The sequence below is a fragment of the Hordeum vulgare genome, chromosome 7H (assembly GCF_904849725.1).
Source record: "Hordeum vulgare subsp. vulgare chromosome 7H, MorexV3_pseudomolecules_assembly, whole genome shotgun sequence".
In the NCBI taxonomy this organism is placed as follows: domain Eukaryota; kingdom Viridiplantae; phylum Streptophyta; class Magnoliopsida; order Poales; family Poaceae; genus Hordeum; species Hordeum vulgare.
The window spans coordinates 43,554,933-43,627,021 of NC_058524.1; the positions used below are offsets into that span (position 1 = coordinate 43,554,933).

The 72,089-nt window shown below is 45.1% G+C and overlaps 2 protein-coding genes and 1 non-coding gene across 5 annotated transcripts; 1 reads left to right on the forward strand and 2 right to left on the reverse strand.

The window, feature by feature from the left end:
- Positions 1-22,417: 22,417 nt before the first annotated feature.
- On the reverse strand, positions 22,418-35,375 carry LOC123407897 (ABC transporter C family member 10-like; the record flags this gene model as incomplete). The annotated part of the gene is made up of 11 exons (XM_045101139.1): positions 22,418-22,962; positions 23,103-23,342; positions 23,587-23,650; positions 24,112-24,417; positions 24,777-24,991; positions 31,181-31,475; positions 31,593-31,757; positions 31,859-32,449; positions 33,281-33,367; positions 33,444-33,764; positions 33,969-35,375. Coding segments are annotated over 11 exons (3,801 nt in total), but the record flags the coding sequence as incomplete, so codon positions are not given.
- On the forward strand, positions 25,937-26,075 carry LOC123414438. The gene has a single exon (XR_006614406.1). It is a non-coding gene; the product is annotated as a small nucleolar RNA Z247 (small nucleolar RNA).
- Positions 35,376-39,395: 4,020 nt separating the features above from the next.
- LOC123407895 (ABC transporter C family member 10-like) lies at positions 39,396-58,821 on the reverse strand. Of its 3 annotated transcripts, XM_045101137.1 has the most exons (13): positions 58,600-58,821; positions 57,824-57,890; positions 56,353-57,740; positions 55,876-56,196; positions 55,708-55,794; positions 55,019-55,618; positions 54,750-54,914; positions 54,364-54,658; positions 53,484-53,698; positions 53,081-53,386; positions 40,650-40,713; positions 40,168-40,407; positions 39,396-40,003 (listed from the first exon to the last, which is right to left on the reverse strand). In XM_045101137.1, exons 2-13 carry the CDS (start codon positions 57,837-57,839, stop codon positions 39,894-39,896), a joined length of 3,807 nt encoding a protein of 1,268 aa, XP_044957072.1. In that variant the 5' UTR covers positions 57,840-57,890; positions 58,600-58,821; the 3' UTR covers positions 39,396-39,893. The 3 variants fall into 3 exon arrangements, with proteins under 3 accessions (XP_044957072.1, XP_044957071.1, XP_044957073.1); XM_045101136.1 differs by having other exon boundaries at positions 57,824-58,821; XM_045101138.1 differs by lacking the exon at positions 40,168-40,407 and having other exon boundaries at positions 57,824-58,821.
- Positions 58,822-72,089: the final 13,268 nt, after the last annotated feature.

Below are 72,089 nucleotides of genomic sequence, written 5' to 3' on the forward strand. Positions count from 1 at the left end.
CAAGATTAAACCCAAAACTAAGCACTTCTCCCATTGCAAGAATTACCAATCTAGTTGGCCAAACCAAACCAATAACTCGAAGAGACTTGCTAAGGTATGAAATCATGCATATAAGAATTCATAAGAGATTCAAATAATATTCATAGATAATATGAACATAAACTCACAATTCATCGGATCTCGACAAACACACCGCAAAAGAGTATTACATCGGATAGATCTCCATGAAGATCATGGAGAACATGGTATTGAAGATCAAAGAGAAAAAAAAACCCATCTAGCTACTACCTATGGACCCATAGGTCTGTGGTGAACTACTCACACATCATCGGAGGGGCAATGGAGTTGATGTAGATGCCCTCCGTGAACAATTCCCTTTCCGACAGATTACCGGAAAAGGCTCCCAGATTGGATCTCACGGGAACAGAGGCTCTCGGCGGCAGAAAAGTATTTTCGTGACTCTTTTTAACGATGGGGGGATATTTAAAAATTTATAGGCTGAAGAATAGGGTTAGCAGACTTGCGATCAATGATGCTTTACACAACGAGAGTGTGTGCAGTGGCACCACGTGTATCTTTCATTTCAGTTAAGGTGTGTGTGTATGAAGGATGGGAGTACTTGCCCTAGATACATGTACTATTTGTTTGTTATTCCATTTGCATTGTGTGGCTGTGTGTTTGAAACTACCTCATGTATTCTGCCTTGAGAATAATAAATTTTGTATGGATGAGAAAATTTACTCTTCCCGAACAATATTACGTACTGTGTACGGACTATTAATTCTGCAAGGAGACCCCAAGATCTATAATTTCTATCAAGTACTCCCTCCGTTCCTAAATATAAGACCTTTTAGAGATTGCACTATGAACTACATACGGATGTACATAGACATATTTTAAGTATAAATTCACTCATTTTGCTTCGTATGTAGTCTTCTAGTGAAATCTCTAAAAGGTCTTATATTTTGGAACGGAGGGAGTAACATATAACACATGTTGCAACTCTCGCATTTCTAGATATGAGTACATAAATATGTAATATAGGAAAAACATTAATAATTGTGGAACTAGTACAGTTTTTAGACTTGTAATAAAATAAATCTGATGATACAGAAAATTAAGATGAAAAGAAAAGAGATCATTGACGTTACATAGTAAAGAACACTCCCACATTCTCTAGTGATGACAAATGACGTGCTGCATTTGCGATACTTCTCACAACAAGGAGTTTCTATGGTTTTTTTGTCGATTCATTTTTTTAATATGTTTTATCTCTTGAACCAGCGTCGGAATTATAAAACGTTTTCATTATACGGTTGTCATGTCGACACCTTCGAAACTAAATCCCATATTACCAGGTTTGGACAAACTTGGTTTAGAAAAATGAAAAAATTGAAAACCCAAAAAAAAAAGCACAACTGTGCTCACATGGGAAGCCCATTTTGTGCTTTTCACTTTTCAGGATGAGAAAGCACAATTGTGAATTTCACTTTTCAGGAAGCACAATTATGTTTGATCGGTGTAGAACAACTGTGCTTTCACACATTGTGCTTCATGTGAGGAGAATGCAAGCAATTCCCGTACAGAGAAACACCACAACCTTTCTAAACTTACAGGATTAAGACCTTATTACTATATGTAACCAGAGGCCAGAGACGTGTATGGAAACTTGTTCCAACAATTTGGACAATATACTGCCCCTCCTATTTCATAATGTAATGCGCCCATGCTTTTTGAGATATAAATTATATCATAAATTTAACCAACGTTGACTACTGCGGCGGAAGCAACTTTTTAAAAAATTTGTTCCCGCCGCAGTCGCCAATGTTAGTTAAATTTATGATCAAACTTAAATCTCAAAGAATGTGAACACACTACATTATGGAATGGATGGACTACCAAAGACTCCAAAGTGTGTCTATACCAGAATAATATATACTTTTTATCAAAAATATAAATAAAAATAATAATTCTTGCTGATCTCCAAACAGTAAGGTTCAGTTTCTTGCTGCTATTTACACTTCATTCAAAATAAGTACGCAGACAAAGCATCCATTCACAAGAAAAACATGCATATGCTCAGTTAGCAACCACATAAATATAGTACAGGTAATCATCTTAGATGAGACATTGATTGCTAACTCTTGTGTGCATGCATTTTACCCATCTTAGCATATCGCACCTGTAACAGTTAACTTCGGTAGTATCTGCAAGAAAACGTGCCTTTTGATCAGTAACTTAAAATATGAAAAACTCAGGCCCCGCTTAGCTTTGATGTATTTTTATACACTTGTATTTATTTTACAAGTGTATAATGCTGCCACACTTGATTTTTAACTGGAAAGAAAAACGACCGGTGGAAGTCTGTATATTTTACAAGGGTATGGGGCTGTTTTCTTTTTTAGAAAAGGAGGCATACCTCCGGCCTCTGCATCAGCACGATGCATACGGCTCCTTTATTTAGAAAAAGTAACAAACAATTCACGGTTCCTCATAATCTTCGATAAAACAGAGAATAATCAAAAGAAAGGAAAAAAGCGCCAGAACCGGCAAAATAGGCCTAGATGCCTAACCATCTATCCTATTATTGGACTGCCATCCAAACCGGCTGTAGATATCCTGTTGTAAATATGTCCTAGAGGCAATAATAAATTAGTTATTATTATATTTCTTTGTTCATGATAATCGTTTATTATCCATGCTATAATTGTATTGATTGGAAACACAGTGCATGTGTGGATACATAGACAAAACACTGTCTCTAGTAAGCCTCTAGTTGACTAGCTCGTTGATTAAAGATGGTCAAGGTTTCATGACCATAGGCAAGTGTTGTCACTTGATAACGGGATCACATCATTAGGAGAATCATGTGATGGACTAGACCCAAACTAATAGACGTAGCATGTTGATCGTGTCATTTTGTTGCTACTGTTTTCTGCGTGTCAAGTATTTGTTCCTATGACCATGAGAGCATATAACTCACTGACACCGGAGGAATGCTTTGTGTGTATCAAACGTCGCAACGTAACTGGGTGACTATAAAGATGCTCTACAGGTATCTCCGAAGGTGTTCGTTGAGTTAGTATGGATCGAGACTGGGATTTGTCACTCCGTGTGATGGAGAGGTATCTCGGGGCCCACTCGGTAATACAACATCACACACAAGCCTTGCAAGCAATGTGACTTAGTGTAAGTTGCGGGATCTTGTATTACGGAATGAGTAAAGAGACTTGCCGGTAAACAAGATTGAAATAGGTATGCGGATACTGGCGATCGAATCTCGGGCAAGTAACATACCGAAGGACAAAGGAAATGACATACGGGATTATATGAATCCTTGGCACTGAGGTTCAAATGATAAGATCTTCGTAGAATATGTAGGATCCAATATGGGCATCCAGGTCCCGCTATTGGATATTGACCAAGGAGTCACTCGTGTCATGTCTACATAGTTCTCGAACCCGCAGGGTCTGCACACTTAAGGTTCGACGTTGTTTTATGCATATTTGAGTTATATGGTTGGTTACCGAATGTTGTTCGGAGTCCCGGATGAGATCACGGACGTCACGAGGGTTTCCGGAATGGTCCGGAAACGAAGATTGATATATAGGATGACCTCATTTGATTACCGGAAGGTTTTCGGAGTTACCGGGAATGACGAATGGGTTCCGGGTGTTCACCGGGGGGGGGGGGGAGCCCACCCCGGGGAAGCCCATAGGCCTTGGGGGTGGCGCACCTGGGACAGCCCAAGAAGGCCCTATGCGCCAAGGATAGAAAATCAAAGAGAAAAAAAGAGGTGGGAAAGGAGAGAAGGACTCCACTTTCCAATCCTAGTTGGACTAGGATTGGAGGAGGACTCCTCCTCCCTTGGTGGCGCAGCCCTTGGGGCTCCTTGAGCCTCAAGGCAAGCCCCCCCTCCTCCTATATATATGGAGCTATTAGGGCTGATTTGAGACAACTTTTGCCACGGCAGCCCGACCACATACCTCCATGGTTTTTCCTCTAGATCGCGTTTCTGCGAAGCTCGGGCAGAGCCCTGCTGAGATTAGATCACCACCAATCTCCGGAGCGCCGTCACGCTGCCGGAGAACTCATCTACCTCTCCGTCTCTCTTGCGGGATCAAGAAGGCCGAGATCATCGTCGAGCTGTACGCGTGCTGAACGCGGAGGTGCCGTCCGTTCGGCACTAGATCGGAGCGGATCGTGGGACGGATCGCGGGACGGTTCATGGGACGGTTCGCGGGGCGGATCGAGGGACGTGAGGACGTTCCACTACATCAACCGCGTTTCTTAACGCTTCTGCTGTGCGATCTACAAGGGTACGTAGATCGGAAATCCCCTCTCGTAGATGGACATCACCATGATAGGTCTTCGTGCGCGTAGGAAATTTTTTGTTTCCCATGCGACGTTCACCAACATATCCCTCGCTACCATCTCCCATCGGGTAGACCTAGTAACCAAAGGCTCCCTGGTTTCCGCAAGAGTGAGTAATGCCCATGTACGGATCAATGTCGCAGCTCTATGTAGTACCTTCAAAAAAATTATATTGACATGTCTCTTAAAAACCACATCATTCCTACTGTTCCATATAGCCCAAAGAAGGGCACAAACTCCTATACGGATGTGTCCAGCAATACTCGTGTCCATTCCATCTAGCCATGTTCCAAATAACGTGTCGATGCTATCCGGAGGCATATAATAAAGGCTATACGAACCGTCTGCCAAAGAATTCTCGCAAGTGGACACTGAAGAAAGAGTTGTTTAATGTTCTCGTCATTATCACAGAAGCTACATCGTGTACCCCCCCCCAATTACCTTTAGCCAAATTATCCTTAGTTAGAATCACCTTCTTGTGCACAAACCACATGAAGACTTTGATCCTTAAGAGTACCTTGATTCTCCAAATATTCATAGATTTGTGGATGTTTGTGGTATCAATAAGATTCAAATACATTGATTTCACCGTAAATATTCCGCTATTCGTAAGCTTCCAATGCACCATATCAGACTCTTCTGATAGCTGGACATCCATGAGTCTCCTCACAAGATGGATGATACGTCCATTTTGCATCATGTTTTCATGTTGATATTTATCGCTTCTTTGGCTGTTATTTCACTTCACAGTACTATTCTTATGCCTTTTCTCTCTTATTTTGCAAGGTTTACATGAAGAGGGAGAATACCGGCAACTGGAATTCTGGCCTGAAAGTGGAGCAAAGTTGAGATACCTATTCAGCGCAACTCCAAATGCCGTGAAAATAAACGGGGATTTTTTTCCCAATTTATCAAAAATACTGGGCCGAAGAAGTGCCAGAGGGGCGCCAGGGGGTGGCCACAAGCCTGCACGGCGCGGCCACCCCCCAGGCCGCGCCATGGGGGCTTTTGGGCACCCTGCTGGCCCACTTGCCCCCCTCTTTTGCTATATGAAGGGTTTCGTCCAGGAAAAACTCACAGAGGAGCTTTTTCGTGGTTTCACCTCCGCCACGAGGCGGAACTTGAGCAGAACCAATCTAGAGCTCCGGCAGGACGATCCTGCCGGGGAAACTTCCCTTCCGGAGGGGGAAATCGTTGCCATCGTCATCACCAACACTCCTCTCATCGGAGGGGACTCGTCACCATCAACATCTTCATCAGCACCATCTCATCTCCAAACCCTAGTTCATCACTTGTAACCAATCTCCGTCTCGCGACTCCGATTGGTACTTGTAAGGTTGCTAGTAGTGTTGATTACTCTTTGTAGTTGATGCTAGTTGGATTACTTGGTGGAAGAGTTTATGTTCAGATCCTTGATGCTACTCATTACCTCTCTGATCATGAATATGATTATGCTTTGTGAGTAGTCACTTTTGTTCCTGAGGACATGGGATAAGTCATGCTAATAATAGTCATGTGAATTTGGTATTCGTTCGGTATTTTGATATGTTGTATGTTATTTTTCCTCTAGTGGTGTTATGTGAACGTCGACTACATAACACTTCACCATTATTTGGGCCTAGAGGAAGGCATTGGGAAGTAGTAATTAGATGATGGGTTGCTAGAGTGACAGAAGCTTAAACCCTAGTTTATGCGTTGCTTCGTAAGGGGCTCATTTGGATCCACTAGTTTAATGCTATGGTTAGACTTTGTCTTAATTCTTCTTTCGTAGTTGCAGATGCTTGTGAGAGGGGTTAATCATAAGTGGGATGCTTGTCCAAGTAAGGGCAGTACCCAAGCGCCGGTGCACCCACATATCAAACTATCAAAGTAACGAACGCGAATCATATGAACATGATGAAACTAGCATGACAGAAATTTCCGTGTGTCCTCGGAGCGTTTTTCCTCCTATAAGACTTTGTCCAGGCTTGTCCCTTGCTACAAAAGGGATTTGGCCACTTTGCTGCATCATTGCTACTTTTGTTACTTGTTGCTTGCTGCAAATCATCTCACCACACAATCACTTGTTATCGACAATTTCAGTGCTTGCAGATATTTCCTTGCTGAAAACCACTTGTCAGATCCTTCTGCTCCTCGTTGGGTTCAATACTCTTACTTAGCGAAAGGACTACGATTGATCCCCTATACTTGTGGGTCATCAATGGAGCCAATGCTCCCAGCGACGTCCAATCAATGATCGACGGAATTGGATATTTAGAGGATTTGACTGTAAAACTGTGGCTACGTACGCAACCTTACGTTGCACAATATTATATAGGGCTGGATATTGAATGACCAGAGGTGTCTCCCCAACCATGAATCCTTCTAGAATCTCGTTCCCTCGCCATTTCAAATAATAAATTTAGTCCTATGAAAGAAGGCTGACCTTACTTTCATCAACCCTTTCAAGAAAGGTGAATCATTGGGTCTCACATTTATCTGGGCTAAGGTTTTAGAATGTAGGTACTTATTACGCAAAATTTGTACACACATACCCTTTGTCTCTACAAAAAGTCTGAACAGTCACTTGCTCAGCAGACATCTATTCTTTACCTCTAAATTCTCAATTCCCAGACCTCCTTGGTCTTTAGGCCTACAAATAATATCCCATTTAGCTAATCTGTATTTATTTCTATCGTTATCACTCTGCCAAAAGAATCTTGATCGATAAAAGTCCAACCTTTTGCGTACCCCTACTGGTACTTCAAAAAAGGACAGAAGGAACATCGACATACTCGTAAGTACCGAGTTTATCAGAATTAATCTTCCTCTATGTGATAGCAGCTTACCCTTCGAGCAGCTTAGCTTTTTTCAAATCAATCTTCGATGCATTTCCACTCAATGTTGGAAAGTTTATAATGATGAATAGGTATGCCTAGATAACTTAACGGTAGGCTCCCTAGTTCACATCCGAACAATTGTTTATAAGCGTTTTGTTCATCTTTGGCTTTCCCAAAGCGAAACAGCTCACTCTTAGGAAAATTAATTTTCAAGCCTCACAATTGTTCAAATAGGTAGAGTATAAGTTTCATATTTCTGGCTTTTGCTACATCATGTTCCAAAAAAAGGATAGTATCATCAGCATATTGCAGTATAGACACACCACCATCCACTAGATGCGGCACCAGTTCGCCTACGTGACCTTCCTGTTTAGCCCTTCCTATTGGAATCGCCAACATATCGGCAACTACGTTAAATAGGATGGGTGACATTAGGTCTCCCTCCCTGAGACCTTTGGGTGTTTGAAAAAATGGTCAATGTCATCATTGACTCTAATGTCAACACTCCCTTTTTGTACAAAGGATTCAACATGTCTCCTTCATATTTCATCGAACCCCTTCATACGTCATGCCTGTTGTAGGAATGGCCATTTGACCTTATCGTAGGACTTCTCGAAATCCACCTTGAAGATAAACCCATCTAGTTTCTTCGAGTTAATTTCATGCAGTGTTTCATGACACTAGTAGAAAAAGGCCCATTAGCCCCGGTTCCAGAGGCTCATTAACCCCGGTTCCGGAACCGAGACTAAAGTGTCGGGACTAAAGCCCAAAACCTTTAGTCCCGGTTTGCTTACCAACCGGGACCGAAGGGTCTCCACGTGGCCGTTGCAAGGAGCCCGGGCAGGAGGGCCTTTAGTCCCGGTTGGTCACACCAACCGGAACAACATGGCATCCACACATCAACATCTGGCCGGAGCTGGGGTTTTTTTTGAAGGGGGGGGGGTTGGAGGGTTAATTTAGTGGTTTCATATTGTGTTAGCTAGCTAATAGAGAGAAGTGTCCTCTCTTTCTCTGTGTTTGGTTGACGCTAGCTACTATACATATAGAAAGAACATGACGCTAGCTAATAAGAAAATGAAGAAAACCATTTACAATCCCTGACATCTTTTACAATATAACATCTTGTACAATATAACATCTTTTACAATACCTAACACCATCTACCTAAGATCCAATCACAAATAGCTCACATGGTATTCTCCGTCTTTAGGTATGACATAGTCAAGAAAGAATCCTACCAATTTCTCTTGAATTGCTCGTATGCCATCATCTAATAGGGGTTCATCCCGCTTCTTCCAGATCTAATTTAAAGAAGGGGGTCAATACATGCATGTATATGAATAAAACTCAACACAATTGATAGTAATATATAAAATAAAATTGTGAATATTATTTACGTACTTTAAATTGTTTGTCTGAGATGCCCCGCCTAGAGGTCGAGAAGCGAATGAACTCGCATACGTAGTATGCACATTTTTCAGTCCCAGCTACCTGGTACAAGCACTTTACGAGAATAGAGTTCAATTAAACTGATAAGGAAGCATGGTAATGATATATTGATGAAAATTTAAATCAATTAAAGATGCGCGGAACTAGCTAGTACTACTTACTGGGGGGGGGGTGCGTAAATTGCAACTCTTTGCTTAGACCGGGAGACTTTGAGGTGAACTGCTTACAAACCCTGCCACGCAAAGAAAATGATTACTTAATATCAGGAAATTAACGAAAGTTGCATGCCAGTATGATCCCGGTATTGACTGAACTTACTTCTTGAGCATTGCATTCATATCCGCATAATCCTCGGGATCTTTACGTCTCGAGTCTAAGACATTTACTTTTGCCCCGTCAAGCTTAATGGATAGCAGAATAAAGTGGTAACTGCGCACGCATATATAACTCATCAATTACATTTACTTAACCTTGAGTAAGTGAAACCGAGTATACAGAGAAGACAACAACACTCACTTGAAGTTGTAAGGAAAGAGTATTTCCCTTTTGTTTTGATTTTCAAGCAACGAGATTAGCAAGCTAACCTTGGTCTCTTTGGTTTCATTTCGTACCGACAATACATATACGACTTCTGGGCTAATCAACCCAACATCGAAGATTCCTGCTTTTTTAATTCGACGATCTTCAATCTGCATAATATATATAGTGCGTATAATTATATATACATGCAATGAACGATCTGAGCTAGAGACTTAGCTATAGAAGTAATACTTACAAACAGTAGGAAGTCAAGAGTTGTTTTTGAGGGCCAGTTGATTGTATAACTGAAATAACTCCTCAAATTGAACAAGCATCACTGAAGTTCCAACGAAATCGAGATCTTTTTTCACTCTCATATAGATAGCGTCTTTCCCGGTATCCCTGAAGATGTTCATGTACCACTCATGCAATCCGTGCATCCTCGGTGTTAGAGGAGGATGACCAGGTTTGGCGAGAGACTTCCTGAGCACGTATTCATATGTTTCTTTATTTGTTACCTCAGCTATATCAAAAATTATTGAATCCTTCATGTAATCACCAGGATTGGTACCGGGCAGCAACCCCAGATCATTAGCGACGACGATATCGCTAGACACCTTGAGCGGGGGGCACGATTGCTTCTTCTTTTTCGAGAAAACGCAAAAGACTTTGCGTTTCATTGTATTGAAAAGAGGGAGAGACAACCTCCTAAGAGGCTAGTACAAAGGTGTTACAAACAGATCAATGCACGTCCCAGGAGGGTGGCAGGGTGACCCTAAGCCCTTTGGCCCCTGCCTTCGCCCAATTCCTCGACTCGTCCTTGATCGCATCGGCAAGCTCAACTAGCGATGGGGTTACATGGTCAAATACACACGCGTTCCTATGCTTCCAGATCATCCAAGGCACGAGAAGCGCAATCGAGGCCAGCGCTTTACTGAGCGGGCGTGGCGTGGCATCGCGAGCGCGCAGCCACCAGTCCTGAAGCGAGGCATCCTGGTCAGGCACTGGTGCCGGTAGTCGCAGCCAAGACATAATCCCGTGCCAAGTCTGCTTCGCGAATGGGCAGGACAGCATAAGGTGTTGTATCGTCTCCGGTTTTTGGTCGCAAAGAAGGCACTGAGGGTGATGCGTTAGGCCATGGCGAGCAAGGCGCTCCGCAGTCCAGCAGCGGTCTTGATTAGCGAGCCAGTGGAAGAGCTTGACCTTCGAAGGGGCCCAACCCTTCCAGATCAACTTCCAGGACCGGCAAGTGATAGATCCGTGGAAGGTGGCTAGATAGCAAGACATGGCTGAGTAGCTGCCGCTGGCTGTCCACCTCCAGGAGAGCGTGTCCGGCTCTGAGGAGAGGGTGATGCGGGACACCAGCAGCCATATCTGGAGATACTTCCCAATCTCCTGAAGGCCAAGAGTGCCGTGAATGTCCCTCGCCCAGGCATTGCCGGCGATGCCCTCTGCCACCGTCCGGGACTTTCTGCGATGTTTGGGGATGCACATGTATAGCGAGGGCGCGTGCTCGCAGATGGAGAGGCCGAGGAGCCATCGGTCCTCCCATAAAAGCGTTGTCGGTCCGTCTCCAATCTGCATGGTGGTGGAGGCATAGAAGAGGCCATACTCCTCGGGGCTGAACTGCAGGTCCAGGCCATGCCATGCGCGGCTAGTGTCCGTCCGTGAGAGCCATAGCCATCGGAGCCTAAGGGCAAGCCCCGTGCGCTCTAGGTCGCGGACACCCAGGCCGCCGTACTCAAGCGGTCGGCATACCCGGTGCCAGTTCACGTGGCAGTGCCCACCATGGGCAGCCTCGCGTCCGACCCAGAGGAACCCATGCTGGATCTTCTCGAGCTGCTTCAGGGTTTTCTTTGGGGGCGCTAGGGCAAGCATTTGGTGGATCGGGATGGCACTGAGCACACACTTGACGAGCGCCAGCCGCCCGACCTTGTTCATGAGCCATGCCTTCCACGATGGGAGGCGGCCGACCACCTTGTCGACTAGAGGTTGCATCTGAGCCGCGGAGGGGCGGCGTGTGGAGAGGGGGATACCCAGATACGTGATGGGCAGAGCCGCCGTCTGGCAGCCAAGAATCGCCAGTGATTCGGCGGTCGACTCATCTCCATGAAGTGCTGTGGCAGAGCTCTTGCCGTAGTTCACGTGCAGGCCGGAGGCGGAGCCAAAGACCCCTAAGATGCCCTTCACAGGGAGGACCTCGTCGGTCGAGGCATGACAGAACAACATCACATCATCGGCGTAAAGCGAGATAGCCGGGATGTTGCGTCGGGGGTGGAGTCTCCGGAGAATGCCGGCCTGGAGCGCCCGTTGCATGAGGCGGCTGAGCGTGTCGACGGCCAGGACGAAGAGCTGCGGGGATGTCGAGTCACCCTGTCTCAACCCGCGGCGGTGCCAGATCGGGGGTCCCGGCACGCCATTGTGCAAGACACGGGTGCTGGCCGAGGAGAGGAGGATGGCCAGCCACTCCCGGAACCTCGCTCCGAAGCCATATTGGCGCAAGGCCTCGAAGAGGAAGGGCCGTGATATGGAGTCGAAGGCCCGGGTGAGGTCGAGCTTGAGCATGATCCCCGACGCGCCCAGTTGGTGCAGGAGCTTGAGGGATTGCCGGACTAGGGTGAAGTTGTCGTGGAGGGTACGTCCGGCGATGAAAGCATTCTGATAGCGGCTCACTAGACCGTCGAGCATCAGGGCCAAGCGCAAGGAAAGGACCTTTGCGAAGAGCTTAGCCACAATATGTATCAGGCAGATCGGCCGGTAGTCGCCGAGCTTGTGAGCATCGGAGCGCTTTGGCAGCAAGGTGAGCAGTGCTTGGTTGAGCTTGTGGAATCCACGCCCCCTCAGCGCATAGAGCTGCTCAAAGACCTCAAGCACGTCCTGCTTAATGGTGCTCCAGCACGCTCGCAGGAAATCCGCGGTGAAGCCCTCCGGCCCCGGTGCCTTGTGTGCCGGCATGCGCCGCACAGCCTCCCATATCTCGTCGGGGCTGAACGGCGCCTCTAGGACTGACAGGTCAACTGGCTGGATGAGGTGCTCGAAGTCCAGCGTGTGGGCGCGGTCGGCCGCAGTTCCCAGCAGCCCGTCGAAGTGAGCAAAGGCCGCCTGGGCCATCTCGTCGTGGACGATTGCTTCTTCTGTTGGCCGAGCTGGGGAATTGTTTTCCCACTTCTTCGTTTTGCTAACATTGCATCACTGCTAGCCGCCAGAGCAGCAATTCCAGTGTGAAACCGAGCTTTCTGTTGTCATCTTCGCAATTTGGGCACAACCCTTTTTTGTGATCCTCTAAAATGCAACCGAACTTCAACTTCTCCCTTTCAATTTCGCATTCTCTATGTGCATCAACAATGACCCGATGAAGATCATCATCGGGCACAACGTCTGGTTCCTCTTGATCATCAGCTTCCCCCATCGCAACATCACCGTATTCAGGGGACGGGTAGTTGTCATCATCCTCTTGTTGTACTTATCTTCCATCATAACCCCTGTTTCTCCATGCTTGGTCCAAACATTATAGTGTCGCATAAAACCCTTCTGAAGCAGGTGGAAGTGAAGGGTTTTATAGTCGGAGAATTCCTTCATATTCCCACAGACAGTACATGGACAATGCATAAAACCATTATGCTTGTTTGCATCAGCCGCTTTGAGAAAATTATGCATGCCCTTAATATACTCGAAGGTGCGTCGATCACCGTACACCCATTGTCGGTTCATCTGCGTGCGTTATATAATAAAGTGTATTAAAAACCATTACAACATATCATGAATAGAGAAGTGAGCAAATTAATAGAACTTCATTAATTAAACTTCATCATCGCATTAAAGCCAAAGTACAATAGCGACCAAAATAAATATATAACGTTCTTACATAGTTCTCATTATTAAACAACATATAGCTCTCTAGAGCATCTAATTAGAACATACATTGAAACTATTAAATTTAAATGCAACAATAAATGCGATCATAACCGCAACTAAGGTACAAATTGATCCAACGGCATAATGATACCAAGCCTTGGTATGAATGGCATATTTTCTAATGTTTCTAATATTCAAGTGCATTGCATTCATCTTGATCTTGTGATCGTCACGCACATCGGCAACATCCTACTCCAATATCATCTTCTCCTCTTCAACTCTTTGTATTTTTTCTTTCAAGTAGTTGTTTTCTTTTTCAACCAAATTTAACTTCTCGGCAAGAATTTGTGTGTCGGTTCGAATTTCCGGTTCACATACCTCCTAGATTAAAAAATCTATGTCACGTTGGTCGACATAATTGTCATAAACACTAAATAAAACAAATAGTTATAAAAGATACTATATACCACATCCAAATCATAGACATGACGAGGACCGACGGAGGCAGATACCAAAACCATCGCACTATATAATAACAAACAATAATAGAAGTAAGAAAATTACACACGTATCTATCTAAATCATACAAGTAAGAACTTTTTTCTTTTAGAAAGAAGATAAGAAGAAGAGACTAACCACGGTGGTGCCGACGCCGAGATGGGCGGGGGCGATCGACGGCGCTGAGGACGGGGACGGGACACGGATGGACCGCCAAAGCTACACAAAACTAGAGGAAAATGGAGCTGGGACAAGGAGCTTCGAGAGGAGAAAGCTTAAGTGTGGCTTGGGCATTTCATCGAACATCCCATGTGCATAGGAGGTGAGCTAGAGCACCACAAAGCTCTCCCACGACCGACCAAAAAAACAGAGCAGTGCACTGCTCTGCTCGCGGGCAAGGGGTATATATAGGCCAAGCATTGGTCCCGGTTTATGGACGGAACCGAGACTAAATTTCAACACAGGGTCCCGGTTCCAGCCAAAAACCAGGACTAATGGTTGTGGGCCAGGAGTGAGGCACATTCGTCCCGGTTCGTGTCTGGAACCGGGACCAAAGGGGCCAGACGAACCGGGACCAATGACCCACGAGGCCCGGCCGGCGCCCTGGCCTCACGAACCGGGACCTATGCCCCCATGGGTCCCGGTTCATAAGTGAACCGGGACTAATGGGATTTCATCAAGTGGACCAAAGCTCTCTTTTCTACTAGTGTGAAGGACTACCACACCCTCCGGTATGTTCCTGGCCGTCATGGAAGCCGTCTGACTAGGTTGCACCACCTCATGTGCAATATGCGTCAACCTATTCGTTTCTATCTTTGTAAAAAAATTGAAGCTGACATTCAGAAGGCAAATAGGTCTAAATTGTTCGATACGCACCACCCCTTCCTTCTTTGGCAACCGTGTCACTGTTCCATAATTAAGATGGAATAGCTGCAAGTTTCTGTCGAATAAGTCTTGGAACATAGGTAACAAGTGATCTTTGATAATGTGCCAACATCTCTTGTAAAACTTAGCCGGAAACCCGTCTGGGCACCATATTATTCTTCATTTGTGATATAGCTTCAAACACCTTCTCCGTAAAAGGCGCGGTTAATACCTCATTCTCGTCCGTCCCGATCTGAGGTATGTCACCGACCATGTACTCATCCATGGATACAAAATTATCCTCTGGAAACGCCAATTCAATCAGGGCCTTACTGTGCATTTCTCTTCTCTCTGATTGGTAATTACAGAACGAAAAATGGTTCCAATTAGTTCCCTGCTTGCTGCTCTGGAGCAGTATGGTTCAGTTATTACTAGATTTTGCACTTTATTCAGACAAGACAGCAGATCGAACTTCAGGATAGGTGTCCACTGTATTTTCGTAGATGGACATTGCATATTATTTATTATATTATGCATATAAAAACTGTTATTTATTATATTACGCATAATATGAAAACTAAACATTGATTCTTCTCCTGAAAAGTACTACTATTCTCTTGTTAAGATAAAAACATTGATGCTACTACCTGATGTTTTGATGCATCCCCTGCTTTTTTTTGACATGGAAACTTTCTTTATTTCATTAACCAGCAAGCGCAGCTGAATCGCTGGCCACCAAATCCTGTACAAAGGTAGGAGTGCCACCCGGCCATACGGCTTGGGGATTGGCGTCCATCTTCGCACCGAACGCCGCCAGGGCGTCAGCTACCTTATTACTGACACTACAACCTGCAGTTTATATGGGCCTATTTTCTGTACTTGTTGACCCACAGCAAAAAAAGAACAATCTATGAATCATGAGCCTGGCAAAGGGAAAATAATACAAAGGATGACCTAAGGCTTTGTTTGGTAGAAGTGGATTAGGGAGGTTTGGGAAGGAGGGGATTTGAGAGGATTTGGTGAATCCATTCCTTCCACCCAATCCTCTCAAATCCTCGGGGCTTTGCTTTCATCAGTCCCTCGAGGCCTCGTTTGGCACGGGGGGATTCGTGAGGTTTCGAGAGGAAAATCCCCGGGAGGGTCAGAAACCCCACAGAACCTTGGACGCCCATTTGGTAAGAGGGATTTTCTTAGCCGAATCCCTTTCGTTCCCCTTCAATCCCTTCCTATCCATGTGTTTCAGGATCCTCCTCGAGAGACTGATGAAAGCAAAGCCCTGAGAATTTGAGAGGATTGGATGGAAGGAAAGGATTCACCAAATCCCCTCCTCCCCAAACCTCCCCAATCCACTTGTATCAAACAAAGCCCGAGGAGGATCCTGAAACACATGGATAGAAAAGGACTGAAGGAAAACGGAGGGGATTCGGCTACGAAAACCCCTCTTACCAAATGGGCGTCCGAGGTTCTGTGGGTTTCTGACCCTTCCGGGGATTTTCCTCTCGAAACCTCCTAAATCCCCCCTTGCCAAACGAGGCCTAAGGAAAACAGTGGGGTTTAAGTCAACTTAAGGAAAATTTGAGGACCCCTTCCCCATTCTAATCCTGTTTCTTTCTGAACCAGGCATCAACCACACATAGCAGCTGAGGTGTAAACTTGCAAGCGCCCCTTTGTTATTACAGACTGATGCAGCTTACGCTCCCCCGGACGCCCAGGTTTTGGTAGTTAGTGTTCTACTTCCTCCGTCACAAAATAAATGACTCAACTTTTACTAGCTCTACTATAAATTTATACTAAGCTTGAGACATTTATTTTGAGACGGAGGGAGTACATGCGTGTAATGTTGGCATAGGCCCGATCAAGCGTTGTACGCCGGCTCCTTGACGAGTACTTTCCGTCGACCGAACTCGTACGTACAATACCACGTTGATCGATTCTTCTTGAGACAAGGTGCACGTACAAAGCTAGCTAGCAAGCAGCCTAGTAGCTGGATGGATTTTACTTGGTGTCAGCTAGCTTCGAATACTAGCCAGATCAAGTCGTCGGCGGAACACTGAAAAATACACGCACGCAAGACAACACTAAGACGCCGAGATTGATGGCTACGGGAGCGTGTCGCTCCCGAATATTTCTGTGTATTGCTTTGATCTGAGATTACAATACACAGGGGTTACATAGGTATATATATTAGCAAACTAGCCTAATACTAAACCTAGTCGGTGACTGTTTCCAGTCCGAGCCGGACATGGAACCATACATCATGGATTATGCCAACAATCACCCCCCTAAACATGATGTCCTCACTTTACAGCTTGGACGCCTATCCTTCTCCGCATCTCCGTGAATTTCTGTCGTCCCAAAGACTTGGTCAGGATATCTGCAAGCTGGTCGTCGGTGCAGACATAGTTGACTTCAATCTTGCCTTCTTCCACGCACTGTCGTATGTAGTGATACCTTATATCGATGTGCTTGGTCCTGTCATGATGCACTGGATTCTTACACAGGGCAATCGCAGACTTGTTGTCAACATTGAGCACCACTCTTTCTGGTTCTTTATCTGTGAGGTCACCGAGTAGCCTTTCTAGCCACACACCTTGACCCGCTGCGGTTGCAACTGCTATATACTCTGCTTCGCAGGACGATAATGCGACCACTTTCTGCTTTTCTGATAGCCAAGTTACTATGCTCCTGCCCAAGAAATATGCCAGACCCGAGGTACTTTTACGGTCATCCACATCTCCTGCCAAGTCGCTATCACTGTAGCCAAGTAGCTCCACCATCTCCTTCTTTTTCTCTCTCAAATAGACACAACCGAAGTTTGTTGTCCCTTTGATGTACCTGAGTATATGTTTGACAGCTGCCCAATGTTCAGTCGTGGGTGCTTCCATGAAGCGACTCACTATGCCAACGGAATAGGCCAAGTCCGGTCGTGTATTCACAAGATACCTTAGGCTTCTGACCACACTTCTATAATCCGTTGCATCAACCGCAGGGGCTTCACTCCTTTTGCTAAGTTTAAGCCGAGGCTCCATTGGAGCATAAGTTGGTTTGCAATCCTCCATGCTACAACTTTCAAGTATCTTCTTTGCATATGCCTCTTGACATATTGTGATCCCGTTCGGCTTTTGTTGTACCTCGATCCCGAGGTAGAATGTCAAGAGCCCTAGATCACTCATCTTGAATAGCTCCTTCATTTGTAGCTTGAATCTTGCAATCTCCTCTTCGTCTGCTCCAGTTATCAAGAGATCATCAACATAGATGCCCACTAAGAGACGATCCTTGCCTTTACCTCGCTTGTACATAGCATGCTCGAGTGGACTTTTCTCAAAACCAAGAGAAATCAATGTACGGTCAAGCTTGATGTTCCATGCCCGAGGAGCTTGATGTAGCCCATACAATGCCTTGAGTAGCTTCAACACCTTGTGTTCTTCTCCTTCTTTGATGTACCCCGGTGGTTGCTTCACGTATACTTCTTCTTCCAACTCCCCATTCAAAAATGCGGATTTTACATCCATGTGATGTAGCCTCCAAGATTCTTGAGCCGCGAGAGCTATAACTAGCCTCGCCGATTCCATCCTTGTGACTGGAGCGAACACTTCCTCGAAGTCCACACCTTGCTCTTGCACGAATCCTTTAGCTACGAGCCGAGCTTTATGCTTGACCAAGTTTCCTTCAGCATCCTTCTTGACTTTATACACCCACTTGAGCCCTATGGATTTGTGACCGTTGGGAAGATCAGCGAGCTCCCATACTTTGTTGTCTCGTATTGATCCCAACTCTTCATCCATAGCACGACGCCAACACTCCTTAGTATTTGCTTCTTCAAATTTCGTCGGTTCCTCGACGCTAAGCAAACATTGTCGTCCTCTTCTTATAACTTTGACAGGATTAATAATACGAAGTGCTTCCTCCGGATATAAATCCACCACTGGTCGAAGACGAACTGGTGTCGGCAGACGTTCCCTTGTCTCCTGTTCTATCGAAGACGAGGAATTTTCATCTTGTGGAGTTGCCAAACTCCTGTTTTCTGGCGATCCAGGTTCTCCAGAATTCGTTGCACGTACATGTGAACCTTCAAGTCCACGTGCATGCCTTCCTGTCTCACAGCTAGCTTGAGTTGGAGCCATATTCTGGCCATGTCCAGGCTGTGGACTTCCAGGCGCAGCTCCCAGGCTGCTCCCCTGTGGTACGCAGTCACTTGGTCGAGCGCTTCGAGCATTGCTTGGTGTGTTGCACGAGCCATCGCATGCCTCGTTTGTCGCGTCCTGCTGCGTGCCTTCGCGCGCCTCTATCCCTGCTTTATCTGGCGCGTTCGGCTGCGCTCCGTTGTCCAGAGAATCACTCGGCGTCGTTGTAGTCTCCGGTTGATTATCGGCATGCTCGTATTCGTTGTAAACAACGTGAAAGATTTCATCAGAGATCGGGTATACCGGCTCGGTAGAGTTCCAATTCCATGACCTTGCTTCTTCAAAGACCACGTCACGAGTCACAACCACCTTATTGGTAGAGGGGTTGCACGTACGGTACGCCTTCGAGCCTGCTTCATAGCCAACCAATATCATTGGAGTACTCCGATCCGCCAACTTACTTGTATGCCCGGCCACCGTCTTCACATGCGCCACACACCCGAAAGTACGAAGATGATCAACCGCGGGCTTATGTCCGTACCATGCTTCGTACGGCGTCATCCCAACCACACTCTTGGTTGGAGCCCGGTTCAGCAAATAAACGGCCGTATTGACCGCCTCACCCCAAAACTTGCCCGGGACCCCTTTGCTCTTCATCATGCTTCGTGCCATCGCCACCACGGTTTGATTCCTCCGTTCCACAACACCGTTTTGCTGCGGTGAATATGGCGCCGTAAGATACCGCTTGATCCCATGTGCTTCGCAAAATTCTGTGAATTCACGAGACTTGAACTCACCCCCCCCCCGATCGGTACGGAGGGCCTTCAGCTTGGCTTCGGATTCTACCTCGGCCGCCATCTTTACTTTCCTGAAGGCTTGCAAAGCTTGGTACTTCGTCTTCAACAACACAATCCACATGTATCTGTTGAAGTCGTCGACGATGAGTAAGAAGTATTTGTTCCCAGCTGGGGTAGCCGGTGTAATGGGTCCGCACAAGTCTCCATGGACCAACTCAAGAGCTTTACTTGCTCTAAAGTTTCCCTCTCTCGGGAACGAGGCCCGCCTTTGTTTCCCAACAAGGCAACCATCGCACACTTGCTCAACATGATCAATGCACGGTAGGCCACGTACCATCTCCTTCTGTCCAAGTTGCCAAAGAGCCTGGAAATTTAGATGACCGTAGCGCGCGTGCCACTTTCATGCCGAGTCCTCCATGCTTGACAAGAGACATACTGGATCCACACGATCCAAGTTGAGGATGTAGAGTCTGTTTGGCGACCTCTGCACCTTCATGATCAGCATCCTCTGACGGTCATACCCCCATAGATAGCCATCTTCGAGCACAATCTTGCAACCACGCTCCTCGAGCTGGCCAAGACTTATGATGTTGCTCTTTAGCTTGGGAATATAGTACACATCTGTGAGTACCTTGTGACCGCCATTCTTCAGCTCAAACAGGACAGTACCTCGCCCTGTGATGTCAACGCTCCGCCCGTCACCGAACCGAACCGTGCCTCCAACCGAGAGATTTAGCTCAGAAAACTGGTCCTTGTCACCGGTCATGTGGTTGCTTGCTCCCGTGTCGAGGTACCACACGTGCCTCGCCGTGTTCACCCTCTTCTTGTCATGAAGGTAAACCTTCTCTTCGTCAAGCATGACAACCTCGGTAGCCGGTGCCTTCGGAGCTGGACCATCCTCGTCCATAAGCTCGCATACTTCGACCATGAGCATCATATCGCTATCATCGCCTCCCTTGGCCATGAGAGCTTTTTTCCTTCGGTGGACTCTTGCAATCAGACTTGAAGTGACCGAGGATTCCACAATTGTGACACCTTACTTTTTTTATGTCAAATTTTCTCCTTGGTTTTCTAGCCTTTTCTTCCTGTCCAACGAGGTCCTTTTTCGCCGGGCTTTGCTTCTCCTTTGCTTTACTACCGCTTGTGGATCCACCTTGCTTTCCTTTCGACAGGGCCATCCATTGCGCCATTGTAAGCATGAGATGCTCACTCTCCTTCGAATCGCCGAAGCTGAGACGAATTCTCTCGTCGTGGGCCTTGAACCTTCCGACGAGATCCTCGACCGTGAGAGTGTTCAGGTCAAGACATTGCTCGATCGACGTGACGATTTGGATGTAGCGTGTTGGCGCGGCGCGCAAAAATCGTCGGACGATCGCAACTTCTTCTAGAGTTGAACCATAGCCGCGTATGCCGTTGACGAGGGTCTTGAGACGGGAGGCAAACTGATCAACCGTCTCGCTTTCCTCCATCTTCAGGCACTCGTAGCTTCTCATGAGGGACTGAAGGTGTGCTTCCTTGACACGGTCATGACCCTGGTGCAGGATCTTGATGGTCTCCCATGCCTCCTTCGCCGTTTTCTTTCCGACGAGGTGTTGCAGCACATCCTTCGGCATGGCGGAGTAGATCGCCGTTAACGCCTGACGATCCGTCCGGTACTTTGCCGCGCCCTTCGCGTACTCGGCGCCGCCGGGATCGACAGCTTCCCAGAATTCCGCTCCCTCCATCGCGACCTCCATGTTCATCGCCCATAGTGCGTAGTCCTCTAGATCCAGCCGGGGGAATTGCGACCCCCCAACCATCGGCATCGGTGCTCTAGCTCCCGCCACAACGATCTCCTTGCCCGGGTTTGACATGATCCTTCGATTGCTTTCCGAAGATCACGTCAATAAACCAACTCTAGATACCAATTGTTGGCATAGGCCCGATCAAGCGTTGTACGCCGGTTCCTTGACGAGTACTTTCTGTCGACCGAACTCGTACGTACAATACCACGTTGATCGATTCTTCCTGAGACAAGGTGCACGTACAAAGCTAGCTAGCAAGCAGCCTAGTAGCTGGATGGATTTTACTTGGTGTCAGCTAGCTTCGAATACTAGCCAGATCAAGTCGCCGGCGGAGCACTGAAAAATACACGCACGCAAGACAACACTAAGACGCCGAGATTGATGGCTACGGGAGCGTGTCGCTCCCGAATATTTCTATGTATTGCTTTGATCTGAGATTACAATACACAGGGGTTACATAGGTATATATATTAGCAAACTAGCCTAATACTAAACCTAGTCGGTGACTGTTTCCAGTCCGAGCCGGACATGGAACCATACATCATGGATTATGCCAACATGTATGGCCAAAACAAAGCCTCGGCGTCCAACAAAAATATACTCCCTCCGTTACTAAATATAAGTCTTTCTAGAGATTTCACTAGGAGACTACATATGGATATATATAGACATATTTTAGAGTGTAGATTCATTCATTTTGCTTTGTATGTAGTCCTTTAATGAAATCTCTTAAGGCCTTGTTTGGCATAAGTGGTTTTCAAGCCCCGGGATTTGGTAAATCCCTCTCTTCCACCCAATCCTCTTGAATCCCCATTGCACGAGTTCCACTAGCCCTCCCTCGATGCTTCAAAACCACTTGGTTTGAGGTGGATTTGAGTGGATTGAAGGGGTTTGCTCACCACAAACCCTGTCCGCCAAATGGACATGCAGGGAATCGTGGGGTTTCTGGCCCCCTCGGGGATAATCCCCTAAAAACCTTCCCAAACCCTGCGTACCAAACAAGGCCTTAAATACTTGTATTTAGGATCGGAGGGAGTATTTCAACATGACAAAACCGACCCGCTGATCCTGCCACACCATTCAAACCGTGAACATGTCTAGTAACAACTCAATCCATGTGGGCAAATGTCACCAGAAGGATCAGCAAAACACGAGGAAAACGCATTGGATCCATCTATGTGTTTGCTTCGTATCCAGTGTACAAGCAAATACAGACACTATGATAGGCGGTTCTTAAACGACAAAAGCAAGCTGATTTTCATAGGAGAAATATAAAAGGCCAATCGCATCTCGTTACGCTGAATAGTCTGAAATCTCATTCATAAAGCCAATGCATTCGGCATAAACTTATTAAGCTACCATAAATGAACGCATATTCAGCAAGGGATTAGCAAACACATATTCGGCAATGCGTATCAAGCTCAAATCGTTTCACAGGCTGAAGTTGCGGATGTGAAGTCCCTCTGATTTGGCCTTCTATATCTGATTACTGGAGCAAGTAAATCTTCAGGGACTTTTCCTCTGTTCAGCTTCAGCAATTCTTCATGCATAGAAGTTCCTCCTAGCAATAGATGGCAAAAGAAATTTCGAGACAATAACAGACAGATGGTACTGTCTTTTCTTCTGATTAAAAATAGATTAATACATCTGAGGTAGCAATAGCATAGATTACTCAATATCTTCAAGCATATCACTTTTTCTAAAGCTGATTTATTTTTTATCTCCTGGAAAGCTGCAGCAAGTAAACAATCGACATTGGACAGTCTCTTCTAAATATTTGTGTTCGATGTGTATGACCAATACTCCTTGACCAGCTCCCGAAAGAGAGATCCTTCAGTTTCCATGAGCCTTGTAGGTTTGTCAAACTCCACTACTTTCCCTGGAAGTGGTCATATATGGTTCATTAGTATGCGAAAGATCCACAATGTGGCTTATACTCCATTTTAGTTGCTTCAGATCAATTAGACGGCGATTCTATAATCAGGTCACTATATTAAGTTGGCAATAAGACAAACATACCATCGCTCATTGCAAGTACCATATTGCAGTCCATAACTGTTGGTATACGGTGTGCAACTGTAATAACGGTGCAATGTTTGAATTCTGTCCGGATCGTTTTCTGAAGGACAGCATCTGTGGTATTGTCTATAGAGGCTGTTGCTTCATCAAGAACTAAGATGCAGCACCTTCTCAAAAGTGCGCGTCCCAGACAGAAGAGCTGCCTTTGACCCATACTCCAGTTCGACCCGTCTTCCACAACTAATAAGACAAGATATTGATCAGTACTATGAATGAGATAGTTCCAAACATCATGCTAGAAAAAGTATATAGCTAATATGTCTAGGACTACTAATATTTTGACATATTGATTGTCACATGTATTTTCACACCTATTTCCAATTTCTGAAATCAGTAATTAGAGCAGAGTTTTCTGTTTAGCTTATTTATTTATTTTTTAAATGAACTACATAAACCAAAAAATAGATGAAGTGAAGCTTCCTACCATGTGAATCCAATCCGTGTTCCTTCTCCCGGACAGCTTCAAGAAGTTGGCATTTGTCAAGAACCTGCAGCATAATAACAAATAGAGTAACCACTTCAGTGATTTCTTTTGAAATGTACATATGCCATAAATTCAGAAAGGGAGGTACTAAGCCTAGCTCAGCTTCAAGACGTGTGGCCATCACCCTTGTCTGAGTTCTCCTCAACTATAATTTGGGTGCCTATTTCTTCAATAATAAGTGAAAAATTGTCTAATTCCTCCTAGGCAATCGAGTTTTCCTATGAGAAAGGCTACTTGTCATTTCAGATTCCTCTAATTCAATTTATCCGCCCAATTTTGTTAATGTCCTCAACTTCTGAAAGTTAGGTATATATCGAAGCAAGTGATCTGAATTGTGACAGTAAAAGAGGACAGACTCACGATTTAATATTACATCAGGTTCTTTTGGTGTGATACCTTGTCAGCATAATATTATCTGACCATTGGGTAAGATGACAAAAAGCCGTTAGCTTTGTAGAATCTTACCTCCCATATTTGTTCATCTGAGAATTGCCCAAGAGGATCTAGATTGTATCTTACTGTACCCTGAAAAAGTGTTGGATCTTGGGGAATGATACCCAAACGCGAACGCAGGTCATGCAAGCCTATCATACTGATGTCCACAGAGTCTATAATTATTTTCCCTTCGGCAGGTTCAACAAGACGAAACAATGCACCAATTAATGTTGTCTTGCCGCTTCCTGTTCGACCAACTATACCAATCTTATGTCCACCTTCAAATGTGCAAGTGATTCCATGTAGTACAAGGGGAGCATCTATCCTATACCTGATCTGTTGAATGAAGATCAATCGCATACATTTGTTAGAAGTGCTAATTGGATTATTTTACCTTGTAAGGTGTATGTGTAAATAGCAAATACTACCTCCAATCCTTTTTACTCCGTATATATGATTTGTCTGAAATCAAACTTTGTAAAGTTTGACCAACTTTATAGGAAAAAAATATCAACATTCACAATACGAATTCAATATCATTAGATGTGTCATGAATTTAATTTTCATATTGTATAACTTCAGCATTGTAGATGTTGATACTTATTCATATAAATATGGTCAAACTTTATTAAGTTTGACTTCAGAAAAATCTTATATGCATAGTAAAAAGGGAGGGAGTATGTATATCTGACTACCTTTAAATCCCTAATCTCCACATTGCCATTTTGGGGCCAATCTGGTAACGGTCGATTTTCTTCAATAACTTCTGCTGCTTCACTTTGTATGTCCATGTACTGGTTCACCCGTTCGACCGAGATTATTTGATTTGCAAGGTTGCATTGGAATTGAATAGAGAAAACAAACGAAATATTTAGGGAAAGACCATAGGACAATGCCATTCCCACAAAACCTGTGCGGGTACAAAAGCAAGGAATTAACTCTACTATTTGTAATGTTAATATTAATAAACTGAATAACTGTATAGTACCAAATACTTTATTTAGTTAACTTCAACACATGAGTATTAAAGCAAGTCTAATAAGGCCTAGCCAGAAGGCTATATTGTTAAACATATATGCGGCTGCTAGTATCTCAACCGAATTGTTAGAGGAGAGGTTTATCTCTAGAGAGGTTTAAGTTAGATGGATAGATACTTATGTATTGTTTAAACTCTTATCTATCCCTTGCATTACTTGATCTCCAAGATTGTAATTCTATCTCCTTGTATGTGGTATGAGGGCTCGCAACCCATCTATATAACACGCAACACGTCGGCCTAGATGGCTAAGACGTTTCCGCATTGTCGCACATGGTATACAGAGCAATCTTCCTCCATTAGTCTAGCCAAGCCCATCTCCACCCATCGTGCGCCATCGCCATGTCTTCCTCCAGCTCTCACCAGCCGTTGCTCAGCGGCGGAGTCCCAGAGAAGCTCTCCCGCACCAACTATGTTCTGTGGCCGACGCAGATCACGCCACAGCTGCAGGGCGCCGACGTCTACCACTACGTCGACGGCACGACACCTGAACCGGCTACTGTCCTTAGCACAAAGGACACCGCCGGGAAGGAAACTTCCGAGTCAAATCCCCTCCATCCAACTTGGATGAGGGAGGATCAGCAGGTTCTCGGATACCTGCTCCAAAACCTCTCTAAAGAGTTCCTCGTCAAGGTGACCACGATCACCACGGCGCACGAGCTCTGGGTTGCCTTGGCAAACATGTTCTCATCGCAATCCCTTAGCCGCGTCAACAACATCAGAACAGCGCTGATCAACGCGCAGAAGGGCAACCAGTCGGTGGCCTCTTACTTCGCTGCCATGCGAGGCTACGCCGACGAACTCGCAGCAGCCGGCAAGGCCATCCAGGATGATGAGCTCATCTCCTACATCATCCATGGGCTTGATCAAGATTATCAGCCCCTCGTCTCCGCCCTAGATGCACGCGTCACCCCGGTAACCCTTGATGAACTCTTCGCTATGCTCAGTAACTTTGATCAACGCATGGTGCAGTATCACGGCACCGGCGGCGGCTTCAAATCTTCTGCCAACTTTGCGACCAGAGGCCGTGGTGGTGGCGGCTCTCGCTCGCGTGGCTCCTTCCGCGGCAGAGGACGTCGTGGTGGTGGCACTCCTCACGGCAACTCCAACGGACGTCGCGGTGGTGGTGCCAACAGAAGCAGACCAAACTCGCCTCGCTGTCAGATCTGTGGCAAGCTCGGGCATGTGGCTAAGGACTGCTGGTACCGCTACGACGAGGACGAAGACTCTTCACAGGATGAAGAAAAAGTCGCTGCAATGGCAGACGGCTCCTATGGCGTCGATACCAATTGGTATGTTGACAGTGGCACCACCAATCACATCACCAATGAGCTGGAGAAAGTCACCTTGAAGGAAAAGTATCGTGGCAAGGATCAAATCCATACTGCCAGTGGCGAAGGTATGGGTATATGTCATATTGGTCATTCAACTATCAACACCCCTAGTAGAAAAATCCATCTTAAAAGAATCTTACATGTTCCTCGTGCCCACAAAAACCTTCTATCTGTTCATAGAATTGCTATTGATAATCATGTGTTTCTTGAGTTTCATCCCTATTTCTTTTTGATCAAGGATCAGGCAACGAGGAAAATTCTCTATCGAGGTAGATGTGTTCGAGGGCTCTACCCGCTGATTCCAGAGTTTAGAAGATTCAATAAACAAGCTTGAAGTGTTGTCAAGCTCTCATCCACTCGATGGCATGATCGTTTAGGACATGCTTCTTTTTCTTTAGTAGAAAGGTTACTTAGGAGAAATAAGCTCCCGTTTGTTGGTGAGCGAAATATTGAAACTATTTGTGATTCCTGTCAACGTGCTAAAAGTCATCAATTGTCGTATCCTATATCTACCAGTGTCTCTACCAAGCCTCTACAATTAATCTTCTCTGATGTGTGGGGTCCTGCACCTTCCTCTGTTGGTAGATACACATACTATGTAAGCTTCATAGATGACTATAGCAAATTTTCATGGATCTACCTTCTCAAAAAGAGATCTGATGTCTTTCAAGTTTTTCAAAACTTCCAAGCACTTGTTGAACGTAAGTTTAACAGCAAAATAATAGCCATTCAATCAGATTGGGGAGGAGAGTATGAAAAACTCAACTCCTTCTTCCAAAGTTTGGGCATCTCACATCACGTGTCATGTCCACATGCTCACCAGCAAAATGGATCAGCAGAACGCAAACATAGGCACATAGTCGAAGTCGGTTTGGCTCTTCTAGCAGGTGCCTCTATGCCTCTTAAGTTTTGGGATGAAGCATTCCTTACCGCAGTTCACATCATTAATATGTTACCCAGACGTGTCATCCACAATTAAACACCGGAACGCCTCCTCCATATCAAACCAGACTACACATCCCTTCGTGTCTTTGGCTGCGCTTGTTGGCCAAATCTTCGCCCATATAACAACCGCAAGCTCATGTTTCGATCAAAACAATGTGCTTTCCTTGGATACAGTGCCCAACACAAGGAAGTGAAGTGCTTAGACATCCCCACTGGTCGTGTCTATATTTCCCGGGATGTTGTGTTTGATGAGACCAAATTTCCCTTTGCAACCCTCCATCCTAATGCGGGCGCTCTCCTACGCAAAGAAATTTTGCTTCTTCCACCTCATCTCTCCGGACATGATCAAGGGGGCATTGATATTTGTGATGATCATATTATGACTAACCCATCTAATAACCTTCATGAGATTTGTGATGATGCAGAGCACAGTGCAAATGGCGAAGAAAACAGCCCAAATGATGCCGAAAATAGTGAAACAGGACGTCATTTTATGTGTCCCAGCGTGGGGGGCAAATCCTTCTTGGAGTCAGCGCCGGGCTACAGCAGATCCGCCTCGAGATCTAGTCCTGGTGCAGCACTGCAGTGCAGGATATCCCCCCCCGGAGTTAGCGCTAGAATCCACCTCGGGGCTGGCTCCTGTCCCGGCTGGAGGCGCAGCCGACTCCGCGCGGGGCCATGCAGGCCAATCACCGCCAGACAGCTGGCGGGCTGGTCCCTCCTCGACGCTCGCGCGCGTGGTTGCCCAACCGCAGGTCTACAAATGGCGCGCCGACGGTTCTCGCCAGCCGGCAGGTGGGCCAACCCAATCATTGGGACGTGATGGTATGCCTCGGCCCCGATCGTCTGCGGCCCACAACACTCCCGTGCAACACCCGATACGCGCAGAAGATCCTGGCGAGGTAACGCCTGCGCCAGCCGCAGCCGACACGCCCGAACACGACAACGACTTCGCCTCAGGATCGCCAGCGCCGGGATTGTCTACACCAGCAATCTCTATAGAACCTCTGGAGGTACCCATTCAGCGTCGCACACGTCTACAAGGGGTAACTATAAACCAGTTGATTACAAACATATTACAAAGTTTGGGCTAGTCTGTTCGACAGGTGAACCAGGAGAACCCAATACTCTTGAGGAGGCTCTTGGTAAGGAAAATTGGAGAGAGGCAATGCATAATGAGCTAGCAACACTTAAAAAGAATGGGACATGGCATCTGGTTCCCGCACAGCAAGGTAAAAATATTATTGACTGTAAGTGGGTTTTCAGGATAAAAAGAAAAGCTGAGGGAACCATTGATCGTTACAAAGCTAGACTTGTTGCAAAGGGATTCAAACAACGGTATGGTATTGACTACGAAGACACATTTAGTCCAGTAGTTAAAGCTGCCACTATTCGTCTTTTTTGTCTATTGTTGTGTCCAGGGGTTGGAGTCTGCGACAGCTAGACGTACAGAACGCGTTTTTGCATGGTGTTCTGGAGGAAGAGGTTTACATGAAACAACCCCCTGGTTTTGAAAATTCACATGCACCCTCTTATGTGTGCAAACTTGACAAGGCCCTGTATGGATTAAAACAGGCTCCAAGAGCATGGTACTCTCGTCTCAGCAAGAAGATGCAAGCACTTGGGTTCATCCCTTCAAAGTCTGACACTTCATTATTTATTTATAACAAATCAAATACATCCATATTTGTTCTCATATATGTTGATGATATCATTGTGACAAGCTCATCTATTGAAGCTATAACAGGATTGTTAAAAGACTTGAGTGCAGAGTTTCCTCTTAAGGATTTGGGAGATCTACACTATTTCCTTGGCATTGAGGTAAAAAGACACAAGAATGGTCTTCACCTTTCTCAAGCTAAGTATGCAACAGATTTAGTAAAGAAGGCTGGTCTACAAAATTGTAAGCCAGTACCAACTCCTTTATCTAGTACAGAAAAACTATCTCTTGTTGAAGGAGAACTTCTGAATCCAGATGATAGTACAAGATACAGAAGTTTAGTAGGTGCACTTGAGTACCTAACACTCACCAGACCTGACATATCATTTGCTGTAAATAAGGTCTGTCAGTTTCTTCATGCACCCACTACAGTTCACTTCACTGCTGCAAAACGTATTTTGAGATATGTGAAAAATACTTTAAACATTGGTTTGAATTTCTGCAAGGCTTCATCTACACTTGTAAGTGCATTCTCTGACTCAGACTGGGCAGGGTGTGTAGATGATAGACGTTCAACTGGTGGATTTGCAGTTTTCTTTGGACCTAACTTGATATCATGGTGTGCAAGAAAACAAGCAACTGTTTCCAGGTCTAGTACAGAAGCAGAATATAAGGCATTGGCCAATGCAAGAGCAGAAATAATATGGGTGCAGTCTATTCTCAAGGAATTAGGCATAAGAAGCACCAAAGCTCCATGTTTATGGTGTGACAATCTAGGTGCTACTTATCTATCAGCAAATCCAGTTTTTCATGCAAGAACTAAACACACTGAGATAGATTTTCACTTTGTTAGAGAAAGGGTTGCAAATAAACTGTTGGACATCAGGTTTATTCACTCAAAGGACCAGGTTGGAGATGGTTTTACCAAAAGCTCTTCCTACAAGATGTTTTGAAGACTTCAAGCATAGTCTCAACTTGATGAAGTTGTGATTAAGGGAGGATGTTAAACATATATGCGGCTGCTAGTATCTCAACCGAATCGTTAGAGGAGAGGTTTATCTCTAGAGAGGTTTAAGTTAGATGGATAGATACTTATGTATTGTTTAAACTCTTATCTATCCCTTGCATTACTTGATCTCCAAGATTGTAATTCTATCTCCTTGTACGCGGTATGAGGGCTCGCAACCCATCTATATAACACGCAACACGTCGGCCTAGATGGCTAAGACGTTTCCGCATTGTCGCACATATATGACTTGTCATCTCATCAAAATCCTATTTGGGGGAGTAAGAAGAGAGGAGAGAGAGTGAAGCGGGCTTTTATTCTACAGCCTGGCTATAGCACATGAATCAAGAGAAAGTAGCATGCATGCAACTCTCTTCCAATCTTATGCATTGTTCATGCAAATATTAAATCCTTAGAGCCAACCTATCATATAAGTAATTTTCATGAAGGATTTAGATGACATGGCATCTCTCTATAGCCAGCAGCTGGCTGCATTATTAACCATGCTCTTAGGATTTGAACTGCATTTTCATATATACATAAAATCATCAGAACAAATTGTGGTTTAGGAAATATATGGTGTTTTATATTCACTGTATTCGGTCCAAAAGAATGCAGCATACTTCTCTTCTAACAATAAACATCATTACCTCAATTCATAAATACAAGGCATTATAGAAAGCATTCGGCCAAAATTTCGTAACGTTGACTACTACTCCCTTCGTCCCAAATTAAGTGACTCAACTTTATACTAATTTCAGAGGGAGTATTATATAAGAAAGTTCTTGTACTGGTAGGTCAAAATACTATCATTACATTTTTCATCGATATTATTTTCATATTATAACTCTCTTCTAGTTTTCTACAACCATATATACACATAAAACATACCATTCAAATGATTTTGTTGGACACCCATGTCATGTTAACACATGAATAATTTACGGTTTAGGAGTATCAAGTAAGTTCTCATAAAAAAGTGTGTCAGAACTCAAGTAGAAGCCAATGAAAATGTAGAAACATTTACATGGCAATGCATATAACATTTATCGCATATCATATGCTACTCAACTTTTTCCAAATATTTGAAGCAGCGTGGTGCTCATATAATTGCTTACCAGGGCTAAAAGTTCCTTGAGGAAGAAGGGCCATGACAAAGGCAGAAAAAGAAAGAACTGCGGCACTCATTATCTCCAGACGTAGAATCAACCATTCAGTTGCTGCAAAATTATAGAAATATGGACTGGCATTCTGGTCGACAAGATCCAAATTTTTAGCAAAGAAACGATCTTCTTCCTCAAAGGCCCTTATTGTTATAGCCCCTGAAATCGATTCACCTAAGTGATTTGCCAGAGCAGATTTGGTAGTACCATTGATCCGCATCAATTCCTTGGCCGAGGCTAGATAGTACCTCTGCATGACCAAACATAACATGTTTCAGTTAATGAGAACAAAGAATGCAAAACTATCATTGGCACGAATACATAGACATGAAGCTTAGCCGTAAAGAAACAAAACCATACGAATTACCTGCAACCAAATTGCCAAAATTATCATTGGCACGGATACAAACAGAACTTGCCATGTAATAACAACCAATACACCTAGATTGCTATATGCATTAAAGATGGCACCAAGGCTAAACACAAATGCAAATGGAACATCAAGGTCAATGAGGCTCAAATCTGAGGAGACCTGCACTAGAACAAAAAGGGAACTAGTTAATCTATCATGAGAAAATCCTTGGTGCAAAACGTAAGTGAAACTTGTTTTACCATTCGTATAAGAACTCTTACCCGGCTAAAAACTCTTCCTAGAGGTGTAGAATCAAAAAAGGACATTGGTGCACGGAACAATGAATTGAGTAGCTGGGAAAATAAGGATCTTGATGACTGTATCCCAAGAACAACGATTAATAAAAATCTTGATAGCAAGAAGAATATCGTGCAAACTCCGATAATAATGTACACATAAACTAACTTCCGCGTGCTAACATGAGGATTTTGGACATTAGCAGCCATCCATGAATTCTGTGATATTTGCCCAGCTATGTAAATTACGTGGAAAATCATACACAAAGAGAAATACAGGAAGCCTTTGTGCTGGCGCAGGTAAAGCATATAAGGCTTAACACCTGCATCCCCTGTTTCTCTTTCCTCTTTCTTGATCAGTTGGTTTTCCTGTGATGGCTTCACAGACTCTGTATTTCCATGAATATCATCTGTCACCTTTTCTTCTTCCTTATATCTTTGCGGGGGTATGTTTTTATTAAGATCCGAAGCACTAATAGTATCCTTATGGGAATTTACAAGGCCGATAAATTTTTCACAGTCTGTCAATAGATCTTGATAAGGTGCAGACCGAATAATCTCCCCATCTGACATTAACTGCCAAAAATCATCACTATAGTTTTAGATGACATCAAAAAATAAATAAAGATAATTACATATCAACATAAATCATAGAGACACAAATATCCTCATATGGTGACATTTTCAAAGGGGGGAGAGGTACCATCTGATTTCACTCTCTGGGTCATTAGGTTGTAAGAAACAGGCAACTGTCTCTGGGTCATTAGACACAAATATCCTCATATGGTGACATTTTCAAAAGGGGGAGGGGTACCATAGAATATCATGGTGTGCTAAGAAACAGGCAACTGTCTCTAGATCCAGTACTGAGGCAGAATACAAGGCATTGGCAAATGCAACAGCTGAAGTTATATGGGTAAAGGCAATGCTCAAGGAGCTTGGGATATGTCATATACAAACTCCATGTCTTTGGTGTGATAATCTTGGTGCTACATATCTTTCTGCAAATCCAGTTTTTCATGCAAGGACCAAACATATTGAAATTGACTATCACTTTGTTCGAGAAAGGGTTGCAAGCAAGGAATTGGAAATCCGGTTTGTTCCTTCAAGAGATCAAGTTGCAGATGGCTTCACAAAGGCCCTAGCTACACGACCATTTGAGGAATTTAAGCGTAATCTAAACTTGAGAAGCTTAGATTAAGAGAGGGTGTTAGACATGAGATATTGTAGGGATAGATATTGTGTGTTGTAACAACTTTATGTTTAACTTTCTATCTCTATCCCTCTCATGTATATCTCTAGTTCCCAACCGATCACCATATCAATATATATAACCTTCGGCCCTCCTATTGGAGAGTCAAGGCGCATCACATCTTTCTACAACATTTTCAAAGGAGGGAGAGGTACCAAGATGGAGTCAAATACGGGTAGAAAATCCACTTGGTGGGTCACCAAAAGAACAGTCTTGTTTGACAGAGCACTCATGACATATTCCTGTTACAAAGAGCTTTGTAAAAAAAAGTCATAATCAAATAGTAATACAATATGCATATGCTGATATGGTTCTTACATTGAAGAGACTTGTGGCTGTATGTGCATCAACAGCACTGAAAGGGTCATCAAGAAGATAGATATCTGCATTTTGGTATAGTGCACGAGCAAGCTGGACGCGCTGCTTCTGACCACCACTAAGATGTACTCCTCTCTCCCCAATTTGAGTACAATCTCCATATGGTAGCATTTCAAGGTCCTTGACCAACGAGCACCTCACGAGTGTGTTGTGGTATCTTTCCCTGTCCATCGAAGATCCAAAGAGAATATTGTCCTGCACAGTCCCAGATTGGATCCATGCATTCTGAGAAACATATGCTATTTTCCCGTATACTTGGATCTGAAAATTTTATGCAAAGATCAGGAATTTGCTATAAAGCTTTTATAAGAAATGAATCGAATAACGTAGTTCATGTTGGCAAATATTGTCAAGCATAATTTTCACACCCAACTTTGCAAACCGAACATGATGTGTTTTAATCATGCCTAAATTCATAATATGGCAGCCATTGCATTAACAAATGATGTTAGTAAAAATCCATACCATGCCTTCAGTTTTGGGGACCTCTCCGAGTACAGCAGCCAAAAGCGTTGACTTTCCTGATCCTACCTCTCCACAAATCGCAATCTTTTCACCACCATTGACTACCAGATTTATATTCTTTAGAGTTGGGTTTGATGTGTTCTCATCCCACGAGAAGCTACATGAATTCATCGCTATGGGTACAGGGTAATCAAGGCCAACGGAGGATTTTTTCCTAACCTGCCCTTTTAGCTCAGGTGCATCAAGGAAGTTTGATATCCGAGTGAACGCAACCTTAGCTTGTATCACAACTGAAATAACATCCGGTATTAACCTTACTGGCTCTTGCACAAGACTTAGAGTTGCCACAAAGGTGAAGACATTGCTAGCATCAAGAGGGATTTTTAAAAGATAGCATGTCAGAAAGGTCGCTGTCGAAACCCAAGTTGGTGAAGACCAGAACAGGAAAGCGTTGAATGCCCTCCTAAGCTGGAATGCTGACAACCACTTGTATTCATCCTCTCTCAACCCCTCAATGACCTTCTTGAAGTGAGCTTCCCATGCATAAAGCTTCAAGACCTTCATATGAACAAATGACTCACACATGGCCTTCAATCTCACATCTTGTGCTTCCATAAGTTTACTCTTAAATTTGTGTTGCAGTCTGGCGAACGGAACGTTAAACAGTATGATCATAATGATGATAACCAAAGATGAAATCATTGCAGCACCAACCGCACTGTATAGAATTGCCATAGCAATGCAAAGTTGAACACTTGTTGACCATGTTTGATGGAACCAGTATGGGAATTCCCCAATCTGATACGCATCGACAGTCACATAGTTCATAATATTTCCAGAAGAGTGCTTCATTTTTGCTGCATTTGATAGCTTCTGTTGTTTCTTATAAATAGCTGCTGACAGGAATGACCTCACCTGTAATCCTAACCTCCGAGTGCGGAAATACCACTGTCTCTGTGACAATGATTCACAACATTTGCAGATGAACATTAACCCAGCAAGTACACAGCCTTCATATTTAAAGGTCCCTTTTCCAAGTGATACATTGATGAATGCCTTGAGAATTATTGGTCCTGCTGATACGGAAAGAACCTTGAGCAAAGCAAAGAAACCCGAGACTAAGATAGCACGCTTGTGACAAGAAACAATAGTCCATAAGAATGATGGTGTGGCATGTGACGGCGACTGCTTCTTGCCATTCAGCTCCTCCATGAACATCAAGTACTGGTTGTGTGCTCGATCTGTGGCGCCTAGAAGTGGCATGTCTTTGTCTTCAAGGGGTTTCTTGTAGCCCATCTTTATTAGAGGATTCAACCACCAAAATGAAATCTCACTGAAAAACCCAGCTTTAGCGAAGGGAGTCACCTGACTCCCAGAATCAGCTACCTGTTCGTCTGAAAAAAGAGAGGCATTTTACACTAGGGGCAACCAAATATGAGCTGTCCAATAAGCACACCTGATGGTAAAAATCATTCAATACTAGCCCAACAAAGTAGTAGTATTTCTTCACCAAAGGATAAATGTGGTTGATGAAAAAAAAAGTCAAAAACACATCCCATACCGGATAAAAAGGAGAAAAAAAAAAGGACCCAGAAGATATTTTGGAGAAATCGAAACTGTCCATAGCGTTTATGGATCCACCTGCGGCCACCAGGGCCGGCAAACGACGGCGGAGCGGTGAGGCAGCTCGCTAACAGCAGCGTTACCCGCAAGTAGTAGCTATGTAGGTACACACTGGGTGCCTGTCCTTACAGCAAACAGAATGGCGTTCTGCTAATTAAACATGAATCGTTCAGCGAATTCCAAAAATTCTCTGATCCATACAGCAATGAATCAGTCCATACTCTATATATGATCAATCTTCCTGTTATATCTAGTCTAGTCACCTAGACATGAATTAATCATCGGCACACCACACACTTGGTCACTTGGACAATAGATCCATTATGCTAATTAAGGCACGTGAAGAGAATCGTTATGTTCAGGTATGTGCAGAGACAAATGCGGGGATCTAAATTTCAACGCATGCATGGACCTCGGCTGCTGGTGAAGGCGGGGGCATGCACGGGGCAGAGGTAGACTACTGGATGGTGCTTCGGCAGGCTCGCAGAGCCAGGGACTGCCGGCGACGGTGGGGACTGTGTGAGAGCGGCAGTGATCTGTTTCTTTTCTACTGCTGCCGGAGACGGCGGGGGCAAACGACGCAGTTCCATGTGTATGCTCTTTGCCTTCTTCTTAACTTATTACGTACGGAGCTAGGCTAGGCAGCGTTATTCGGATTACCTCTAACCGTGGATCAAATTATCCTTACAAAAGTCAAATCAAAATAGAAATACCTAAGCATGAGTTGCCCAGAATACCCCCTATAATCAACGGTGGATATCATCTAACACTTGTAGCATATATGACTAGTAAATTGCACCGTAAAAGTCCTTGAAATTTTTTTAGCTTTAGCAAAGGTAGCAGAAGTGATGCGGCTAGCTATGGAGCAGGAGGAAGTTGAGGCAGGATTTTACTTGTGAGGGAATCCATCTGCGCGCGCAACCTCTACTGCTTCAAATGGAACGGCCCCTGTCGCATCACTGCGCCAATCATTAACATGAAACTAGTTAGGACAAAGAACATATACTCTCTCTTTATGAAGAAGCAGACAAAGGGCAGGTGCTAGAAATACTGGAACTGCAGCAACACCAGAGAGTCCAACTCCAAACCCATGAAGTTATTCAGTAATTTGAATACACTAAAAATACTGCAACTCGGAACACGATGACCGCAACGCCATATGAAAATAATGGAAACCCAAAGCTGAAGATGAAAAACTGTGCTCGTCAGTGACCATTAACTAACTACCTTGTTAAGCCAGGGGAGAAGAAGCAACTGCAAGAGGCTAGAAAAGATGGACAGAGAAAGCAACAAAGATGCCAGTGCTGACCTCTCCAGGCTGCTGCTAGCTGGTGATTAGTAGCGCCTTCCTCCTCCAAGGTTCGTCAACGGTCTGTCTAAGGTCCTTTTCTTACTATGAGAGCAACACCATTAACGTGCCATATGTTTCGGAATCCCATGTCGTATGCTGAGAATCAAATCTTATTTAACCGATTCCGGTGGTAGCCACCAGCCTTGTACTAACATACACCAAGTGGCTCCATATTTTTATAGAAAGACGACTAGCAAGATGTTGCTTACCAAATTTAGTTGTCTTCTAGCAGTTAATTTGCTAGTTTTGAATATACTGTGCAAACGGAATCCCTCCAGTGCCACATTTTGCAGATCGAAAGACTTTTTGCCCTTGTTCCATTTTGCACAGAAACGGAGCAACAACCGAGTCCACTCTTACATGCCTTGACAGGCAACCATCACATCTATCAAAGCAAAACCAGCCAAAGAAACACCCATCAAATTAGAAGAAATAACAAATCCTACAGCTGAGGGGGCAGAGATAAATCTGGGCATAACAAGTCTCGCCTCGGCGATCATCGGTGTCCCTGGCCCTAGCTGAAGTCTAGTTTCTTTGTTCCTTCAACGTCACATGAGCGGCGGAGCTTCCACTATCTTTGCTCTCATAAGGAGCAGGCGCTTGCCCAGGATCTGCAAGTCCGGTTTGGGACACTCACACAATGGTCCTGCTTTTGAGTAATCTCAATAGTCGCTGATACTGTGATACATCACCTGTAAATCAGACCATGGTAATCCAGCGAAAAAATATGTGATTACGCAATTTCTAGGTAGTCCACAACATATCAGCAGTAGTCATACTCAAAGCAGCATTCTTGGTACTACTGAGCATAAATGTAGCCACCTACTCAAAATTGACAAATTCAGAGCATTGACAATTTCTTTCCACGCCGCTAGTCATACTCAAAGCAGAATTCTTGGTACTACTGAACCCTAAATCTAGCCACCTATTCAAAGTTAACAAATTCGGAGCATTGACAATTTCTTTCCACGCCACCTGCTCCATATGACAACAAACGAGTAGGGGTTGGCAGGTATCTTTCTCACACACAACAAGCAAGAGTCGCCATCAACCTGTTGTTTGTTAATTATGACGGTTCAGGAGTTTATTATTGGATAAAACATAAAAGCCACAACAATACACGTATCCTATAGATTCGAAACAGCCAGGACAAGAACTGACATAACTCCCTCAAATTTAATAACCACACAAAGGGAGGAAGCATTGTACACGCCAGAACTGTGCATCTTCCGAAACGTCCGATCTGGTTCAGTTGTCAGGGTTAACACGATCCAACACTGAATTGCATCACTAGACACAGGAATTTCCCACTTACGGGGTGGACACCGGACCTGATTAAGGTCATGGGGAGACTTATATAGCTCAGCTCAAAGCAACAAACTGGACTGAAAATTGTAGATTTACGAAGTCGATTTTCGAATCGACAAGCTTCATGCCCAAATATACATGCATTTTTGTGAATGGATACAGTTTCATGGCACCTCCATCGGTTAAGTACTGATGATTTAGGACAGACGAAAATGATAAGACTGATTCATTTGTTGATCATGATCACGCTTTAGCCTCAGATAGGTCAGAGTTTCACAACTAATTAAATGTTTCCCAGCAAAGTTCAACTATATAATTTAACACAGGGAAAGAATCAAAAGGTAAACCATAGACCCAACAGAAACATACTGCTAAGCAGTCTGAACATTAAACGTTGAACCGCAATTTGGAACAAAGAAGACGATGAAACGAAAATGGAACATGCTCAAAAAATCCGGGTTGAAAACAGACCATATACTAATACTGATATCCAATTCAATCTCTACTCCACTGCTGCTACTTGCTGATATCAGCTGAGACAAACGCTTATACATCCGTGGAAAACGTTGTTGCGCTGAAAAACATCCAGTAGAGTTGAGTTGGTCTTACCAGACCAGTACCAGAGCCGGCCGGCGTGCCCTCCCGCGGCTGATGCACTCTTCTCCGGCGTGGGGAGCGACGGAGATGAGCGTGCCCCATGCTCCTCCTCCTCCACTGCTCACCGGCCCCGAACCGCCCCTACACTCTGCCCGGAGTGGGGCGACCTAAATTCATCCAGTGTGACATCGGAAGCGAGGAGAGGAGAGCGGCTACATTTTCATGGAAGGCCTGGGCACGGCGGCGGAGGGAGCTGTGCTCCGGCCGCGACAGGAAGAAGACGCGGATAGTACGTACATAGGAAGAAGCGACGGTGTCTCAGAGTCAGAGGTGAGCCCAAACCCAAACAGATGCCAGCCCAAGCCCTGCCAAATGCCGGCCCGAGGACTACAAAGAAAGCGGAAACAGATTTTTATTCGTTGTGAAAAAGTAGAATGAGAAAGCTAATGATTATGATTCCGTGTTAAAAAAAAAAGCTAATGAATCTAGCACCGTATCATGGTCATAGACTCATAGTGCTCTGTCTCCAGTGTACAAACGGACACAAATACTCCGTATGTGCGTCGGGATATTAATAGGCAGTTCCTAGTGACAAAAGAAAGGTGCTTTCCGTTGGAGAAATACATCGACAACTGAAACCAATCAGATATATTTACATTGCATAGTCCGCAACCTCGTGTATGAAGCCAACGCGTCCAGCATAAACTTGCTAAGCTGCTGTAAATGACGAGGAGGTGAATGCATTACCTAATCGACAACCAGTATAAGTGGTACACAAATACTGAAACTCGTATCGCAGGCAGATGTTGCAGGTTTCAAGTCCCTCCAACCTAGTGTTCTATATCTGATTACTGGAGCAAGGAAATCTTCCGGGATTTACTCTGTTCAGCTTCACCAGTCCAGCGTATTGCACAGGAACTCTGCTAGCAATAGGTTGCAAACGAAATTTCCAGACAACAGTCCAGGGATTACTGTATATCTTCAAGCGTAGCACTTTTTCCTAAGAGCTGATTTCTCAAGTAAGCAATCAAAATTTGCAGGCTCTTCTAAATATTCCCGTTTGATGTGTATGACCGATACTCGTTGACCAGCTTGCGGAAGAGAGATCCTTCAGTTTCCATGAGCTTTGTAGGTTTTTCATACTCCGCTACTTTCCCTGGAAGTGCTCACATATAACTCATTAGTATTGGAAAGATCCAGAATACATTTCGCTTCAACTACAGTTTATACATTCCATATTAATTTCGGGTCAATAAGACGATGGGTTCTATAAACAGGTCACTATTTGTTTCTTATAAATTGCCGATAAGAGGAACCTACCGTCACCCATTCCAAGTACCATATCGCAGTCCATAACTGTTGGTATACGGTGGGCCACTGTAATAACAGTGCAACATTTGAATTCTGTTCGGATTGTTTTCTGAAGGATAGCATCTGTTGCATTGTCTATAGAGGCTGTCGCTTCATCAAGAACCAGGATGCGGCATCTTCTCAGAAGTGCACGCCCCAGACAGAAGAGCTGCCTTTGGCCCATACTCCAGTTTGACCCGTCTTGCACAACTATTATGACAAGATCTTGATCAGTACTATGAATGAAGCAGTCCCAACACCATGCCAGCAAAAGGATATAGTTAATATGTTTAGGACTACTATATTTTGACATTTTTATTGTCACATGTATTTTAACACCTATTTTTAGTTACTGAAATCATTAGTTAGAGCAGAATTTTCTGTTTACCCAATTTATTATTTAAAAACCTAAACTACATAAACCAAAAAATAGATGAAGTGAAGTTTCCTACCATGTGAATCCAATCCCTGTTCCTTCTCCCGGACAGCTTCAAGAAGTTGACATTTGTCAAGAACCTGCAGCATAATAACAAATAGTGTTACACTCCTACCAGGCCATCACCCATGTTTTGAGTTCTCCCCAACTAAAATTCGTGTGCCTATTCCTTCAGTCAGTGAAAAGTTGTCTAGTTTCAGATTCCTCTAATTCAATTTATCCGCCCCATTTTGTTGACAGAATACCTAGGTGATGACTGCATGCATGTAAACCTCCTTGTGCAACTCACCATTAAGAAAGGCATTCTTAGCATTAGGTTGAGATAAAGACCAATGAAAAACAAAGGACACAATAAAAATTGTGCGATCAGTGGTCATATGGACCACATGAGCAAAAGTCTCATCGTAATCACGACCATGCTCCTCCTAAAAGCCACGATCCACAGGACGAGCTCCATAGCGCTCAAGAGAACCATCGGAGTGAGTCTTAACCTTGTAGACCCACTTAAGAATTATGGGATGAACCGGGGAGGAAAATACAAGAGAGCAACTCCTCTACCATCGCAAGCTACCATTTTGATGAACAAATACATCATGACAAAAAGTTGGCTCAAGAACAGCAGCGCTAGCACTAGAAAAAGCATAGCAGCCAATAGGCGGAAGCATGCGATCACGTAAGCCATAAGTAGTCCAAGTTTAGGAAGATGGCACATGAGAAGTAGATGGCTCGTCATTAGACTCATCCACACCATGTGGATGCCGAGTATAATAGTGGGAAAAGAAGGGAAGAATAAGAGGAGGAAGCGATAGACAATGAAGCCATGGGGAAGCCACCGACGATGAAGGTGCAAAATCATGTGATAAGCGAGGTGAGGAAACCATAGGAGATGGCGGCGGCGGATATGCGGAAGTCTGAAAAGAAGGAGCGGTGGATGGGTAGACAAGGACTCAATATGAGTGATAGGTGTGTCATAAAAAGTAAAAATGAGATATCCTCTACTGAAAAGTCGAAGAAGATGGACACGGGTAGAAGAAACGAGATGCATCAAAAGTCACACCCCAAGAAAAACACATATGACAACTGAGGGGATCCCTACAATTATAGCCGTTATGCTCATCACTAAATCGTAAGAAGAAACACTCGGTAGACTGAGCGGCCTGTTTGGTGCATTCACCGAGGGGGGTGGCAAGAAGAATATAGCAAACCAGGAGAACGATAAAAAAGATGCTTGAAAGGAATGTGCTATGACCGCTATACATCATAACCGGAGAGGGCACAAGGGCGCAGCCACTTAAGGGCCTGGCCCAACTTATCTTATAGTTATTAGGGGCTTAGCCCAGTTTATCATAATTGTTAGCGCTAGGGAGATTATATATACTCGTGTAAGGACTCAGTTTTGATTAAGCAGAAGCAATCATATTTGCTCGGCTCACAACAGGAGTCGGCGCCCTAAACCCTAGCCGCCTCGTCTCTCTCTCGCTCGCGCGATCACGGCGCCCAGACGCCGCCGGCCGCGCGCCTCACCCCGCCAACGTCTCTTCCACCCCTATAACCTAAGACCTAGACCTGGTAGGGATCATATTCCTTTCAACTTGGTATCAGGTAGCTAAGGTTCGATCATGTCTTCGCCTCCGCCCACCCCCAGCCTTCCGCTGCTGACCACCACCACGCCGCTGGTCACCACGACAACCTTGACCGGCCTGCCTCCCTCGCCCGCCTGGCCACCGCCGGCCTCTGCCGCCCTCGTCTTCACCCCGGCGGAGATAACAGACGCACTGTTGGAGCTAGGGCATGCGGTTGTGGGCATCCGCTCTCTTCTCGCGGGGCCATATGCGCCACCGCCGTCGGCCGCCGTCTTCTTCCCCACCCTGGCGCCACCACCGCCCCTCTCAGCTGCGCCACACCAGGGGCGACCTGGACGCAAAGCGGGCCGCCGCCGACTCCGGGGGTACCCATCCAGGAGGTGCGGTTCCCCCCGTCGCCATCTGCGCTACCTGCCTGGCTCGCCGGGCCGGTCTACACGACAGGCCCAGGCCAGCCATCCTTCCCGCCGCCAGCATCGGCGCACCCGGCCGGGCCGCTTGATGGGCCCTTCGGTACTACGTGTCTCTACGCTAGCGTGGACGGGCCCCTGTTCCACAACGGTACCCTGCATCCTGCCTACCCGGCTCCGTCGTCTTCGCTGCTCCACGCCGATGAGACACCGACAACCGTGGGCTATAGCCATCCACCGCTGCTTTTCTCTAAGATGGAGTTCGCAACCTACGACGACAGCGAGGACCCCCTGAATTGGCTCAATCAATGTGACAAATTTTTCACGGAGCAGCGCACCCTCGCGTCCGACCGCACCTGGATCACTTCATACCATCTTCGACGTGCCGCATAGACGTGGTACTACGCCCTCGAGCAGGACGAGGGCGGGATGCCATCATGGGAACGATTCCACGATGTGTGCCTCTTGCGTTTTGCCCCCCCCCCCATATGCGGGAGCCGACTCGCACAGCTTGGGCGCCTCCCGTTCCTGTCCATGGTGCAAGGCTTTGCCGATCGCCTCCAAGTGCTGGCATTCCACGCTCCCTTCATAGGGGGCCTACCGGACTACATCCGCGTGGACGTGGAGATGCGCGGGCCACAAGACCCCCAGACAGCCATGTACTACGCCCGCGTGTTCGAGCACCGTGCGCTGGCCATGCAGCAGGTGACGGCATCCCAGGCCCCTCGACCGCCTCTCGAGCGGCAGCCCCCACATCGGGCCGACCTCCCCAGGCTCCCGCACCGGCCCCCGCCACGACAGTGGCGCGCCTGTTCCGCCGGCTCACTCCGGCCAAGCAACTCGAGCATCGTCGCCAAGTGCTATGCTATAACTGTGACGAGCCCTACGTGTCGGGTCATGTTTGCCCGCGCATATCCTACTTGGAAGCTGCAGACTACATTGAGGAGGATCCCGCCATAGCCGGGGTCGGCGACCTGCCCGACCCTGTCGATGCGGCGGTCGTGTCGGCACCCTTACCTGCCACCGCCCTCGTGGTTTCCCTCCATGATCTCGCGGGTATACGGGCGAAAAAGACTATGCTGCTGCAAGTGACGATCAACGGGGAGCGTCTCCTAGCACTCCTGGATACGGGCTCCACTCATAACTTCTTGCCCGCGTCGACCATGCATCGGTCAGCGCTTCAGCCGACGGGCGGGGCGCAACTTTGGGTTCGTGGCGAATGGTGATCGCCTCCACTGCCACGTGATTACGCGACAGGTCCCCATCATCATTGGCGACGAGCACTTCGCCATCACGTGCGTCGGCATCGACTTGGGCTGTTTTGACTTCATCCTCGGCGTCGACTTCTTGCAGACCCTGGGTCCCATCCTTTGGGACTTCGACGCCCTGTTGATGACCTTCTGGTGCCTAGGTCGCCACGTTCGGTGGAAGGGGGAAGGGGGCGCTGCATCGGCGGCACCCCAACCATAGCTGACGGTGGCCGCCTTTGAGCATGAGCCACCCCTGTTGGCTCATCTTTTGCAGCAGCACAGCGACCTCTTCGACGAGCCGCAGGGCATGCCGCCCGCATAGGCCTACGACCACCGCATTCATCTTCTCCCGGGCACAACTCCAGTCGTCGTGTGCCCATACCGCTATCCACATCTTCAGAAGGATGAGCTGGAGCGGTAGTGCGTGCTCATGCTTGCATTCGGGATCATCCGGATTTCGACCTCCCCGTTCTCGGTGTCGGTGCTCCTTGTTCGCAAGCCGGACGGTACGTGGCATTTCTGCATTGACTATTGTGCTCTTAACGCCAAAACATCCTAGGACAAATTTCCCATACGTGTTGTCGATGAACTCCTGGACGAGCTAGATGGGGCTCGCTTCTTCACGAAGCTCGACCTTCGTTCCGGCTACCACTAGGTTCGGATGCACCGGGACGACGTCGTGAAGACGGCCTTTCGTACCCATCACGGCCACTTCGAGTTCTTGGTGATGCCTTTCGGCCTTTCCAATGCACCGACGACATTTCAGGCCTTGATGAACGACGTCCTCCGCCCCTACTTGCTTGTGTTCTTCGACGACATCCTCATCTACAACTCCTCATGGGCAGAGCACCTGCAGCACGTCGCCATCATCGTCAACAAGCTTCGGGCGCACCAGCTGCACCTCAAGCGCTCGAAGTGCTCGTTTGCCACGCCATCCGTCACCTATCTCGGCCATGTCTTCTCGGCGGAGGGAGTATCCAGGGATGCCAATAAGGTTGCGGCTGTCACGGCCTGGCCGATGCCCCACTCGCCACGGGCCCTCCGTGGCTTCCTAGGCCTTGCCGGCTACTACAGGAAGTTCATCCGGGAGTTCCGCCTTATTGCCGCGCCGCTCAAGCGCTTGTTGCGCCATGACGCCTTCGCCTGGGACACTGAGGCGACCGACGCCTTCCAATCCCTTAAGCAGGCTCTCACCACAGGCCTGGTCCTCAAGATGCCGGACTTTGATCAGCAATTCATGGTCGACTGCGATGCCTCGGGAGTGGGGTTCGGCGCCGTCCTTCACCAGGGTGCCGGGCCGCTTTCATTCTTCAGCCGGGCATTCGCCGCGCGTCATCACAAGCTCGCGCCTATGAGCGGGAGCTCATCGGCTTGGTCCAGGCTATGCGACACTCGCAACCTTATCTTTGGGGCGCCACTTTCTGATTCGCACAGATCACTACAGCCTGAAATTTATGCTGGACCAGTGCTTATCGACCATGCCGCAACACGAGTGGATCAGCAAACTCTTCGGGTTTGACTTCACGATTGAGTATCGGTCGGGCCGCCTCAACATCGTGGCGGACGCTCTATCCCGCCGTGACACCGACCACGACTCGGCCGTCACCGACACCGCGGGCGCTGCCCTCTGCATCAGCTCTGGGCCATCATTCGCCTTCTTCGACAACATCCACCGCGCCACTGCAACGGTCGCAGATGCGCAACTCTTCGGCAACGCCTCGCTGAGGGCGACTTGTCGGCGTCGTGGCACCTGGACGACGAATTACTCCTCCATGGTCTACGCCTTTTCATGCCGGATTGCGACGATCTCCATCACCAGGCCATCTTGCTGGCACACTCGGCCGACCCCTACACGCCGATTTCTACATCTCGGGCGATCGTGCGCTGCTACGAGACTGGGTGCGGTCTTGCTTGACATGCCAATGCAACAAGACGGAGACACTACAACCGGCGGGCCTCCTACAGCCCCTTGAGGTGCCTTCCCAGGTCTGGGCCGACATCTTCATGGACTTCATCGAGGGCCATCCCAAGGTGGGCGGCAAGTCCGTCATCCTCACGGTGGTGGACCATTTCTCTAAGTACGCGCACTTCATCACCCTCGGCCACCCCTCCACCACCACCTCGTTCGCGCATGCCTTCTTTGACGGCATCGTCCGCCTCCATGGGTTTCCATCCTCGATCGTCAGCGACCGTGACCCGGTGTTCACCGACCATGTTTCGCGGGATCTTTTTCGAATGGCAGGCGTCAAATTACGCCTCAGCACGACATTTCATCCACAGACCCACGATCAATCCGAGGTGGTCAACAAGGTGATTGATATGTACTTACGTTGTGTTACAGGTGATCGCCCCCGGGCTTGGGTGGACTGGCTCTCTTGGGTTGAGTACGGCTACAACACCTCCTACCACTCCGCCCAGCGTGCCACCCCCTTCGAGGTGGTCTACGGTCGTCCTCCACCTCCCATGCTACCGCTCCAACCTGAGACGGCTCGGACTGAGGCGGTAGGCGCCCTTCTTCATGACCGGGATGAGATACTTGCCAAGGTGCACCAGCGTCTTCTCCAGGCCTAGAAGCTGCCCAAGAAATACTATGACGCCCACCACCGAGAGGCGGAGTTTACAGTCGCCTTCGAATTTCCTTTCCTTTAGGGTGAAAAAACTTCTCCCGTTGCTATGGGGAAGTCATTGAGAAAACTCGGATGAGGTGGAAACTTGTCTCTTTCTCCTTGGCCGGAAGGAGAAACTTCCTACCTTCTGGAAATATCCCTCGGCTAGAGGTGTGGCTGCGGCTTCTCCACCGCTCTACACAGTCACTCGACCCCCGCGCCAAGCGCCAGCTGGGTCCTCACTATGCTGGTCTGTTCCAGGTGTTGGAATGCATCGGCACTGTCGCCTACTGCCTGCAGCTACCGCCGGGCGCGCGCATCCACGACGTCTTCCATGTGGGCTTGTTGAAGCCCTTCCATGGTGAGTCGCCGGCGGTTGCACCAGATCTTCCACCGACCTCCGATGGTTGTCTCCTTCCTGGTCCAGCGAAGGTGTTGAAGGCCCAACAGAGCCGCGGCGTATGGCGCCTCTTGATCCAGTGGCAAGGCCTTTCGGAGGAGGACGCTACTTGGGAGCCCCTTGATGAGTTCCGGAAGCACTTCCCGACTTCCAACTCGAGGACGAGCTGTTTGCGCAAGCAGGGAGAGATGTTATGACCAGTATACATTATAACCGAAGAGGGACCAAAGGCGCAGCCACTTAAGGGTCTGGCCCAACTTATCTTATAGTTATTAGGGGCTTAGCCCAGTTTATCATAATTGTTAGCGCTAGGGAGATTATATATACTCATGTAAGGACTCAGTTTTGGTTAAGCAGAAGCAATCATATTTGCTCGGCTCCCAACAGGAGCCGGCGCCTTAAACCCTAGCCGCCTCGTCTCTCTCTCTCGCTCGTGCGATTACGGTACCTCGCCGCCGCCGGCCACACGCCTCACCCCGCCAACCTCTCTTCCACCCCTATAACCTAAGACCTAGACCTGGTAGGGATCCTATTCCTATCAGAATGACACCCTGCAAAGCAACAGATGATTGAATATTGATGAGATAGATAGAAGTGGAAACAACCTCAACCCAAAAGTGGGGCGGCAAAAAGGTACCAATCATCAACGCTTGAGCCATCACAAGAAGATGGTGATTCTTAGGCTCAATAACAACATTCTGAGCATTAATACCTGTACAAAAAAACTGAGCAAGAGTACCCTGCTCAGCAAGGACACCACACAACATCTAGGAGATATATACTCTAACAGAGTCAGCACAAAATAGACAAATAGGCGTAGAGAACTGTTTGTGAACCATGGCAAGAAAAAACTTATATAGAGAGATAACTGTTAGGAAGTATTAGTATTAGTCTAGGAGTCCTTATTAGTCTATTAGTATTAGTTTAGGAGTCCTTGTTAGTCTATGTTTACTTTCCTTGCCCCTCAAGTCTTGTGTAATATATATATATGCCTCTTGGGCCTTCAATAAACATAAGTTGATTTCCTAACATGGTATTAGAGCTTAGGTTAATTTTTTAGCACACGCAACTCGTGCTTCGATCCTTCTCCACGCAGCTCTTGTTCTCATCCTGCTGCTGCTCATCCGCCGATTCCTCCTCGGGCGCCAGGATTTCTCCCGCCGGTGCTCCTCCAGGAATGCGCCTCCTCCTCGTCTTCTCCCGCAGGCTCCACTCGCAGCCTCCAGCGAACGCCAGATCTCACCGGATCGGATCGGCTGCGTGAGCTCGTCCCTGCCCAATGCGCCCGCACCATCCAGTCTTGCGTCGTCGGATCCGCCAGAAGTGGCTCTACTCCCAGACTTGCCCCCGGCTCTGCTCCCATACGCGGCTCTCTGCAGGCCGCCCTCCAGGTCCCGATCTGATTTCCTCCAGCTCTCTGTAGGTTGCCCTCTAGGTCCCGATCTGATTCCCTCCAGCTCTCTACAGGCTGCCCTCCAGGTCCCGATCTGATTCCCTCCAGCCGCCCCGAGGGTCCCGATCCAACTACTGGTTACCCCAATCTCACCGGATCCTGCTGCCTCTCTGATCTCTGATTCCAAAAAAAAACAGAAAAAAATGTCTGTTGCATTCGGCTACGTTGCTGTTCCTCATTGTCCAGTGATCTTTGATGGCACTAACTACACCGAGTTCATTGGCTTCATGCGCATTCACATGCGTGACATCCGTCTATGGGGTTTTCTTTCTGGCAAGGTCTGTTGTCCGCCATGTCCGGTTCCTCCCGTGGCTCCCACTCCGCCGACCCCACCGGCTCTTCCTGCAGATGCTTCTCAGGCCGCAAAGGATACGGCTAAGCTTGTTGATGAGGTCGCTATTCGTGCTTATGATAAGAAGGCTTTGGCCTATGAGGAGGCTCTTCAGACGTATCATGGTGCTCTGTCTGCTTACACCCAGTGGCTTGATGATGATGCTCGTGTTGCAGCTGTTCTCACTGCTAGCGTTCTACCTCAGTTTGCCTCTGAGTTTTTGGGCTTTCCTACTGCCTTTGAGATGTGGACTCGCCTTCGTCAGCGCTATGCGCCCTCTGGTGATGCCTTATACCTCTCCGTGGTTCGTCAGGAGCATGCTCTTCAGCAGGGTGACTCTACTCTTGATGAGTTCTATGCATAGAGTTCTGCTATCTGGCGCCAGCTCGATTCTCTTCGCACTTCTGGTTGTCGTACTTGCCCCTGTTGCCAGGCTATCCAGACCAACTTGGAGTTTCATCGCGTCTACGAGTTCCTGTCTCGGCTCCGTAAGGAGTTTGAGCCCCGGCGTGCTCAGTTGTTTGCTCGTGGCCGTATTTCTCTCATGGAGGCGCTTTCTGAGATTCGTGTTGAGGAGACTCGCTTACGTGGTGCTAGTTTACTGGAGGTTCCCTCGATGCTCGCTGCTCGGGCTACTTCTACGCCACTTCCTGCACTGACCCTTTCTCACTCGAGTGCTCCGCCGCTCTTGTCCACTCCTTCTGGAGACTCAGGTCGCCCCCGTCCACATTGTGGCTACTGCAACAATGATGGTCATATTGAGTCCCACTGCTACACGAAGAAGAAACACTTGCGCCAGACGCAACCATCATCTACAGAGACTTCGTCATCTACCTCGACAGCTTCAGCCATTGCTTTGACTGAGCAGGATATCCTGAAACTTAAGCTTCTGCTCGTTGCTTTAGGTTCTTCCTCGACGGGTACTGCTGGTATTGTGACTCAGGCTTCCCACACTGAGCAACCACCTTCTACACAGTCAGGACCGTCTCACGCACACTCTGGTTGGAATTGGCCTTCGCCGCCATGATATTATTTTTCTCTCTCTTCCACTGCCATCATCCCTAATCTAGTGTGTGTTTTCTAGTTTTCTTTGTTTTCCGCTGCGTCCATCAAATCCGTTGATATTTTGTGTTTTCTCATGCCATGCGAGTCCACCATACCTTTGTCTGTCAGCCTTTTCTTTGGTCCTGATCCTTTCTATGCAACTTTTGTGGCCTAGTTGCCCTTGTTGTTTTCTATAGGATTTTCTGGACTTCTTTTGCATTGTCGATCTACGTCCATCGTGCCTTATCCGCCGAGCTTCTTTCGCCGACGGTTGTCGTGGACTATGATTTTCTGCACAATGCTTTATTCTCTTGATGTGCCATCTTATTTTGACAACCAATCTTCTCTTGATACTTATATTGTATCTTCAAGTGATGCGGTGTCTTCCTCTGATGTGCCATCTCTTCGGTGTCTTCCTCTTGATGTGCAATCTTCTTTTGACAACCCATCTTCTCTTGATACTTATCTTGTATCTTCAAGTGATGCGGTGTCTACTCTGATGTGCCATCTCTTCGTTCTCTCCTTCGGCGACTCGACAAGTTTTGAAGACTCTTCATGCTACGACGACACTCTCAAGACGCGGATTTGGATTATCATTGTTTTTTTAGTATTACACTTCTTCAAATGCAATGCTATTGCATACACTTTGCATTTGAGGGGGGTGTTGGGAAGTATTAGTATTAGTCTAGGAGTCCTTATTAGTCTATTAGTATTAGTCTAGGAGTCCTTGTTAGTCTATGTTTACTTTCCTTGCACCTCAAGTCTTGTGTAATATATATATGCCCCTTGGGCCTTCAATAAACATAAGTTGCTTTCCTAACAATAACCTCATCGCGAGAAGGCATAAACTAAAGCCGAGTGTAGCGAGAGAGATCATCTAGTATTTAATATAGTATTGATGCCCCCCTTTCGAAGCGAAGGGATCCAGACCCCATACATCAGAATGAACAAAATCAAAAGAATGTTGAGACACTAACTCACTAGTATGATAAGGTAATTGAATCTGTTTGCCAAGCCTACAACCTACAATCTAAAAAGACATCTTGTGAGACATTTCGCAAAAGACCTCAAAGAACTAAAGACGGTAGACAAGAAACACAAAGATGACCAAGTCGATGGTGCCACTACTGAAAGGAACCGATAGCCGAAGCGACGTAAGCAGAGGGATTGTCAATAGTGGTGGTAGCGGAAGGAACGTGAAGCCAGTCTAACTCTCAGACCCTGAGAGTCGCAGCGGTGAGACCTAGCACCAAGGAGCAAGGGTACGCGTGCAATGCCTAAAGAGAACAAGAATCAACGTAAAGAATGACGTGACAACCAGAGTCAATAAACTCAACAATAGAAAACATGTTCATGATAAGTCGAGGAACATGAGCAACATCAGTAATAGAAAAAAGAAGTGTTTAGAGTGCCTTGACGAGCAACAGAAAGAGGAATACCATCAGCCATGAGAACATGAATAGGAAAAATCAAGAGATCTAAGAGAGGACAAGGTGGAAGAATAATAAGACAAATGAAAAGAAACTCAAGAATCCAGAAACAATGAGGATGTAACTGACTATGTAGGTGGTGTTCTCTCAGTGCCAGAACCATCAGTCACATAACTTGTAGTACTCATCAAAGAAGAACCTGAAGCGGCAAGTAGATGCTTAAGTCTCACAATATCCGGACCAATCAAGGTGATGGATGATGGATGTCACTGTAGAAGCGCGGGTCCTAGAAGATGTGTGTGCTTTGTTGCACATGTGTTGCTTCTTCACAAAGCAATCAGACTTGGGTAACCACCCGTCACCCTTGTTGTAGTAGCCACAATGAGCACGAGACCCTCACCACTACATAAAGAAGTGGGCAGGAGTGGCAAAGCACTAGAGCGGGGAAGGGTCGGTGCAGCAGACGACGTAGCAGGAGCTCGAACAACAAGCACAAAGGGAACCTCAAGTAAACCAGCACCACATAGGCAAGACTCTTCAACATGAATCTCGAAAAGTGTATCCATAAGAGAAACACAACCACGAGTTGTTTAAAAAAAACTGAGTGCGCCTTGAGGAGTTGAGACAAGAATTTTGTAGATGTGATGAAACTCCAAGTCTGACTGCATAGCCTAGCAACACTGGCACATACCATGTGTAGTTCTGCGAAGAGATTTGAGTTGGCGCCAGATAATAGAATTATATGCGTAGAAATCATTAATAGTGGAGGCACCCTGCTAAGAGCATGCTCCTGACAGGCCACAGAGAGGTATAAGGCATCAACAAAGGGCTAATAGCACTGGTGAATACATGTCCACATCTCAAAGACGGGAGTGAGGCCCATAAACTCATAGGGAAACAAACGCAGAATGGTGGATATGAGAACAACTGCAACACAAGCATCATCATGAAACCACCGATGGAAGCAGATAGAGCATCGTGACAAGTGGGAAAAGGCTCCTCGTATGCAAAGACTTGCTAGTTATAAGCATGAACTGTAACATCATCAACAACCTTAGCTGCATCTTTAGCAACATGAAAAGCATCTACGACAAGAGTCGGTAACATTGGTCGGGTAGGATCCACAGGGTGAACCAGGTAGGGAGAACAGGGGACCTCACCAGAAAGAACTCCCAAGAGACAATTGCCACTCATATGAATGTGCATAAAGGCAAAACCTCCGTGTAGTTAGTACCACCAAAAAATACCGGACAACAAGGGATGGCGGCATGGACCGGCCATGAAGACATGGTACTTGTTTTTTAGGGGAGAAGCAAGCAACACATATCGAGAGGTCGACAGCTGGTGACCAAGAGGAAGATGTGGACCATATCGAACTAGAGGGGCGAGACAGCATGAGGTGAGCATCATCGTGAAATCAGGTGACTACGGAGGCGGTGGGCAGCGCGTGTCTCGAAGGGCAATGGGGGTCGGGCAAAATAGATCGAGGAACTGACGAGATGGATCAAGGTGCAGCTGGCAGCACGAGGCGGATTGAGCAAGATGTCTCGGGTCAAAGTAGGGCCGGCTAGAGTTAGTTAAACAGGTGTAGGAAGTGAGGTACCAACCAACAGGGCAGCTATCCAAGACAAGGAAGCGGCGGCGCACTAGAGGGTGAAGCACAAGTTGAGCGTGCAAGAAAAAGGAACTAGGACTCTAATACCATTTTAGGAAATATATGCAACTTGTATGTCCCGGGGTCCAAGGGCCAGTGTGTACACACACATGTACATGTGGTAAATTTGCAGGAAACTCCACATACAATAGGGAAAATACACATGCTATACATGGAACATAATAACTCTAACAATTCTTTTGGTGTGATACCTTGTCATCGTAATCTTATCTTATCATTGAGTAAGATGCGAAAAAGCAACATTATCAGCTGTGTAGAATCATACCTCCCATATTTGTTCATCTGAGAAGTGCCCAAGAGGATCTAGATTGTATCTTATTGTACCCTGAAAAAGTGTTGGATCTTGTGGAATGATACCCAAACGTGAACGCAGATCATGTAAGCCTATCATAGTGATATCCACAGAGTCTATAATTACTTTCCCTTCAGCAGGTTCAACAAGACGAAACAATGCACCAATTAAGGTTGTCTTGCCACTTCCTGTTCGACCAACTATACCAATCTTATCTCCACCTTCAAACTTACAAGTGATTCCATGTAGTACAAGTGGAAGATCTATCCTATACCTGATCTGTCAAATCAAAATCAATTGCATACATTTGTAAGAAGTGTTAATAGGATTTCTTTTACCTGGTAAGATGTACGTGTAAATATTTATATCCGATTACCTTCAATTCCCTAATCTCCACATTGCCATTTTGGGGCCAATCTGGTAACGGTCGATTTTCTTCAACAACTTCTGCTGCTTCACTTTGTATATCCATGTACTGGTTCAGCCGCTCGACTGATATTATTTGATTCCCAAGGTTGCATTGGAATTGAATAGAGGCAACAAACATAATATTTAGGGAAAGACCATAGGACAATGCCATTCCCACAAAACCTGTGAAGGTACAAAAGCGAGGAATTAGTTCTACTATTTGTAAAGTTAATGCAATTGGAATTAATTCTACTATGATAGTATCAAATACTTTATTTAGTTAATTTCGACACATGAGCATTAGGACTAAAACTGCATCTTCATAAAAGATGCAATCCTATACATATATCATCAGAACAAGAGAACGTACGGTGTTTTATATTTACCTTATTCTGCCTGGCAGAATGCAACAAATATATTTTTCTTGTAACAATAAACATTATTACCTTAGTTCATAAATACAAGGCATTATAGAAAGCATTCAGTCAAAAAATTATAATTTTGGCTACTACTATATAAGTAAAAAGTGTTTGGACTGGCAGGTCAAAATACTATCATTAAATTTTTCATCAATGATATTTTCATACTGTAACTCTCTTCTAGTTTCTACAAACATATACATATAAAAATTAATGTTCAAATAAATCTTTCAGAAACCCATGTCATGTGTGAAACGTCATGTATTTACGAGTGGAGTCAATGAAAAGGTAGCAATATTTTCATGTCAATGCATCTAAGATCTAACACCTTTTGCAAATCAGATGCAAGCAACGATGGCCATAGAACGAGCTGGCTACTCTACTTTGTCCAAATATGTCAGTCACCATGGTGTTTATATAATTGCTTACCAGGGCTAAAGGTTCCTTGAGGAAGAAGGGCCATGACGAAGGCAGAAAAAGAAAGAACTGTGGCAGTCATTATCTCCAGACGTTGAATCAACCATTCAGTTGCTGCAAAATTATAGAAATATGGACTGGCATTCTTGTCAACAATATCCAAGTTTTTAGCAAAAAAACGATCTTCTTCCTCAAAGGCCCTTATCGTTATAGCCCCTGAAATCGATTCACCTAAGTGATTTGCTAGAGCAGATTTGGTAGTACCATTGATCCGCATCAATTCCTTGGCCGAGGCAAGATAGTACCTCTGCATGACCACCAAACATAAAGAAACAAAGCTATCAATTCCTTGCTAAGACATGTGGCTTAGCCTAAAGAAACAAAGTCATACCAATTACCTGCAACCAAATTGCCAAAGCTATCATTGGCACGGATACAAACAGAACTTGCCATGTAATAACAATCAATACCCCTAGATTGCCATATGCAATTAAGCTGGAACCAAGGCCAAATGCAAAGGCAAATGGAAAATCAAGGTCAACAATACTCAAATCTGAAGAGAGCTGCAGTAGAAGAAAAGGAAACGAGTTAATCTATTGTAAGAAAATCTCTGCGTGTAACATGTAACTGAAATTTATTGTATTTTCCATTCACTAAGAATTCTTACCCGACTAAGAACCCTTCCTAGAGGAGTAGCGTCAAAAAAGGACATTGGTGCACGGAACAATGAATTGAGCAACTGGGAAAATATGGATCTTGATGTCTGGATCCCAAGAACCACGACTAGTAAATATCTTGTTAGCAAGAAGAACATTGTGCAAAGTCCGATAATAATGTACACGGAAATTAACTTCCGCACACTAACATGAGGATTTTGGACATTAGCAGCCATCCACCAATTCTGCAATATTTGCCCAGCTCCAAAAAATGTGTGGGAAATCATAGACAAAGAGAAATACAGGAGGCCTTTGTTCTGGCGCAGGTAAAGCATATAAGGCTTAACACCTGCATCCCCTGTTTCTCTTTCCTCTTTCTTGATCAGTTGATCTGCTGGTGATGGTTTCACAGACTCTGTATATCTATTTCCATGAATACCATCTGTCTCCTTTATTGATACTTCCTTAGATCTTTGAGTGGGTTTGCTGTTATTAAGATCCGAAAGGCCAATAGTATCTTTATGGGCGTTTACAAGGTCTTTAAATTCTCCACAATCTGCCAATAGATCTTGATAAGGTGCGGATCGAATAACCTCTCCATGTGACATTAACTGCCAAGAATCATCAGTAGTTTTAGATGACATTCTAAACAAAGCTAATTACAGATAAACAGCTAATTCTTCAAAGTGAGGAAGGGTACCAAAATGGAGTCGAATATGGGTAGAAAATCCACTTGGTGTGTCACCAAAAGAACAGTCTTCTCTGATAGAGCACTCATGACATATTCCTGTTAATTAGAAAGAGCTTTGTAAAACAGCTCACGATAAAAAAGAAATAGAATCTGCATCTGCTGATATATGATCCTTACATTGAAAAGACTTCTGGCAGTATGGGCATCAACAGAACTGAAAGGGTCATCAAGAAGATATATATCTGCATTTTGGTATAGTGCACGAGCAAGCTGGACCCGCTGCTTCTGACCACCACTAAGATTTACTCCTCTCTCCCCAATTTGAGTACAATCTCCATATGGCAACATTTCAAGATCCTTGACCAACGAGCACCTCGTGAGTGTGTTGTGGTATCTTTCCTCATCCATCGAGGATCCAAAGAGAATATTGTCTTGCACAGTTCCTGATTGGATCCATGCATTCTGAGAAATATATGCTATCTTCCCACAGACTTGGATCTGGAAAGTTTATGCAAAGATCATGAATGTTATATAAAGCTGTTATGAAAAAAAATGATTAACGTACTTCATGTTGGAAAATTTGTCAAGCATAATTTTCATGAATTGCGGACCAAACATTTTCATTAACATATGAAGTTAGTAAAAAAAACATACCATGCCTTCTGTTTTTGGTACCTCTCCGAGTAAAGCAGCCAAAAGTGTCGACTTTCCTGATCCCACCTCTCCACAAATCGCAACTTTTTCTCCACTTTTGACTATCAGATTTATATTCTTTAGAGTTGGTTTTGATGTGCTCTCATCCCACGAGAAGCTACAGAAATTCATCTCAATAGGGTAATCAATGCCAACATAGTATTTCTTCCTAACTTGCCCGTTTAGCTCAGGTGCATCAAGGAACTTTGATATCCGAGTGAACGCAACCTTAGCTTGTATCACAACTGCAATAACTTCTGGTACTAACCTTATCGGTTCTTGCACAAGATGTAGAGTTGCCACAAAGGTGAAGACGTTGCTAGCATCAAGAGGGATTTCCAAAAGATAGCATGTCAGGAAGGTCGCTGCTGAAACCAAAACAGGTGAAGACCAGAACATGAAAGTGTTGTATGCCCTCCTAAGCTGGAATGCTGACAACAGCTTGTACTCAACCTTTCTCAACCCCTCGATGACTTTCTTGAAGTGAACTTCCCAAGCATAAAGTTTCAAGATCTTCATATGAACTAATGACTCGGACATGGCCTTCAACCTGATATCTTGTGCTTCCATAAGTTTACTCTTACATTTGTGTTGCAGTCTAGCCAATGGAACGTTGCACAGTACAGTCATAATGATGACAACCAAAGATGAAATCATTGCAGCACCAACCGCATTGTATAGAATTACCAGAGAAATGCAAAGCTGAACACTTGTTGTCCATGTTTGATGGAACCAGTATGGGGATTCCCCAATTCGATACGCATCGACGATCACATAGTTTATAATGTTTCCAGAAGAGTGCTTCCTCTTTGCTGCATTTGATAGCTTCTGTTGTTTCTTATAAATAGCTGCTGACAGGAGTGACCTCACCTGCAGTCCTAATCTCCGAGTGCGGAAATACCACTGTCTCTGTGACAAAGATTCACAACATTTGCAGATGAACAGTAAAGCAGCGAGCACATAGCCTTCGTGTTTAAAGGTCCCTTTCCCAAGTGACACGTTGATGAATGCCTTTAGAATTATTGGGCCTGTTGATACGGCAAGAACCTTGAGCAAAGCAAAAAAACCCGAGACCAAGATGGCACGCCTGTGACAGGAAACAATAGTCCAGAAGAATGATGGTGTGGCATGTGACGACGACCGCTTGTTTCCGTTCAACTTCTCCACGAACATCGAGTACTGGCTGTGTGCTCGATCTATGGCGCCTAGAAGTGGCATGTCTTTGTCCTCAAGGGGTTTCTTGTAGCCCATCTTCATTAGAGGATTCAACCACCAAAATGACATCTTGCTGAAAAACCCAGCTTTACCAAAGGGAGTTACCTGGGTGTCAGAGTCAGCTACCTCACCGCCTGAAAAAAAAACAGCTTTAGCAAAGGTAGCAGTAGTGATTTAGCTAGCTATGTAGGATAAGGAAGTTGAGGAGAGGATTAACCTGTGAGGGAACCCATCTGTGTGTGCAATCTCTATTGCTCCCAGGTGGACAAGCTCCTGTTGCAGCCCTGCGCCAATCATGAACAGAGAACAGATACTCTATTCTTTATGGAGGAGCAGACAACGAACATATACTACATATATTGGTACACACAGAAATTTGAACGCTCGCTCGGAACACAAAGACCACATTGCCACATAAAAGTAAAGAGAACCCAAAGCTGAAGAAGAAAACTGCACTGTTTTGCTTGGCTACAAAAAACTACAAGAACTGTTTTGTTTGGCAAAGAAAGATCGACAGGAAAAGCAGCAAATTGCGCCCGTATCCAAACTTAACCCATGAAGCAATGCACCGGTAGTAGCCCCTCAAGTTGGGAATGGGCCGGCCCGCTCTGGCACAGACCTGGTCCCTGGTGGCCCCAAATAATACATGATAACTTGCATGATCAGTATAATACAAGAATGTGTTTCAGTACCGGAACATGTTATAATCAACAAAACATGCAGGATTACATCACTAGGGCACACTGAAAAGAAAATCAGGACAAAACCCTCAGCCATGACCACAACAACAACCATAGATAAGCATTCTATCGCTCTAAATCACCCCAAAATGAACATATTCAAACATGAATAAGGTAGCACCAGAGCATCAAATAGTTTCTACATCTCAAGCAAGTCGACAAATAGGAATCTACAATAGATCAGTCACCCCAGAAGAGTCGGCAGTATTGACTTCAGATTACGAATCTACATACGCTTCAAACCAACTGATACCTGGGCACAAAGGGCTCGCCGCCCTCCTCCTCCTTGCCCCGAGCTTGTTGACACCCAGTTGTCCACCTAAGCTAAGCTGCAGGGCTTGGCGACACAAGCTCTTTTATTACTACGAGGAGATGCTAACAACGCTGGAGCGTGATATGCGTGTGTACAACAGTACACATTCTGTGATCTCCTGTGATACAAAGATTGCAGCTTGAGAATCAAATCTTCTGCAACCAATTTCGATGGTATCAATATACACCACGCGCAGTGGCCTCCATATTAATGTTGGGACTGTGCAAAAGGAATCACCTCACATGCCACATTACGTACTCCTGTTCCATTGCACAGAAACGAAGCAAGATCCACCAGGTCAACTCTTTAACACATTATGTACTCCTGTTCCATTGCACAGAAACGAAGAAGGACCCACCAGGTCAACTCTTTAACACATTATGTACTCCTGTTCCATTGCACAGAAACGAAGCAGGATTCACCAGGTCAACTCTTTAACACATTATGTACTCCTGTTTCATCGCACAGAAATGAAGCAGGATCCACCAGGTCAACTCTTTAACACATTATGTACTCCTGTTCCATCGCACGGAAAGGAAGCAGGATCCACCAGGTCAAAACTCTTTAACACATTATATACTCCTGTTCCATTGCACAGAAACGAAGCATGATCCAACAGGTCAAGTCTTTAACACATTATGTACATAGCATGAAAGCATGCAAGCTGCTTCTCATTGGTAAAATACATCGAAGCATATCCAAATGAAACCAACACAAAGGCAGTTCTCTACATTGCATAATCTGAAACCTCATTTATAAAGTCAATGCATTCAGCATAAACTTGCTAGTCGACAAATAACTCGACCAAAACACTGTCAGCAAACACGTATGCTCATCCTGTGTCGCAGGCAGAGATTGCAGATGGCGATGAAATCTTCAGGATTTGATTACTGGAGCGGGAAAATCATCTGGGATTTACTATGTTCAGGGATTTACTGGAGTGGGGGAATCTTCAAGGTTTGATTCTTTGGAGATAGCATAGTTTATCATCACTGTTTTCTAAGAGCTGATTTATCCTTTATCTCTTGGAGAGCTGCAGCAACTAAACAATAAAAATTGACAGTCTCTTCTAGGTATTTTCATTCGATGTGTATGACCAGTACTCATTGACCAGTTTGCAGAAGAGAGATCCTTCAGTTTCCATGAGATTTGTAGGTTTGTCATACTCCACTACTCTCCCTGTATTGGAAGGTTACAGCTAATATTTCTTGGCCTACTAACATTTTGACATATTTACAGTCACGTGTATTTTCACACCTATTTTCAATTTCTGAAATCATTAATTAGAGCAGAGTTTTCTGTTTAGCCAATTTATTATTTCGAAAAATGAACTGCAGAAAACAAAAAATAGATGAAGTGAAGTTTCCTACCATGTGAATCCGATCCTTGTTCCTTCTCCCGGACAGCTTCAAAAAGTCGACATTTGTCAAGAACCTGCAGCATAGTAACAAATAAAGTAACCACTTTAGTGATTCCTTTTGAAATGTACATATGCCATAAACTCAGATAGGGGGCCCTAAGCCTTTTGAAAGGCAACTTAGTCATTTCAGTTTCCTGTAATTCAATTTATCTGCCCAATTTTATTAATGTCCTGAATTTTCTGAATCCGTCAGATATATATTAAAGTAACTGAACTAATATATATCCATCAAATCAGGGTATGTCTGGCTACAAGAAACTACAAGAAGTGGTTTGTTCCGCTAGAAAACCATGTCAATGATGCAAGTGTTGGCCTCTCTAGGCAGTAGCCCCCTCTAATCCTCCTCAGTCCAAGCCAAGGTGCAGGGCTCAGTGCCGCAAGCTCTTTTACAACTACAATGTGCAAAAGGGGATCAGCTCACATGGCGCACTTTGCTATACTCGTGTCCCACTGCATGGAGACGGAACCTGTCAAGACCCGATGGCTAGATGAGGTGTTCTTGCGAGAGAAGAAAGGGGAAAGTGTAGCTCCGATCGGGATGTATTAATCTATAACGAATATTCGTTGCTCAAAGGCAAATCACAGAAGGAATCACTGCTTAGCTTAGCCACAGCCCGACATGCTTTATAGGCGAAGGGTTTTACCCACAGTAACTCCCAGGTGAATAACCGACAACGGTAACAGTTAAACGACAATGGACGGTGAACAGGGATATCCAACGGCTGGTGCGACGTGTTACTGGCGAGCTACGATCCCGGCCGTTGGATAACTGAAGAAGAAAAGGTGTTAACTGACGACGCTGCAACGTTCTTCTGAAGATGGTCCTGACATCGCCCCCTCCTTAGGCACGACGTGTCCTCACGGCGTGTTCTCATCTTGGCGCCATTGTGCCGTCGTTTTCTTGAAGAACTCCGGAAAAGTATACTTGATAAAATCAGCATCTTCCCAAGTAGCATCATCTGGTGACAGGTTTTCCCATTGTACTTGCCACTGCACCACAGGGATGTTATGTCTGGGGATCTGCCTAACCTGAAGAACTGCAGCAGGACCCATCTTGATGGAACCATCAGCATGAACCATTGGTAGATTAGGACTAGGAATAGAGTGAGATCCCACATGTTTCTTGAGTTGGCTCACATGAAAAACTGGGTGAATCTTGACATGGTCTGGAAATTGTAATTTGTAAGCAGACTTGCCAATCTTCTGTATGATAATGAAAGGACCATAAAATTTGTTTTGTAATTTGAGAGTTCCTCTGAATCCAAATGCTGCCAATCTATATGGTGCCATTTTCAAATAAACCATTTCTCCCACTTGAAAAGACCTTTCCACTCTTTTTAAATCAGCATATTTCTTCATCCTGTTCTGGGCCACTATTAAGTTGTTTCGGAGTTGGTCCAACATTTGGTGCTTCACTGTTAGAAAGTCTTGTGCTTCCTCATCATCTGGCCCAGGTATAGCTAATTCACTGATCATTGGGGGAGGATAACCATACAATGCTTGGAATGGAGACATTTTTAAACTAGTATGATATGTTGAGTTGTACCAGAACTTTGCCAAGGACAGCCAAGAAAACCACTTACTAGGAGCAGTAGTGGTCATGCAGCTTAGATAAGTTTCTAAACATTGGTTGATCCTCTCTGTTTGTCCATCAGTTTGTGGATGATATGTTGTGTTGTATCTCAATTCCACTTTTAAAGCAGCAAAAATATCCTTCCAGAGTTTGCTAGTGAATATCCTGTCTCTATCTGATATGATCAATTTGGGAGGACCATGTAATCTGATTATCTGATCCACAAATGCTTGTGCCACACTCAAGATAGTGTAAGGATGTGATAAGGGAATAAAATGAGCATATTTAGTGAATCCGTCCACCACTACCATGATCACATCATATCCTTTGATACTGGTAATCCCTATATAAAATCCATGGATATGTGTTGCCAAGCTAAATCTGCAACAGGCAGAGGGTCTAGTAATCCGCCCGAGCTCCGCAGAAACGTGATCTAGAGGTAAAATCGTGGAGATATGTGGTCGGGCTGCCGTGGCAAAGTTGTATCAAATCAGCCCTAAAACCTCCGTATAAATAGGGGGAGGAGGGGGGAGCCTTGCCTTGGGGTCCAAGGACTCCCAAGGGGGTCGGCCGAACCTAAGGGGGGAACCCTCCCCTTCCAAACCGAGTCCAACTAGGTTTGGAAGGAGGAGTCCTTCCCCCTTTTCCCACCTCTCTTTTTTTTCTTTTCTCTTTGATTTTTCTTCCTATGGCGCATTGGGCTCTCTTGGGCTGTCCCACCGGCCCACTAAGGGCTAGTGCGCCACCCCCAATGCCTATGGTCTTCCCCGGGGTGGGTTCCCCCCCCCCCCCCCGGTGAACTCCCGGAACCCATTCGTCATTCTCGGTACATTCCCGGTAACTCCGAAAACCTTCCGGTAATCAAATGAGGTCATCCTATATATCAATCTTCGTTTTCGGACCATTCCGGAAACCCTCGTGACGTCCATGATCTCATCCGGGACTCCGAACAACATTCGGTAACCAACCATATATAACTCAAATACGCATAAAACAACGTCGAACCTTAAGTGTGCAGACCCTGCGGGTTCGAGAACTATGTAGACATGACCCGAGAGACTCCTCGGTCAATATCCAATAGCGGGACCTGGATGCCCATATTGGATCCTACATATTCTACGAAGATCTTATCGTTTGAACCTCAGTGCCAAGGATTCATATAATCCCGTATGTCATTCCCTTTGTCCTTCAGTATGTTACTTGCCCGAGATTCAATCGTCAGTATCCGATACCTATTTCAATCTTGTTTACCGGCAAGTCTCTTTACTCGTTCCGTAATACAAGATCCCACAACTTACACTAAGTCACATTGCTTGCAAGGCTTGTGTGTGATGTTGTATTACCGAGTGGGCCCCGAGATACCTCTCCGTCACACGGAGTGACAAATCCCAGTCTCGATCCATACTAACTCAACGAACACCTTCGGAGATACCTGTAGATCATCTTTATAGTCACCCAGTTACGTTGCGACGTTTGATACACACAAAGTATTCCTCCGGTGTCAGAGAGTTATATGATCTCATGGTCATAGGAACAAATACTTGACACGTAGAAAACAGTAGCAACAAAATGACACGATCAACATGCTACGTCTATTAGTTTGGGTCAAGTCCATCACATGATTCTCCTAATGATGTGATCCCGTTATCAAGTGACAACACTTGCCTATGGTCAGGAAACCTTGACCATCTTTGATCAACGAGCTAGTCAACTAGAGGCTTACTAGGAACAGTGTTTTGTCTATGTATCCAAACATGCACTGTGTTTCCAATCAATACAATTATAGCATGGATAATAAATGATTATCATGAACTAAGAAATATAATAATAACTAATTTATTATTGCCTCTAGGCCATATTTCCAACAGTCTCCCACTTGCACTAGAGTCAATAATCTAGTTCACATCACCATGTGATTTCAACGAATCCAACACCCATATAGTTCTGGGGTCTGGTCACGTCCTACTCGTGAGAGAGGTTTTAGTCAACGGTCCTGAAACTTTCAGATCCGTACGTTCTTTACAAATCTTTATGTCATCTTATAGATGCTGCTACTACGTGCTATTCAGAAATGCTCCAAATATCTACTCTACTATACGAATCTGTTTCACTATTCATAGTTATTCAGATTAGTGTCAAAGCTTGCATCGACGTAACCCTTTACGACGAACTCTTTAACCACCTCCATAATCGAGAAAAATTCCTTAGTCTATTTAGTTACTAAGGATAACTTTGACCGCTGATCAGTGATTCAATCCTGGATCACTCTGTGTCCAGACTTGTTGCAAGGCACACATCAGGTGCGGTACTCAGCATGGCATACTTTGGAGTCTACGGCTAAGGCATAGAAGACGACCTTCGTCTATTCTCTTTATTCTGCCGTGGTCGGGTTTTGAGTCTTACTCAAATTCACACCTTACAACGCAACCAAGAACTCCTTCTTTGCTGATCTATTTTGAATTCCTTCAAAAACTTGTCAAGGCATGCATCTTGTTGAAACTTCCATTAAGCGCTTTCGATCTATCTCCATAGATCTTTGATGCTCAACATTCAAGTAGCTCAATCCAGGTATTCCTTTGAAAACTCCTTTCAAACAACCTTGTATGCTTTACAGAAATTCTACATTACTTCTGATCCACAATATGTCAACCACATATACTTATCAGAAATTCTATAGTGCTCCCACTCACTTCTTTGGAAATACAAGTTTCTCATAAACCTTGTACAAACCCAAAATCTTTGATCATCTCATCAAAGTGTATATTCCAACTCCGAGATGCTTGCACCAGTCCATTGAAGGATCACTGGAGCTTGCATACTTGCTAGTATCTTTAGGATCGACAAAACCTTCTGGTTGTATCACATACAATGTTTGCTCAAGGAAACCGTCGAGGAAACAATGTTTTGACATCCTATGCGCAATATTTCAAAAATAATGCAACAACTACTAACATAATTCTAACAGACTTTTAGCATCGCTACGAGTGAGAAAGTCTCATCATAGTCAACTGTTTGATCTTGTCGGAAACATCTTTGCGACAAGTCGAGCTTTTCTTTAATAGTGACTTATCACCATCATCGTCTGTCTTTCTTTTAAAGATCCATCTTTACTCAACAGTCCTATGCCCATCAAGTAGTTCTTCCAAAGTCTACACTTTATTTTCATAAATGGATCCTCTCTCGGATTTCATGGCTTCCAGCCATTTGTCGGAATCCGGGCCCACCATTGCTTTCTCCATAACTCGTAGGTTCACTGTTGCTCAACAACATGACCTCCAAGACAGGGTTACTGTACCACTCTGCAGTAGTACGTGACCTTGTCAACCTACGAGGCTTGTAGTAACTTGATCCGATGCTCGATGATCACCATCATCAGCTTTCACTTCAATTGGTGTAGGTGCCACAAGAACAACTTCCTGCGCCCTGCTACACACTAGTTGAAGTGATGGTTCAATAACCTCTTCAAGTTCTACCACCCTCCCACTCAATTCTTTCGAGAGAAACCTTTCCTGGAGAAATGATCCGTTTCTAGAAACAAACTCTTTGCTTTCGGATCTCAGATAGGAGATGTACCCAACTGTTTTGGATATCCTATGAAGATGCATTTATCCGCTTTGGGTTCGAGCTTATCAGACTGAAACTTTTTCACATAAGTGTCGAAGCCCCAAACTTTCAAGAAACGATAGTTTAGATTTCTCTAAACCTCAGTCTATACTGTGTCATCTCAACGGAAATACACGGTGCCCTATTTAAAGTGAATGCGGTTGTCTCTAATGCATAACCCATAAACGATAGTGGTAATTCGATAAGAAACATCATAGCATGCACCATACCAAATAGTGCATTGCTATGACGTTCACACACATCATCACACTATGATGTTCCAGGTGGCATGAACTGCGAAACAATTTCCACATTGTCTTAACTGCGTACCAAAACTCGCAACTCAGATATTCATTTCTATGATCATATCGTAGACCGTTTATCCTCTTGTTACAACGAACTTCACTCCGAAACAGAATTGAACTTTTCAATATTTCAGACTTGTGATTCATTAAGTAAATACTCTTGTATCTACTCAAATCGTCATTGAAGTAAGAACATAATGATATCCACTACGTGCCTCATCACCCATTGGACTGCATACATCAAAATGTATCACTTCCAACAAGTTACTATCTTGTTTCATCTCAATGAAAACAAGGCCTTGCTCATGTGGTATGATTTGCATGTCACCAGTGATTCAAAATCAAGTGACTATAAAGATCCATCAGCATGGAGCCTCTTCATGCAATTTATACCAACATGACTCAAGCGGCAGTGCCACAAGTAAGTGGTACTATCATCATTACCTCGTATCTTTTGGCACCAATATCATGAACATGTGTAACACTACGATCGAGATTCAATAAACCATTGAAGGTGATTATTCAAGCAAATAGAGTAACCATTATTCTCTTTAAATGAATAATCGTATTGCAATAAACACGATCCAATCATGTTCATGCTTAACGCAAGCACCAAATAACAATTATTTAGGTTTAACACCAATCCCGATGGTAGAGGGAGCGTGCGACGTTTGATCATATCAACCTTGGAAACACTTCCAACACGTATCGTCACCTCGCCTTTAGCTAGTCTCCGTTTATGCCGTAGCTTTCATTTCGTGTTACTAATCACTTAGCAACCGAACCGGTATCCAATACCCTCGTGCTACTAGGAGTACTAGTAAAGTACACATCAACATCATGTATATCAAATATACTTCTTTTGACTTTTGCCAGCCTTCCTATCTACCAAGTATCTAGAGTTGCTCCGCCTCAGTGACCGTTCCCCTCATAACAGAAGCACTTAGTCTCGGGCTTGGTTTTAATCTTGGGTTTCTTCATTAGTGCAGCAACTATTTTGCCGTTTCACGAAGTATCCCTTCTGGCCCTTGCCTTTCTCGAAACTTAGTGGTTTTACTAACCATCAACTATTGATGCTCCTTCTTGATTTCTACTTTCACAGTGTCAAACATCGCGAATCGCTCAAGGATCATTGTATCTATCCTTGATATGTTATAGTTCATCACGAAGCTATCAAGGCTTGGTGGCAGTGACTTTGGAGAACCATCACTATCTAATCTGGAAGATTAACTCCCACTTGATTCAAGTGATTGTCGTACTCAGACAATTTGAGCACACGCTCAACGATTGAGCTTTTCTCCTTTACTTCGTGGACAAAGAATATTGTCGGAGGTCTCGTACCTCTTAACAAGGGCACAAGCATGAAATCACAATTTCATCTCTTTAGAACATCATTTATGTTCCGTGACGTTTCAAAACGTTTTCGGCGCCTTGCTTCTAAGCCATTAAGTATTTTGCACTGAACTATCGTGTAGTCATCAGAAACGTGTATGTCGGATGTTCACAGCATCCACAGACGACGCTCGAGGTGCAGCACACCGAGTGGTGCATTAAGGACATAAGCCTTCTGTGCAGCAACGAGGACAATCCTCGGTTTTACAGACTCAGTCTGCAAAGTTTGCTACTATCAACTTTCAACTAAATTTTCTCTAGGAACATATAAAAACAGTAGAGCTATAGCGCAAGCTACATCATAATTCGCAAAGACCATTAGACTATGTTCATGAAAATTAGTTCAATTAATCATATTACTTAAGAACTCCCACTCAAAAAGTACATCTCTCTAGTCATTTGAGTGGTACATGATCCAAATCCACTATCTCAAGTCCGATCATCACGTGAGTCGAGAATAGTTTCAGTGGTAAGCATCTCTATGCTAATCATATCAACTATACGATTCATGCTCGACCTTTCGGTCTCATGTGTTCCGAGGCCATGTCTGCACATACCAGGCTCGTCAAGCTTAACCCGAGTGTTCCGCGTGTGCAACTGTTTTGCACCCGTTGTATGTGAACGTTGAGTCTATCACACCCGATCATCACGTGGTGTCTCGAAACGAAGAACTGTCGCAACGGTGCACAGTCGAGGAGAACACAATTTCGTCTTGAAATTTTAGTGAGAGATCACCTCATAATGCTACCGCCGTTCTAAGAAAAATAAGGTGCATAAAAGGATTAACATCACATGCAATGGCCATCATCATGTGCTTCTTGATCTCCATCACCAAAGTACCGACACGATCTTCTTGTCACCGGCGCCACACCATGATCTCCATCAACGTGTCGCCATCGGGGTTGTCGTGCTACTCATGCTATTACTACTAAAGCTACATCCTAGCAAAATAGTAAACGCATCTGCAAGCACAAATGTTAGTTTAAAGACAACCCTATGGCTCCTGCCGGTTGCCGTACCATCGACGTGCAAGTCGATATTATCTATTACAACATGATCATCTCATACATCCAATATATCACATCACATTGTTGGCCATATCACACCACAAGCATACCCTGCAAAAACAAGTTAGACGTCCTCTAATTTTGTTGTTGCATGTTTTACGTGGTGACCATGGGTATCTAGTAGGATCGCATCTTACTTACGCAAACACCACAACGGAGATATATGAGTTGATATTTAACCTCATCCAAGGACCTCCTCGGTCAAATCCGATTCAACTAAAGTTGGAGAAACTGACACCCGCCAGTCATCTTTGAGCAACGGAGTTACTCGTAGCGATGAAACCAGTCTCTCGTAAGCGTACGAGTAATGTCGGTCCGAGCCGCTTCGATCAAACAATACCGCGGAATCAAGAAAAGACTAAGGAGGGCAGCAAAACGCACATCACCGCCCACAAAAACTTTTGTGTTCTACTCGAGAAGACATCTACGCATGTACCTAGCTCATGATGCCACTGTTGGGGAACGTCGCATGGGAAACAAAAAATTTCCTACGCGCACGAAGACCTATCATGGTGATGTCCATCTACGAGAGGGGATTTCCGATCTACGTACCCTTGTAGACCGTACAGCAGAAGCGTTAGGGAACACGGTTGATGTAGTGGAACGTCCTCACGTCCCTCGATCCGCCCGGCGAACCGTCCCGCGATCAGTCCCACGATCTAGTGCCGAACGGACAGCACCTCCGCGTTCAGCACACGTACAACTCGATGATGATCTCAGCCTTCTTGATCCAGCAAGAGAGACGGAGAGGTAGAAGAGTTTTCCGGCAGCGTGACGGCGCTCCGGAGGTTGGTGATGATCTCGTCTCGGCACGGCTCCGCCCGAGCTCCGCAGAAACGCGATCTAGAGGTAAAACCATGGAGATATGTGGTCGGGCTGCCGTGGCAAAGTTGTATCAAATCAGCCCTAAAACCTCCGTATATATAGGGGGAGGAGGGGGAGCCTTGCCTTGGGGTCCAAGGACTCCCAAGGGGGTCGGCCGAACCTAAGGGGGGAACCCTCCCCTTCCAAACCGAGTCCAACTAGGTTTGGAAGGAGGAGTCCTTCCCCCTTTTCCCACCTCCTCTCTTTTTTTTCTCTTTGATTTTTCTTCCTATGGCGCATAGGGCTCTCTTGGGCTGTCCCACCAGCCCACTAAGGGCTGGTGCGCCACCCCCAATGCCTATGGGCTTCCCCGGGGTGGGTTGCCCCCCGGTGAACTCCCGGAACCCATTCATCATTCCCTGTACATTTCCGGTAACTCCGAAAACCTTCCGGTAATCAAATGAGGTCATCCTATATATCAATCTTCGTTTCCGGACCATTCCGGAAACCCTCGTGACGTTCGTGATCTCATCCGGGACTCCGAGCAACATTCGATAACCAACCATATATAACTCAAATACGCATAAAACAACGTCGAACCTTAAGTGTGCAGACCCTGCGGGTTCGAGAACTATGTAGACATGACCCGAGAGACTCCTCGGTCAATATCCAATAGCGGGACCTGGATGCCCATATTGGATCCTACATATTCTACGAAGATCTTATCGTTTGAACCTCAGTGCCAAGGATTCATATAATCCCGTATGTCATTCCCTTTGTCCTTCGGTATGTTACTTGCCCGAGATTCGATCGTCAGTATCCGCATACCTATTTCAATCTCGTTTACCGGCAAGTCTCTTTACTCGTTCCGTAATACAAGATCCCGCAACTTACACTAAGTCACATTGCTTGAAAGGCTTGTGTGTGATGTTGTATTACCGAGTGGGCCCCGAGATACCTCTCCGTCACACGGAGTGACAAATCCCAGTCTCGATCCATACTAACTCAACGAACACCTTCGGAGATACCTGTAGAGCATCTTTATAGTCACCCAGTTACGTTGCGACGTTTGATACACATAAAGTATTCCTCCGGTGTCAGTGAGTTATATGATCTCATGGTCATAGGAATAAATACTTGACACGCAGAAAACAGTAGCAATAAAATGACACGATCAACATGCTACGTCTATTAGTTTGGGTCAAGTCCATCACATGATTCTCCTAATGATTTGATCCCGTTATCAAGTGACAACACTTGCCTATGGTTAGGAAACCTTGACCATCTTTGATCAACGAGCTAGTCAACTAGAGGCTTACTAGGGATAGTGTTTTGTCTATGTATCCACACATGCACTGTGTTTCCAATCAATACAATTATAGCATGGATAATAAACGATTATCATGAACTAAGAAATATAATAATAACTAATTTATTATTGCCTCTAGGGCATATTTCCAACATGTATCCCCTCAGTGAGCTTTTGATCGGTGATGAACTTCAGAGACTGTTGATCAGTCTTGATTGTCAGATCATTTCCCAACAGGTAGTGTCTCCATCTCTTAAGGGCTTCCAAAATAGCTAGAGCTTCTTTTTCATATGTTGACAGAGCAGCATTTCTAGGGCAAAGAGCAGAGCTATAGTAAGATATTGGTCTGCCTTCTTGCATTAACACAGCTCCTATTCCTTTCCCTGAAGCATCAGTTTCTAACACAAATGGTTTGCTGAAATCAGGCAATGCTAGTACTGGAGCAGATATCAGTGCAGCTTGCAACTGTTTGAAGGCTGCATCTTGAGCTGCTTGCCAAGAAAATTTCCCTTTCTTTAACACATCATGAAGGGGTCTGCAAATTACTCCATATCCTTTAATGAATCTTCTATAGTACCCTGCCAATCCCAAGAAACTTCTTAGTTTAGTTACTGTATCAGGAGTAGGCCATTCAGCAATTGCTGATATTTTCTTAGGATCTGTTCCTACCCTTTCAGCAGAGATAACATGTCCCAAGTATTCCACTTGTTGAGCAGCAAATACACACTTGGACAACTTAGCAAAGAGACTGTGAGTCTTCAATGTTTCCATAACTATTTTGATATGCTCCTAATGTTCTTTGAGATTCTTACTGAATATCAGTATGTCATCAAAGAAAACCAGCACAAACTTTCTCAGATGAGGTGCAAAAATAGTGTTCATTAATTCCTGAAATGTGCCAGGTGCATTGGACAATCCAAAAGGCATGACTAAATATTCAAAGTGTCCTAAGAAGGTTCTGAAAGCAGTTTTAGGAATATCTTCAGGGTTCATTCTTATTTGATGGTAGCCAGACCTTAAATCCAGCTTGGAAAAATACGTAGCTCCATGCAATTCATCCAATAAATCTTCAATGACAGGAATGGGAAACTTGTTTTTAACTATCAAGGAATTTAATCTTCTGAAATCAGTACAGAGTCTCATGGATCCATCTTTTTTCTTTACTAGTATGACAGGAGCTGCATAAGGACTTTGACTGTGTCTGATAAAATGGGCAGCTAATAACTTTTTGATATGATCCTCCATTTCCTGTTTTTTGATGATGTGGTACTCTGTAAGGTCTTACTTGGGGAGGAGTGGCCCCTGGAATTAATGGAATGGTATGATCCAAGGCCGCGTGAGGAGGAAGACTTTTTGGTTCTTCAAACAAATCAGCATATTCCAAAAGTAGTTTATGTACTTGAGGAGGAGTTTTGCAACCCTCAGGTGCATTCATCATAATGTTGTTGATTTGCACTAGAAACACTTCCACTCCTTTATCCAACAACTTATCCATTTTCTCTGCTTTAACTTCCTTCAAACTTTCAGCATTGGTAAACATAGCAGTAGTAACTGTCTGCTGTCCTTGAACTGTAAAGCTGAATAGTTGTTTGGGTATGTCAAATGCTACTGGACTCGCAGCTGTAAACCAATCATATCCTAGGATAGCATCATGACTTGGTAGAGATATGGACCTGAAACTGTGCTGCAACTTCAACTTGCCTAATTGAAATGTACATTAAGGAATTACTACTTCAGATACTAATGTTCCTCCTCCTGCTACATCTATCAGTCTAGGTTTAACTGGAATTAACTGACAGTTGGCTTTAACTGCAAAATCTTGATTTAAGAAGGAAGATGTACTACCAAAATCAAGTAGAGCCACAACTCTTTTTCCATTGATGTGTATGATGACTGTAGGTGTAGGCATAGTTAGCTGCTGTCCCATAGCAAAAGCGGAGATGAACATGGCATGTTC

Bases quoted from the DNA above. Each gene is read 5' to 3' on its own strand.
- LOC123407895 (XM_045101137.1), bottom strand. The intron at 55,795-55,875 runs GTAAGGATCATA...TCTAATTAACAG, and splicing joins CTGCCAGAAGTCTTTTCAAT to GAATATGTCATGAGTGCTCT. The intron at 54,659-54,749 runs GTAATTGGTATG...GTGGTCATGCAG, and splicing joins CTTTGGCAATTTGGTTGCAG to AGGTACTATCTTGCCTCGGC.